The sequence below is a fragment of the Aphis gossypii genome, unplaced genomic scaffold (genome assembly GCF_020184175.1).
Source record: "Aphis gossypii isolate Hap1 unplaced genomic scaffold, ASM2018417v2 Contig00743, whole genome shotgun sequence".
Lineage (NCBI taxonomy): Eukaryota > Metazoa > Arthropoda > Insecta > Hemiptera > Aphididae > Aphis > Aphis gossypii.
This window is the reverse complement of record NW_026083260.1, coordinates 1-57,956: the sequence shown is the minus strand read 5'-3', so window position 1 is coordinate 57,956 and position 57,956 is coordinate 1. Positions and strand designations below refer to the sequence as shown.

Sequence of the window (57,956 nt, the reverse complement as noted above, 5' to 3'; positions counted from 1 at the left end):
TGTTCTACCAGTAAAATTCCTCTATAAAAAAATAGCAATCATGTTTATTTTCAAACAATTAATAAAGGGGAAATATAACATTTCTTCTGAAGATAAAAGTGAAAATATGGTTTATTTAATTAAATGGTTTTTCACTGGATTAGTGTTTACTGTTTTATTTTTATACCAAACAAAATACAAAATATATAACTATTTTTAAATATTTCCGAAAAAAAAAAAAATTATCGTTAAAACTATGATAACTGGACCATGATAAGGACTATCGCCTACAATCGATAGCCCAAAAATTATATATCGATTGTAGACGATAGTTTAAACTATCGATAGTATCGATAGTGCAATCGATAGTTTCCCACCACTATATCTAAATCATCACCCAATCAAGTGCACGTGTGGTGTTATAGTCATATTTTAAATTTAGTTTTAATTGATGCTACAAGTATAACACTACCAGCAGCTTCATTATTTGTTTTATTAAATGATATTGCTGTTTATTTTAAAGAATCATACAAACGTATGGATATCTAGAAATCAATCATTGGGGAATATGACAAAAGACGACTAGCAACGATAGGAAACACACGCTGGTGGTCCAAAGAAAAGACATTAGACCGAATTTTTGGAGACAATGGTGCCTTGTACATTGCTCTAATTATAGCATTAATTACTATTGAGTTGTCAGAATCCTTTAATTCTGATATCAAAGTGAAGGCCAGAAATTTTAAAGAATCCCTTTTACAATACAAAACTATTTTAACAGCATTTATTTTTATAAATAGGTATATTCAAAATACTTGGTCCATTATCTAGATACCTTCAGACCAAGGGTATGAATTTGATAAAGGCCCAGGAGTTAGTAAATTGTGCATTAATACAATTAAAACAAATTCAAAGACATTTTAGAGATGTAAAATTAGAAGCCGATAATTTTATAAATTATATAAATGAACAATTTGATGAAAAATATGATATGGATTTTTTCATTGAGAAAGATTTTCCAAAAATAAGATGTCGCCTTCGCAAAAAATTATTTGATGAAAATAATAAAGATGAACCAATATTATGCCCGGAAAAAAAATATAGTGTTGAAGTTTATGATGTAATTTTAGATCGAACTATATCTAGCATAGAAAAGAAATTTTCAACTAATAAATCTTTGTATGAAGATCTAAATTTTTTATCACCCAACAATTTTGAAGATTTTCAAAAACAATATGTACCAACGAATGCTTTAAAAAAATTGTACGAAGTCTTATGTAAATTTGATTCTGATATAAGTTATGATCAACTACGAGCAGAATATCATAGCTTTATTAAAAATTGGAAAGGATTGAAAAAATCATAACCAGAGTCATATGAAATGCAATTAAATGAAAGTCAAAGTGAAAATGAAATTGAAATTAAAGAAAATAATGAGAAAAAGAACACTTGTAAATTAGAACGTAAATCCTGCAAGAATTGTGTGGTATGCTGCTATAATGTTCTGATTAAATACAATTTATATAGTAATGCATATCATTACTTGACCATGGCTTATCAATATTTATTGACATTGCCGTGTACCCAAGTAAGTATACATACAGTTGGAATGTTTCCAATCATTTTTATGTATTTTATTTTAAAGATTTAATTGAATTTTTATAAAAATTATTAATATAGGTAGCATGCGAGAGATCATTTTGACATTTTCTCTATTAAAAATAATCAAAACTCGTCTGAGAAATTCAATGAGTGAAGAAAAATTGAACGCATTTATGATGATGGCAGTCGAAAAAAATGTTTTATTTAGTATTGACAATGATGATGTTATTAATATGTTAAAAACTAAAAGTGATTTATTAAATAATAAACTTTCTTATTAAAATAAAATAGATTTTAATTTAAATTTTAAACATAACAATTACTAGAGTATATACCTAAAAATTCACAATAGTTAGTTTATTTTGTTTTGTATCAGTTAATTTAAATATTAAAAATTTAAAAGCTAAATTGTGTTTGAAAATATATACATATTATATGTAGGGCCATTAGCATACTCAGGGCCTCTAAAATTATGATTTTCCCGGGCTGTTTTTTTGTCCTAGTCCGCCACTGAACTGCATACATACTCTATTGTCTATTTATAATAGATATCTTAAAGGGGTTTTAATAAACTTATTTTTTCAGAAGTGATTCGAGATTCAAGATACACATTGAATAATAATTCATAGTTAAACATAATTCTATTTTTTATTAGTTCTAAGAAAATGTATTTTCTTTTTTACATTATGTGCGTTATCAATCGCTGAAGAGCAAAGCATACCGCTTAAGACTCAATCCAAACGTGTCCAATGATTTCTTTTTGAATTTCTGTTCGAAAAATTCTTTATTTTTATACCTTTGTCGATAAATATTAATCAACTTTAAATTATACGGTTATAATACTTTATGTATATTGTACAATATGTACATTCACTAATATATATCATAACAAGTAACTCGAACATATACCCATGACAATACATCACAGGCAGCGGTCAATAATATAATATACGGTTAATGAGATTAATAACATTATCATTAGTGAGTCCAATACAATTAATATAAGGGTTAATAGACGCTTGGTAAGTTCATTTGTGACTGCACCTACGTCAGTACTTAAGTACGACAGTTACCTTAATAGGAACCATTTAGTTTTTACTATTTTTGCCATTATCATGATCGTATTAATTATAAATAATTAACCATGAAGGAATTTTAATATTTTATTATTTACTCAAAAAATAAACTATTCAAAAATATTTTCTCAGTTGGTGCATTTCCCAACACACGCATTTACAATTTATAGTGTAATATGACTTTCCTCGACATAATAATTATCCCAAGTAACAATTTCCAATGATGAAGGTTGATTAATATTTAGTTTAGATTTAAAAATAAATATTATGTTTATAATGTTATAATAAAATATATTATTATTAAAAAAATAATATTTTAAATGTAATATTTATTTTTATTTAATTAACATTGAAAATTAAATATTAATATCCAATTTTTAAAATATATTAAATCAATATTTAATATAAAGTATTTATAAATAATATTAATTATTCGTTTAATATATATTTAAAATAAATCTTTAGTAAATAATTAATGTATATTATTATATTAATAATTTAATATAATTATATATTAATATATTATTTATAAATATAAGAGGTATGGTCAAAATTTGACCGTCAAATGATCGAATATTAAAATAAGTTCTCGCACACTTCATTATTAATATGTTGGTGTAAAAATACTAATATAATGGGTGCAAGTTATATAATATGGAATTATTATTGTTGTGTATACTATAACTGACTATGCTGAGTAGTAATACTGTAATAGTAGTAGTATAAATTAATAATGTGAGTATGTGACAAACATATTATTGATACTGCAGCGAAAGAATTTGTCGATATGAAAAGGAATTTTCCGTTTTATTTAATAATACGAGTACTATGGAAAATTGCTTAAAGTGGAATTTTTGGTTAGTCCCATGCTAAATGAAATAAATAATTAAAGTAATAATAAATAAATAATTCACCTAAATGAACGACTTTTGCCATCACTAGTATAGTAGGTAATATACATATATGTATCATATATTATAAATGTATAATATTATTATTTATTAAAACTGACCAGTATATAAACCAACTACAATTTTTTTTACCAATATGTAAAGAAATATATATACGTATAAACGTATATACGTAAATATATATATTATATAAGTTTAGTGTACTTTATAACAATTTATCATTGTTAGTAAATATATTGGTTATTTTTTTTTTTGCCAATATAAAAAACCATCATATATTTTAGTACTAACACATAATTGTGTTTTTAAGTTATTATTTAAATAATAAAATTATAATGTATTCTATTATATTATTATAATATACAATATATTAATTACATGCTAATATGCTATTGAGTTTATTGATGCATTAACTATACTACTGATAACTAAGACATTTTTTTTTATTTATTTATTTATACATGAAGTCAAACTTATGTATCAGTTACCATGCAGTATTAACTCAAGACTTAAAATTTATAAACATCAATAATAATAATTTAAGTAAATATAAAAAAATTAAAGAAATCAGGCTATTATATATTTAAAATAACAATACAAATTTACATTAAATTTTTTATACCTGTAGTATGTAATTAATGCTTTTATGAAAGTGAGACATAAACTTCTAAAAGCCTTAATTTATAGTTTTGAAACAAAAAAAAAGCGGGCAAGTGAGTACCGCTCTGCTGTACATTAGGTGCCGTATGGATCATTATTATATATTATAGGAGTGTTAAATTTGAATCCAATGATAGTTATCATTGTATACGAAAAACGATTCTGAACGAAGATGATTTGTCAGCCTAGGATATAATTTCTAGTGGTTGGTGAAAAAGGTGGTTTATGTTTTAATGGCCTGAATACAACAAAATTTAAGTTCTTTTATAATAATTGTAAGTTAAACTTATGAAAAACCTTGTATTAAATTTTCAACTCTTAGCTACTTATACAAAAATTTTTATGAAATATACCTACAAAATAATTTGCAAATATTCATGGTTTTGACGACTTTTTGTCAATATTTGAACTTCAAATGCTAATAAAAAAAAATTGTGCCTAGGTATTCTTATAATTTTTTAATCACTATAATAATAACTTATGAGGAACTTGGCATTAATTTTTCAAGTATTTTGATAGGGCCAAAAAGATTTTATCGACACATAAAAAAACAATTTTCAGAAAAATTGAAAATTTCAGTTGTCTATAAATAGCTCAAAAAAACTCAAAATATTTTGAAAATTAAATCAAGTAAATAAAACGCTAATCTTAATAACTGGTAAAATTTTCTAGTATCTACGACTTATACTTTTTGAATAATAACAAATATCAAAAATCGTTTGAGCCTAAACCGTTATTTAGCGTGGTTTTGTAAAAATTTAAATTTCAAACACTCATAAAATTTTTTTGTCTGAATCCGGTAGAGTTTTTTTTACAGATATTTGAAGAAAAATGTATTTAGAACCTTTTACCAAAATTTCAAAACTTAGTTATAAAAGAAAAAAATTTTATGATTTTTCAACTTCAAAATTACTTGCAAATTTTCGCGTTTTCGACAGATTTCGTAAAAAGTTGAACTATAAACTCATATAAAAAAAAATTGTGACTAACGATTTTTAATTTTTTTTAGCTACAATAAAAACAACTCATAAGGAACCTTGTATTAAATTTTCAAAACTTTTTGGTCATCCAAAAATTTTTTATCGACTTTTTAAAAAAAATTTCTCAAAAAAATCGAAAATTTCAGTGGTCTATAAATAACTCAAAAAAAGTCATTTTTTTTTGAAAATTTAACTATATACGGATACCACTGACATTAACATTTGGTAAAAATTTCAAGTATTTTCAGTGATTAGTTTTTGAATTACAACCATAAAAAAAAAATCGATTTGGTCAAAAACTGGTTTTGCGTAAAAATTGCCGTTTTTCCGTCATTTTTTTTTTGTTTTTCTCGATTTTTTTGAAAACTGTTGGAAAATGTTAACTTTTTACCTCTATAATGCACCAAGGATATTCACTTTTACATCGGAAACCACCCCCATTGTTTGAAATTGGAGCATTATTTCGACTAGTTATGCTGTACACAGACACAAAAAAAAAAAAAAAAAAAAAAAAAAAAGTGGGCAAGTGAGTACCGCTCTGCTGTACATTAGGTGCCGTATGGATCATTATTATATATTATAGGAGTGTTAAATTTGAATCCAATGATAGTTATCATTGTATACGAAAAACGATTCTGAACGAAGATGATTTGTCAGCCTAGGATATAATTTCTAGTGGTTGGTGAAAAAGGTGGTTTAAAAAAACCAGCTTATATTAAAAAATATTTTGAAAATTAAATCACGTAAAGAAAACGCGAATCTTAATAACTGGTAAAATTTTCAAGTATCTACGACTTATACTTTTTGAATAATAACAAATATTTAAAATCGTCTGAGGATAAATCGTTATCGTTACGCTATTTCGTTAAAATTTAAAATTCAAACGCACTTAAAATTTTTCCTATAATGATGCTTCGAGTTTTCTCTATAGATACTTGAAGGTAAACTTATGGAAAACTTAGTGTTGTATTTTTAATCCTTAGTTATAAACACAAAAAATTTTATGATTTTTCAACTTCAAATATTTCGCAAATATTCATAATTTTGACGAATTTTCGTCAAAATTTGAACTTCAAATGCTAATAAAAAAAAATTGTGACTATGTATTCTTATAATTTTTTAATCACTATAAGAATAACATATGAGGAACTTTGTATTAAATTTTCAAGTATTTTGATAGGTCCAAAAAAATTTTATCGACACTTCAAAAATATTTTTTCAGAAAAATTGAAAATTTCAGTTGTCTATAAATAGCTCAAAAAAAGTCAAAATATTTTGAAATTTAAATCACGTAAAGAAAACGCGAATCTTAATAACTGGTAAAATTTTCAAGTATCTACGACTTATACTTTTTGAATAATAACAAATATCAAAAATCGTTTGAGGCTAAACTGTTATTTAACGCGGTTTTTGTAAAAATTTAAATTTCAAACACTCATAAAAATTTTTTGTCTGAATCCGGTAGAATTTTTTTTACAGATATTTGAAGAAAAATGTATGGAGAACCTTGTACCAAATTTTCAAAACTTAGTTATAAAAGAAAAAAATTTTATGATTTTTCCACTTCAAAATTACTTGCAAATTTTCGCGTTTTCGACAGATTTCGTAAAAATTCGAACTAAAAACGCTTATAAAAAAAAATTGTGACTAACGATTTTTAATTTTTTTTAGCTACATTAAAAACAACTCATAAGGAACCTTGTATTAAATTTTCAAAACTTTTTGGTCATCCAAAAATTTTTTATCGACACTTAAAAAAAAATTTCTCAAAAAAATCGAAAATTTCAGTGGTCTATAAATAACTCAAAAAAAGTCAAAATTTTTTGAAAATTTAACTATATACGGATACCACTGACATTAACATTTGGTGAAAATTTCAAGTATTTTCAGTGATTAGTTTTTGAATTACAACCATAAAAAAAAATCGATTTGGTCGAAAACTGGTTTTGCGTAAAAATTGCCGTTTTTCCGTCATTTTTTTTGGTTTTTCCCGGCGCTTTTGAAAACTATTGGAAATTTTTTACTTTTGACCCCCCAAAGTACAAACTACATTCACTTTCCTATCCGAAACAGGGTCCACTTTTTAAAATCTTTTAAACTTTTATTTTTTTAGTTTATTTAATCACTTTTACTGCTCCAAAACGTGGTGACAGACACAAAAATAAAAAAAAAAAAAAAAAAAAAAAAAACACACATCATTGTAAAATCAATACATTCATCACTTCGTTCAGAATCTAAAAAAAAAACACACACCATTGTAAAATCAATACATTCATCACTTCGTTCAGAATCTAAAAATATAGATTTAATTAAACTTTTATATTTTATATTTAAAGTATTTTTAGAATTTTTTTAATTTACTTTATTTTAATATAAAGTAATTAAATATTAATAAATTAATTCTTATTTTTTCAATAAAAATGTATACTCGCGGGATTTGTGATGAACTTATAGAAGAACCTACCTACGCGAGACCATGTGACCCCACATTTTCCACTTAACATGTATTATGGAATAGTTAAATAGGTCAAAAATCATTTTTTTAATGAAAAATATTATGTTTAATGTAATAAATGTGTGTAATTGATTGTTTATTTTCTTATTATATTAATTTTGGTATTAAAATGACTACCTTCACTTATCAGAAAAAAATTAAACAAAATAAACTCATGAAAGAACCAGGTTTTATATAAATCTATGTATCAAGTAACAGAGAATTATTTATTAAAGGAAGAAAAATTATTAATATTGTGGTATAAAAAAAAAAAATTTTAATTTTAGGTAATGTATCTACCGTAAAACGGGGTAACTTTGTACCATTTTTTAGCATTTTTAAACTTTCGGGCTAAATTTAGGTAGGTTTCACTTAAGAAAAAAAAAAAATAAATATGTACATAAATGTGTGGGTCTAGACAAGCCTTTTGCAGAATCTAATTTTTAATTTTCTAAGTTTTTAAGTATAAAACATTTATGAAAAAAATTGGGCTAATGTTTCCCGGCAATGGGGTAACTTTAAACCGCCTCCAAATTTCCTTATATATTCCCGTTCTCATTTATTTGGGCTAATGTTAGCCTATGCAGAGTTAATCAGCAAGTTCTTGAGATGAGATTAAACCAATTTTTACGGTAAAACAAGCTAAAATAACTAGTAGAACAGCATTTTAAGGAATAACAAAATTTATGGATCATAGTTAGCCCTAGATCAAACTGTTTTTGGCGTCGACAAAACGTTACGACTAATGATATTTTTTTTGATAACAAGGCAAGTGATGACGGCGAAAACTGTTATCATATTCGGTTAACAGTGTTGTCAGCTATCGAAGTACTTCCAAATATTTTGATAATAGTCACATGTCTTATCACAGCATACAAAAATATGTGAAATTCCAACGGTGGGCCAAAGTTACCACCCGGGGCCAAAGTTACCCCGTTTTACGGTACCTATCTCATATTTAAGAGTTAGAATTTGATTCTATGACTTATGATTGAATCAGTTTAGGTTGGAATATTCTTTATAAAATTTAATTTTTAGATTCTGAACGAAGTGATGAATGTATTGATTTTACAATGGTGTGTCAATTTTATTAGCATTTGAAGTTCAAATTTTGACGAAAATTCGTCAAAATTATGAATATTTGCGAAATATTTGAAGTTGAAAAATCATAACATTTTTTGTGTTTATAACTAAGGATTAAAAATACAACACTAAGTTTTCCATAAGTTTACCTTCAAGTATCTATAGAGAAAACTCGAAGCATCATTATAGGAAAAATTTTAAGTGCGTTTGAATTTTAAATTTTAACGAAATAGCGTAACGATAACGATTTATCCTCAAACGGTGAAACATCGATAAATTGGTTGGAGGCAAAAAAAAAATTCACGTTATCGAAAATTCGACTTATAGAGGTTCGAGTTGTCGAGGGACGAGGATTCACTGTATTATTATTAAATTCAATTGTCGACGTTATTAAGTCGTACATTATATATACATACGGACATACGGTATAATAAATAAAGATATACAAAAGGGGCTGAACTAGAATAACTATAAATGATTGAAATTAGTAAATCCATTATAAAAAACCCGGTATGGAACTAGGATAACTTTAAATTCAATATGTATATAAATATGAGACGGAACTCGGATACAGCCATCTAATTATTTAGTCTTATTTTTATAGTTGAATTCAAAATTGTCAAAAAAGACAATGGTGACTTGCTTATCTAATAATAAAAATGTATATTACTATGAGCTATGATTATTATAATTATTTATTTCTTAATAACTATTGTTATTTATTTATTGTATTATTAGGTATTCATTTTTTAAAAAAAAAAACTCAAAAATCCGTGAAAACATTTACCTATTATTATTATTATTGTTCGTGGCCATAGTCTAGAAAATCAAGCAAATGGTAGGTATCTATTGTACACACACCGACAGTATATTTATAAATTATACTTTTTTTTAAATAAAATATGAGCAGTTATATATTAGCAGTGTATATTAATATTTTAATTCTGGTGGATATTTCAATACTTATGAATATCCAGTGCACGACGGTGGAGTCGTGCCGCGAGCTAAGTAAAAAAATAAAATTAAATAAATAATAATAATAACTGCACGACGGTTCGTGTAATATGTATAGTATATCGAAACAGTAGTTAGGTATTGTCCATTGAAACTGTGTAAAATATAGACGAATTTGTTATACGACTTAACTAATTTTCTACTATATCAATTAACTCCCAGTAAACTCCAAAACATCAGAAATATTGTGTATAACGTGATTTTGTAAAAATCATCAAAATCGTACGTTTAGAAATTAAGTTATAATTATTGTAATAATTAAGAAAATATTTACTTTCAAATCTTAAAATTATTTTGTTAATATATTCTCTTGATACCTACTTAAGAAATATAGTAATTTGTTAAATTATTTTTTACTTTTAATTATTTCTAAAAGAAACAAAGTGTGATGAACAAAATATTTAAATGGCGAAGGACTATTAAAATATAAATTATTATTATTTAAAAAATATTATTATCAATATTTATATACTATTCTAAATAATTCCTCGCCAAGTAAACAAATTCTTGAAACAAAATAAGTTTACTTAAATTCAATATACTAATATGATGTCACTTTTTATTTATTTTTTTTTACTTGGCCATTTTTTACGCTTAGTTTACGAAGAGTTTTTGTTGTGATTAATAGATATTTAATATTTACTAATAGAATTTTAATTATTCTAGAAAATATTTTATTTTATTAAATCAATATTATTAGAATCCTTTAAAATGCTATAATATTACATTGACTAAACAATACAGCGGAATTTTAACATGTAATAACCCACGGATTTTTTTGTTTGGTGTGCGATCTACGAAAATCGATCAATATTTAATACGAATATAATATATAAATATTTAAGTAAATATAATTATTGAACTTACCTACAGTCTTCTCTTGTTCTAAAACTTCCATAATAATTCCTGCTCCATATTTTTTTCGTCGTTTCTGTAAGCTATATATTTTTCACCGTTTTTTTCAAGTGTTGTTTGTTGTTAAAGTTTTATAAACTTTTCAAATATTAAATACACAATTTTTCCATATAAATCATCGAGTATTATATTATGACAGTATTACTGTACCTAATTATTTTCAATTTTTGAAATTGAAAAATCAATATAACTAAACTTTTTTGACTGACACAAGTGCGCTGTCTGCATAAACACTGAAGACTGAACGTCTCAACACTGATCTACAATAATTATATTGTGTTGTTGATTCGTGGCGTGAGATAATTCTATATCTGATATCTATTTATACTCACTCGGTAGATTAAGATAAAGTTATAAGCGCATTTTCATATCGAAATTACACGTTTGTTTTTATTTATACTGTATATATTTTCCCGTTTCCTACAGCATATTTCAAACTATACTTTATCTTACGATATAATATACGATATTTAATATTGGTACGTATATACTACCTACTTAAACTACAATCGGCAATAGTTGATCATATTAGCTTTATCATTATACCCTAAAAACTATACCCATGTTATGAAGTATAATATATAAAACATAAAATAAATTTATGATATTAATGATATTATACTCGTAATTTTAAAAAAAATATATATTTCTAACTATACACAAGTTACTGCATTACTGCTTAGGGCGGGACCATTTTCCTCCAAAAACGAGATACTGTTTTCCTCCACTGTCCATTTTCCTCCACATTATTTCTGACAAAAATTATGTCTATTTTCCTCCAAAATTTTTGTCAGTGTTGCGGTCCGTATTATAAAAATAGAGTATGGCTAGGATCACATTTTGCCACCCCTTATTATTAACTAATTTATTATTTTATTTATTGATTATCGAATATCGATGTGCGTACTTTTTTATTATATTCATTCTCTTTATACTTTATTTTATATTTTACATATTGTCTAGTTACGTTATCACCAATTCCTTATTATTAACTAATTTTTTATTATTATTTTATTTATTGATTAATGCAATTTTATTGACGTGAGTACTTTTTTATTATAATATTAATTTTCTTTTAAGTCTACTGCCAAATCCAGCGCGTATTATTACCTATATTATAATTATACTTGAAATATTTGATTTATTCTTTTATTTTCAATTTAACATTCTAATAACGAATGACGATTTTATTTTTTTATTTATTGGAGGAATATTGACAGTGGAAGAGAACGGTATCTCGTTTTTGGAGAAAAATAACATGTATTAGGTATACCAATATTAACAATAATTAGTATTATACGAATATGTAGTTTCATTAGAAAGCTTTATCATCAAATTGAATCGACCCATATATTGCCATAATATTGACTATATTATTATGAAGGTGCAGTTCTTATATAAAGGGTTTTTACGATAATTCCGTTTTAAGCGACTTATGAACATTTTTAAATATTATTATTTTATTTACGTAAACTCGATAAAAAATTAATTATCGCAAAAAATATACACACGAATACTGCAGATAGGTATTATACTTTTAGTTCTTATCATTAAGTTTCATAATAGATCGATTAACTCGTCTAATATTAAAGCCAAACGTATACTGCTGAACTTACCTATATTTGTTGTATAGACTTCAGTATAATTTTAGATAATGTACTTCATAATAATAACATAAGGCTGGGGCTATACACGGCGATATTCGCTGCGAAATTCGTCGAGCGGATTTCGCGGTGAATTCCGCTTTCATCGAAAACCTATGTGATTAAACCGAGCTAGCTATACGAATTCGCCACGAATTAATCTGCCGCGATATTCGCGGTCGGCCGACGATTTTTTTCAAAACCGCCCAATCCATAAAACCGCAAAACCGTCTATTTATATTAACTTTTAATGATAGCGGCTATACGGGTATTTTGGTTTAACGAATTTCGCGGCGATTATTACTATAGTACGGTATATTAATACAATATTATTGTAAATAGTATTATTGTAAAATCGTAAATATTGTAAACATAATAATAATATATTATTTCACCAGGTGCGAGAAAAGTATAAAAATGTGGATACGTGCTATTACGGTTTACCAACGATATTTATTTATATATATTAGTACATAACATATAAAATGTCAACTGAATTATTATAGTATATCACGTGTCTTTTTGCCACAGTCATAGCTAAAAATAAAAATTTTAATCATTGTAATGTAGTGATATAGGTGGTGATATTAATATTATTATTAGTTTTCATCGGGGTACGAGAAGGGCATCTATTTTGTAAAACTAAATTATTATTGTTTTGTCTTTCTTTCCGTTAACATGGCCAAAAATATAAATAATATGGCTATCGATTGTGAGAGATTAATAGCCGAAATACAAAATAGACCTTGCATCTGGGACCTATCCAGTGAAGAATATAGACAAAGAGACAAAAAAACACAAGAATGGATTGCAGTTGCCGAAAGTATAAATGAAAACTGGACTGGATTTAATCAAAAAGAAAAAGATGACTATAGTGAGTAGAAAAATTAATTATTTAAATAATTATATTTAGGGTTTGGATGTTTATGAAATTGCAAATATATTCAATTTAATGCTGACTTGGATACACGTTTGATTCATGTTCTCAAGGCCGGATTAAGGGGGGTCTAACCGGGGCGGTAGCCCCAAGGCCCTCTCAAGTACCCAAATAAAGGGGCCCAAACAATTATAAGCCGATACTCATTTTTCAGTGATTTAAATAAATAGTTTTTCTATATTTTAAAATCTATTTTTTTTTATCAACAAAAATAACTAGGTATATAATAAATACAAAATTACTATGGTAGAAAAGACGCATTTCACCACGAACTAATATTTATATACACATATGATATCTTAGTTCGTGCATTTTTCTTATATACTATTTTCTTTGATATCAATAATAATATTAATAGTTAATAATGTTATTTATATCTGGTAATACCATAACACTTATAATTTATATGGCTGTGGCCTGAAGGTAATACTCCCAGAATTAGTGGAATACGTTAAAATCATTAGACTTGTACTATAAAAAAAAAAAAATAAGAGAGTTGGCTTCAAGTAAAGCAAGAAAAAAAATTATTTGATAAAATAGTTTTTGTTTTATATATTAACTTTTGTTTGATATTTGTTGTAAACTGTTAATAAATTTAAAAGCTATAATTTAAATTTGAATTTAAATTAATGAAATATGAAGTATTTACTTATTTTATTATACTAAAATTAATGGATTTATATACATAAATTATGTTATATGCCTATTAATTTTATAATTTTATAATGCAATTCAATTTTTATTTTGCATATTTTATGGTTATGTTAATTTCCTGTGCATATTTCGATTGCACATAGGCGTGACTAGACTTCATCCGCAGTGGCAGCCTAGCTAATGACCGGCGCCACTTAGGAATCGAAAAATGCCCCATACGGCCATACCCATCATAAATTTCTGTGGTGGGGAGGGGGTAACTCTACCAATTTAATATTTATATAGTTTTAAAAAAATCTGTATTATCTATTATCAATTAATAATATACCATATTTTAAGTACTTTTAAATTTAACTCCAGACATATTATCCATTTGTATACAGGCCTATATTATACTTGATATATTATATTATATAAAAAATATATAAATATATATCCTTTTAATATTTTATTTATAAAACATTAATACGAGTATACTATACTATACATTACCTATATATAACCTTTAAAATACAATAAATTAGAATAATTAGATAATAAACAAAATATATGATGTTTAAGTATATAGAATAACAATTTTTAAATAAGAAGTATATACTTGATGAGTTTAATAACAATAAGAACATTGAACAACACATATTTATATTTTATAAAATTAATAATAATATACCTAACACGCATACCTATATCAAAGAATAAGTCTTCTTTTTGAAGGAACATTTTTAAAATCATCAATCACACTTTCAACATTGATATTACTTACATACTCTTGTTCAATAAATAAAAATAATAAAGCATTAAGCCTTTCTTGCGTCATTGTGCTTCTTAATTTGGTTTTTACAATTGACATTTTTGAAAAACTTCTTTCGCATCCACAACTGGTCACTGGTATAACCACAAAATATGTTAGGCAACTATAAAATGTCTTAAAAGTATCTGATCTTCCTTCTATTGCTAACCAATCAAGCCACTTATATATGTAATCAGATGATGTTCCTTTAGGTGTGTCCTCAATACTTTTTAAAAGCTTGATTTCTACAAAAAGATCTTGTGTTTGAATATTTAGTAAATTGTTTAGTATGTATACATAAGGTGAATTACAATTCAACTCTAAATTAATTAATTGTCCAATCACAGTTATCAAATCTGATGTTTCTTGTTTAAATCTATCATTGATTCCAGATAATAACACATCTAATAATGGAAAAACAACAGTTACTTTCATTTCATCACTCTTTGTAAGAAAAATATGCTGTGATGTAGAACATTGTAAATCATCTCTTTTTTTTGAAACTTTTCTATTTTTTACAGTTGGTATTTCAATATTATTTTCTTTACACATTTGTTCTGTATTAATAAATATAGACTGAATTTCTTGAGGTGAATTTCTTAATGAGGTTAGTGAAGATCTTAAAGCATGTACAAGTGAAACAGCAGAAAAAAGTTCCAAGTTAGAAGCTTGTAAAGATGAACTTACTTTTAGTATTAATTGTAAAATTGGTTGCATTAAATTTAAACAATAAATAAACTCAAAGGTATTAAGTTGTTGTAGAAGTCCACGGCATTTAGCTCTTGCTTCAGGTATGAAACATTTGGAATTTATTTCTTTTAACGTACTTATTAGAGCTTTGTAATTGTTCTTAACTGCATTTATTGCCTCAGCACGACAAGCCCACCTAGTTTGAGACATTGATTTCAATGTTTGTACTTTAGCACCTTCTAATTTAGCAAATCTTTCAAATACTGCGTGTCGTATTGGACTCCCTTCAATAAAAGAATAAATAAATTGTACAGTCCCAAGAAAATCAAAGACACATTTATTTACTTCACTATACTTTGCATTAGCACATACAGCATCCATCAAAGTTAAATTTAAGCAATGTGCATAACAGTGCACATGTAAAATATTTTTATTTTTATTCTTGCATTTGGCTTGAACGCCGTTAATATTACCTGCCATAGTTGCTGCTCCATCAAAACAAACTGCAACTATATTCTTCCAATTTAACTTAAATTGACAAGTAATTACATCGTTAAGTGCATTAAAAATTGATTCTGCATCTACAGACAACATACGTATTAAAGTAATAAATGTTTCTATTGGGCGGTTGGTTTTGATATCAAAATAGCGAAAAACTACAGAAAGTTGCTCGTGGTGACCTATGTCACTGGTCTCATCTGCCATAACTGCAATATGAGTGTTTTGTAATTTTAATTTTAATTCTTGATTGATTACATTATGTATAGAATTTATAATGTCATTTTGAATTATATTGCTTGTATACATAGCATTCTTAGGACCACTATCAATATGAGTTTTTAAAACAGTATCATATTTGTATAGGATTTGAATCAATTCTAAGAACATACCTTTTTGATAACTGGTGTGCGATTCATCATGGCCACGAAAAGGCTTACCACATTTAGCAAGACAAATCACAATATCAATTAAACGTTTCATCACTTCCCTGTTATTTAATCGTTCTGCTTCCCTTTTACTTAGCTGCAAAGTTATATTACTGTCAATTACTTCGTCGATAGATTTATTATTACAAAAATTATTCATAGCAGTTTGACTGTTTATGTGATATTTTGACATTTGATGAGATTTTAATCTTTCAGAAGCCCTGTACCAACTATTAAATCCGGTTTTAGTAAAAACTTTTTCTGTCTGACCAATATTTAATTCATTTCCATTAAAACAACGACACGAAAAGCAAAATATTGCATCAACCAATGGACTATATTCTAACCAACTGTACAATTCATACCACGATTTTTGAAACGAACGCTGTTTCTTTCCTTGTAATGTTTTCGGATAAAGCTTTAAAATTGGACGATATGGACCTTGATTAATTCTTTGATAAAATTCAAGACGATTGGTTGGTAACTTAACTGTTGGATCATTGATAGTAGTATTAAGCTCTGAAACAAATTTAAAATGTCTATAGAAATGTGTACACTATAGAATACTGTTTAAAATATTTATTTTAATGAGGTAAAATAATAAAACGTAGTATATATTATCTGCAGTGTTGGGTAAGTACTTTTAAAAAGTAGTAACGTTACTTTACTCGTTACTCAAATAAAATTGCAATGAAATTACTTTATTTTTCTGATAGAAAAGTAACATGTTATTTTCTCATTACAAAAATACATATATTTTCATCAAAAATACTTACCAGAAAAATAATATTATAGTCTAATGTAAATTATAAATTTAGTAAGACTAATAAGTATTTTAAAAATGAAGTTTTTGTACAATACTATTACTTTATAAATTCTATTATTAAAAATAAATAACAATCAATAATAAAGTAAAATAAATATTGTACTTATTACTAACTGCATTTATATGGAAATATAGGATATATAGAATTCAAATGTTCCCAAAAACTATTTAATTTATATTTGAAATAGATACCTAATAAATTGTTATATAATTATTTATATATATTTACCTGTGACATCATTAGCGACTTCTTTTGTTTGATTTTGGATGTAATTTTGCTAAAAACATAAAGTAAAAAAAAAAATTACCAAATAATAAATAATAGGTATGGGTAAGTAATGATTAACTTACATCTGGTTCAGCTTCTGATATATTACTAATTAAATTTTCGCTGTTTTTTTCATTCTGAAGGTACAATTAATAATACTGTGATTTTTTGATTTAAAAAGATAAAATATCAAATACCTATCGGCTATCTAATAAAATAAACACTAATATTTACCGTGCATGAAGCAGGATCGTCGGGATGATCTTCATGTTCATTATTTAATTTAAAAAAGTTTTTTATATTTTGACAAGATTTAGCAATTTTATTCAGTTTAACTTTTTTACGATCTTGTTCTCTAGCAGCTCCTCCTTTTTTCCTTTTAAAAATATCCATCCTCTCGGGACTTAAGTCTTAAATACAGCAAAAATGTCAATAGCGAAAAAACGAGAACAATTACGATTGAATGTCTACTATCTAGTGATTACAATTCAACGATCATGTTTATTCGGTTCGTGTGTTCGAGAATTGTGACTACAGTGATTAGTGAGTTCATGAAATATCTAATAATAGATGCGATTATGCGAACCGTACCGTCGTCTGATCAGGTTATTCCGAAAACGGGTAGGGTCGTCACCACTACTCAGTGCCATATCTACAGTAATTATTCTCCTTTAATAGTAATAAAAATAACTCATATTTCCCATAAATTGTATTTGTATTATTAAATTAAATTATTAGATGGCAGATACCCATATTTTATTATCGCGATTTTCGATACGAATCATAAATGAATGAAGACATCAATTCGACAATGCATAAATTATTAATATAATAAAATAAACAATGCATGACTTTTTTTTCTAAATAAAAGTTGTAAGCCACTAGATTTAAAACTCAGTTGACTTGTCTTTCGAAAATTGCAGGGGCAGCCCAGGCACCCTAGGCTGCCACCGTAGACACGCCTATGCGATTGCATATTTGGTAATTTTTTAGTGCATAAATACATATTAAGTATAACAATAATTTTAATTGCATGAATATCCTAATCCTAACTTATATTATATTAATTATTTAATTCAAATCTGTAATTGCATATGCATAGATTCATAATTTATAATAACAAATATAATATTTTAGTGTATATTAAAACATGTCTTTACATCTGCTATGGTTAATATAAAACAAATGTGTAGGAAGTAATATGTAGGTAATATAATAACAATATAATATATATAACCTGCAAAAAATAAAACGGTTAAAATAAATACATACTTTTGCTTTTTCGACATCTTTATTAAAATACAGTTCATTTAAAATTTAAAAAGAAAACTGTAAGTTAAACTCTTAGTTTTTAAAATTGAAAATAAGTACATAGATAAAAGTACAATAAGTATAAAGAATATAGGTATTATTTTAGGTATTAATGTACTACATTGTACTGCCAATCTAATTTTCCTTCTGGGCTATCAAAGTATGTAGCGAAGTAATCTCGGACAGCTCTTGCACCAACTGTTGATCCTCTAGCAAGGTTAGTTTCAGAATTTATAGATTCAAATGGACAGTGAAGTGTATCTTCATATTCTACACCATCTCGACGACGAACAAAATTATGAATAACACATGCTGATTTTACTATCAATGTAGCAAACTCAGGTTCAACTAAAATAGGCGTATGAAAAACTCTCCACTTGTTCGCTAGAATTCCAAACGCGCATTCCACATAACGTCTAAAAGTGCGATCTGTGTTACACTTTACGGTCATTATTATTCATTTAAACGGTTTATTTGTAACTTTATTTTTATTATCTTGTCCGTAAGAATTAATGACCAAGATGTAATATAATAAATCGTAAGAAAATGTTTGTACTATATTGTTTTCTTTTGTTCTATAGTTTAAATGACTTACAATAACTAATAATCTATATACATATAGGAGACGGCCCCTATTCACTCATCAACGCCCAGACCAAACCGCTGGGTCTAGAGACTTGAAATTTTGTACAGAGGTTCCTTGAGCAGTGTAAGGGCGCACTAAGAAAGGATTTTTCGAAATCCACATTTTAAAGGGTTGCTCAAACGGGGATTTTGAGATTTACGATGGAAATTTTGTTTTTAATTTTTGTTTATAAATGGTTGCTATAACAACTTGATTTATGTGTTAACACATTTATCACTTTATTATTACAGCTAATTATGTTATAAAAACATGATAACATGAAGTCGTAAAATACTCTACGCATTTACGCATACACGAGGACAAGGTGTTTTACTTATTATTTTCGAATATTAATTATTAATGCGTCTTCATATGCGCACCCCAGTTTATGTACGGTTATTTTTAATTCTTATCTAAAATTGTTTAAATTCTTACAAATTAATAAAAACTAATTAATATGGTTGTCGAATGTGAGCTGGTGGCAGCAGGACAATTATTGTTGGTATTTATTGAGGTGTACCTCAATGATGAACTGTATAAAAAATTTGGATCAGAAAGTAACCAAGATTGCAAGTTAAAGCTCTGCACAAAAATGTAATAAACGCTATAGTTATCACTGGGAGCGCTAGAAGAGATATAGTTTTAATCCCGAGAATTAAAAAATGCCAACTAATTATCCCTTTGAATTAAAAGGAATACAATTCCCCCTCAAAGTTTGCTTTGTTATAACTATTAATAAGTCTCAAGGACAATCATTGAGCATGACAGGGATTGACTTGAGAGAAGAATGTTTTTCACATGGACAGTTCTATATCACATGTTCTAGAGTAAGCTCTGCCAGTAGTTTGGTTATTTTAGCCCCAAAAGGCAGTACCAAAAATACTGTTTATAAAGAGTTATTAAGATGAATAAAATATTTCAATAGAAATATATTTTTTTTTTTGGTTTTTATAACACCATCATTTTAAATATTTTTTGCCGACAAATTACAATATTACAATACATGGGCAACCAAGGATCAACATAACATCTAAAAGCAGACTGTAATAAATATAATAACTGATAAAATAAAAGTTATAGTAGGTAACACAAAAAAATGTACAAGGGCAAAGCCGGGTTATTCAAGATTTTTGAGAATCAAAACCTAGGTTAGGATTATGTATTAATTGATTATATTAATCTACCGTATTATGTCAAACTTAGTATAACTTTGATACTTTATTAGAGTTAAATCATACACTTACGTACAAATACCACTAGGTCCGCGATCTACCGCAGGTAGATTGCCTACCTGATAATATACTGCTGCGAATCAGAATTTTTATTCCGGGCAACAGAAAACTTAAGATAAATCTTGAACATCATCCATCGAATATTAAATAACGTATTGAACAAAGTCTGAGTCATAAGGAATTGGCATTTTTAACGGGCAACGAAGTGCAAAACATGAAGTAAGCAATACGAAGTCTGCCGGGTCAGCTATTATTATTATTAATATAATATAAAAAAATTCTCGGTTTTCACCTGAGGTGACTTTTGCGCGGGCAACGCCGGGTGGGACAGCTAAAATTTACGATGGAATTTTTGTTTATAAATAGTTGCTGTAACAACCTGATTTAAATGGTGATACATTTACATTTAGTCATTTTTGTCCCAAGTGGAAGAACAACCAATGTAGTATTATATAAGGAGGTGCTTCAATAATAATATAAAAATAGGTATAATAATATTCACGGCCTATAAATATATTATATGTTATCAATGAATTTACAAGTGCTATGTTTATAGCAAAACATACGCATACACACACAAAATTAAATTGTGAATTCGACGTAATATTAGCACTATCAATACGATTAAATTAAAAACTCACACGGTATACGAAAATGCAAAAAAAGAAAGTAACACACGGGCAACGCCGTGTCGGGTCATCTTATATAATTAAATGTTTAAAATACTTGGTACTGCTATTTTGTTTTTTTCTTCACCTACAAAATCAAGCCTTTAGTATTGACTTAGGTTCTGTACAACTAATATCACTAGATAATGGTTTTTAAAATAATTTACACGACCATTTCTAATCGATTAATACAACTGTTTTTATTGTTTAAATTATTGTTTTTTATTCAAATGTATGGGATTCCATTTATTTTATTGTTGTCTTCCAACTCTATATTATTTTGATATTAATAAAAAACAATTATTCTAATGCCGCTGCTCCAGAAATAATTTCAATCAATTCTCTGGTGATCACAGCCTGTCTGGTTCGGTTGAATGTCAAAGTCAGCTTGCCAATCATTTCAGCTAAATAAAATGCATTGACAATGAGTATTTTTTAAATTTGAAAAAATATTATATTAAATAATACATCAGTAATAGAATTTAAGTTACCTGCGTTCTTGCTGGCATTGTCCATAGCTGTCATTCTTGATGATTGTTCACTGCAAGCAGACTCTTTCATTGTGTAGTATAATAAAGCAGCAACTGTAAATTCTTGGTATGATTCCATAACACCTTGATCAATACTGTCATACAACTGTAACTTTGGTGCAGCTAACATTGTTTTAGCGCTCAACAATGGTACTTCTTCGGTTTGATAAGACACAACAGTTCTTTAAACAAATGATTTACAATTAAAAATATAATTTGTTATTGACATCAGTAATAAAGGTAATTAAATAATTTTTAAGATAATATACTTGAATCGGTTGTAAACAATTTTTCCACTGTTGAAATCCAACTGGATCAATTCATTGGCCACTTTGGATGCGTCCAAAAATGTGGGTGGTTTGCGGCCAACTTCATTAGCCACCACAGCAATATTTTGAGCATACAGTCTGTTTACATTAATCATGTATTAAATAATTTTCTAAATTTAAAATAACGATTAAAAAAGGCAATTTTTTTATCAGATAATACATGACATTATCTAGACAGTTAAACCTTTAGTTTAACTTATAATTTATACAATTCGTGTATTCTGTGCATCATTATTTTTAATATCACTTTTTGATTAGTAAAATTATTTCAAGTCATATTCTATAAAATTTAAATTTAAAATACTTTTTAGTTTTAAAGTTTATTTTACAATCAAAATTCATCAATCAAGTTGTAATTAAATAAATAAAAAAAATATAATTCAAATAAAGTTCTACGTTAATAACAATTTTTAGCAATAAATTTATTATACCTACATAAAATGTTGCACTAGTACAGATCCGTGAGTAAAAAATGCATTTATTTGAGTAATTGATGGTTCAATAATTACATGTTTCATAAACTGAATTCAACAAAATATATTAATTAAAAGGTTAGGTAAATATATTAAATATAGCAAGCCAATTTTTTTTTATAAAATAATATGAATAAAAACAAAATTGAGGTATTAAACTATTATTTTAATGAATTTTCGTTTATCTTAACCCTAGAACACACGCTACAAGTCAAAAAGACCGGGCTTTTATAATTTTGTTCATTGCTTCAAAAATATGAAATATTAATCTAACACAACCTAGGTACCTTCTAATTAGGTGATAAACTAAAATTAGATACAACTCTCAATTGTATAAAATTTGATGCCTGTACTATAGAAGGGTTCAAAGTTCATTATTTATTGAAAAAACTGTGAGTGGTATACTACAATATAACCTTATATATATTTGATATATTTATATTTTATATGAAAGTTGAATTTGTTTAAATTAAGTATCAATAGAAACATTTGAAAATTTTTATTTATTTAAAAGCAATATAATAATGATTATTTCAATTTATCGAGTTGAAAAAGACCAAGTGCGTAGAATCTCGTGGATATTTTTAACGCGTGTAATCTAGGATTAAAAATACAAAATATTTAAGTATAAAATAATACTAATGATTTAAATACGCTTAACTGGATTTAATTTTAATAATAACCAACCTATCGTTTGAATTTATTTTACTGAAAAAAATTACAAATCAAATAATGTTTATACACATCAATACTAATACCTACTAACAGTTAAATTACTAAAATAATTTTAAACATTTAATGTTAATTCATTTTTTTTTTTTTTAGTAATAATAAAAATGTTACTATAGAGGGGTAAATTTTAATTAAATAGTATTTAATAGATGAAAATTAAAAATGTATAAAGAACTAAATTTTCGTCAGCTCTATCAACATAATTTATTTTTATACCAAATGCTAAAAATCATATGACTTATGATTTATAAATGTAATTCTACATTAAGTCAAGTGAGAAATAATTGTATGACTAAAATCAATAATGTGTACAAATAGTAATACACAAATAAAGCAGATTAATATTAAATTTTAATTATTTGATTCTATCGTAATACCTCTGCAAAAGTGCACGAGACTTGTCACCCACACAGAATACTTTTGATAGAGGAGACTCAACAGCTTCTGCACCCAATTCGTTACGAATGGTTTTTGCAATGTTTGTGTGGACTGCGCCACAAAGACCACGATCAGATGTTATAGCAACAATTAATTTATTGTTGTTACCATCATCCACTGCTTCGGTGGCACCAGACTTTTCATAAAATGCCTAAGAAAAGATAATACTTACACATTAAATAGATATATGACTTTTTGACTCTTAGCATATATAGGAATTTGGTACTTTTCGGTTATCCCTGCTACCGGCCAATGCCGCTAATGACTACCACTGGTCTAATTCTGTTTCTAGACTACATATACATCCACTGTCTTCAGTCAATCGCAACTATCTAACCAAATAACTATTATTTAAATAATTACTAACAGTTATTGACAAAATTATGGGCATTGTTTTTTAACCCAGTGACCATGGATTGATTAATTTGTACCTGTGACCTACCTTAAATGATGTTGCATAGCAAATCGAGGGAAATTTTAGTTTGCGAGTGGCAACGCTGGCATCTAATTCTCAAACGGTTATTTGGTTAAATTCATGTGGTGTCAAAAAGCACAATAATCCACTTAAAAGTGTTTTAAATTGAATGGCTGAACATTTTCCTCCTCGAAGTTAGTTATTAGTTGTTTATTAAGTTAGTTATAAATTTAAAATCCATTTTTAAAAATTATGTCATATAAAGAAAGGTAGTAGCAATTATGTGATAATAAGTTACACTATAATATACATTATATTAGATACATAAATGACAAATTCATGTTGATCGTGACTTTGAGGAGGTAGTCGGGATAATGAAATTGTGACTTGTCGTAGTCGGGATAAACGAAAAGTACCAGTAATTTGATACATTGTAAAGACTATATTTTTATTTATATTATTATCATTACGATTTACTTTCCAAATTTCCCATAATAATATGTTTTATTTTTGTATAAAATGTTAAATCAAAATTAAAATTGTTTAAATATTTTCAGTAGTACGTCATGGTGTGCCTGGGCACCCCCCACATATAATTGGGGCCCTACAATTTAAGTCCTATAGTATATATGTATGGGTCCGTATTTTAACTAATTTTACTAGAATAAAAATGTTATTTTTTCTAAAATATGTGATAAAAAAAAAATTATGTTTAGGGATAAAAAAATATTACAACGTAAAATATTTTAAATTTGCATGGAAAAACTTGTTATGATTACAATAGCCAGCTGCTAGATGTTATTGACTACTAAAGTAAAAATAATAAATAAATAATGCAATTATCTAAAAATAGATTTTAGTTGCAGCTATTTAATGAAATATTATATATAACTTGGAACTAGTAATACCACTGATTTCCGTGATACTATTAGAAACCATTATACGGGACAGGGGTTATGCAGTTATTTTTACATTTTGTAAAATCGAAAGTAAGCATAACAAACTGATATCTACTATTAATTGTTATAATATTGAAATATTATGATTTGACTGTTAACTAAAATAAATATTATTTACGAGTTATTCTACAACAATATTACAGTACTCCAGTGTTCACTGATTAGGTACTCAACCAACGTTGTTGTATTATTTTATTTTTTTTTAATTAAAATCATGCCACCTAAAAGCGGTTGCCAAAAACGTAAAGTAAAAATTAAAAACGATTTGGAACTGAAGAAAATTCGAGGTTCTTTAGACAAATTCATTCTACCCAAAACAAATATTAAGTATATCAATTTTATAGTTATAGTATTATAGTAAATAGTAATGATAGTAATGTCCTATAGATACCATTAAATTTAAATCCTAGATATAAAAAAAAACTAAAATATGTTTATTGTTATTTCTTTTTGCCATTAATTGTTATAAATTATTTATTATTTATTTTTATTGAATTGAAAAGTGAGTTACCTACGTACTTAATAAAATAAATGAATAAATAATTATCCAAATAATTTAAATAATCCACTAAATATAAAATGTATTTAAAACATAAAAAAAACCTGAATACAGGGCCGGATTTAGATTCGACCAAGATTCAATTAATAAGAGGCCCTCAAAATAATTACCTTTTTTTTAATATTTCTAGAAATTTGCAAAAAAAATATTATAATTTTTTTTTTTAAAGTTTGACTAGTGGCGCTATAAGTGTGTGATTACACGAATCACCGAATTGGGATTGGTAATTTTCTATCATTGTCCATTACTACTTAATTATAAATAAAATTACTCAACTACAGTGTTGAGTGTTGCGTCGTAAATCATTATAGTTATTTCATATTTGAATATCAAAACTAGTAATATTTATTTGTGCATTATAATTTATTAAAATATGTATATGTCTTGTTAAGAGAGGGCCCAAATTAAGAAAAGGGCCCGAAAAAATTGTAGGCACCCCCCGAAATTCAGGTCTGCGCACGCCTATGCGTACGGCATACTTAAAACGACTTTATCTCTCAATATAATATACGATATTTAATATTGGTAAGAATAATACTTACATATTAGATCATATCAGTTGTATAGCTACATTCTAAAAATTATAAGTACCTATATTGGCGATTTCGCGTTATGAGCGACGAGGAACCGTCCGCGGTCGGCGAAAGTTATCAGCCGCTCCGATTACTCTCGCGTCGCGAAATCGACAATATCATGAAATATTATAAGTAATATATAAAATAAATGTGCACCGTATATTGTATATTATAATTTATATTATATAAATATAAAGTAATCTCGTAAATTAAAAAAAAAAACTATTATAATTATACACAAGTTACGACGTTATTGTTTAGCAATTTAACATTTGAATTTGTTTTTCTCGGGTAATATAGGATAGGGATATTATCTATAATAGCCATATAGTTACCAACTAAGGCTAACAGTCAATGACATATGTCATGTATTATACTTATAAGTAGTTTAGTTAGGTCTTAAGTTTTATTATTTAAGTGAATTTACCTATATTGGCTATGTTATGAAACTAATGATAAAAACCTTATTTGTTTCGTTGTGCAATTTACTGAAATGAGTTTTGTTCATTTGTTGACAGAGCTCATTTATCGTTCATTCGTCCATAAGAAATTATAACAACATATTACAATTATTGAACTGAAAAAATGTAATACTTTTCTTAGTAAATTAAAATATTTTGAAATAATTAGCCGTTTAAAACAACTAAAGCTAGTGAAGGAAAAAGATTCAAAATTAATGAAAAAATATGTTGTAATTAACTTATGAGTTTTAGGAACCAGATTTTTTTTTTTATTCCAAAAATATTTTATCATTTTTTTAAAGTTTGCATAATATGTTCAAATAAAAGGTCAATAATACCTATTATGAATTATATGTTTTTATTCGCCGTTCACATTGTCCATATAATATGTAGGTTTAGTATGGTCAGTATAGATATAGAATATATTATGTCAATATTATGCTTAAAGATGAGTTAAAATTGTATTTCTAATAAATGGGGAATTTAAATTATATTATTATACTATATTCGTACTATGTTCTTCAATTTAACAATAAAATAATATACAATTGTCAACAGGGCCGGACTGGCAGGGTTTCGGCCCACTATTCTCTGTATGCAACCGGCCCATTTTCCTATATTTAACGGCCCAACTTGAACTAACAAAATATTTGATTTTTCTCAATAATTTTTCTACCTTTACCAACATTTTATAAGAATTAGGATTTAGGAACTCTTTCGATGTTGATTACAAAGAAAATGTAAAATATATCAATACATAGGTATAAATCAGTAATACCAAGTAACAGTATGACAAAATACAAATTAAATTTTATAGTTATATATTTATGTAATTATGTGAACGATAGTTATTTAGATAAAGTATGAGATGAGTTTTTTTAATAATATCCAAAATATCTTCAAACTTTAAATCATTTAATATTTCTTTTTCTACCGACATTAATAAAAAAGCATCTAAGCGGTCATTAGATAATGAAGCGCGTAGACGATTTTTGATAATTTTTAATTTACTAAATACTCGTTCACAATTAACCTGAGTTACCGATAAGGTTAGTACATATTCCATGGCGGCGTATAAATTAGAATAAGTGGGCATATGTAAATTAAGCGAATGAAGTAAATTAAAAACACAAATCAAACAATTCTCTTGGGCATGTATACCTTTTTCATCACGGATAAAAGAGTGTTCGCATTCAGATTATGAAAAAAAAAAATGCTCATATAATTTATCTTAACACGAATAAAAACATATAAATATAGTTTATAGTTGAATTTGGTTAAAATATGATATAATAAACAATTAATTTTTTTTTTTAGTTACCTGTAACAGATAGATGAGTTTCCCAATCTAAAGAAAAATCTTCATAATCCATATCAGTTACAATTAAATTATCATCATCATTATTTGTGTTTTCATTTGTGAAATGGATGATGGCTTTTCGTTTAAAAAGTTATGATTCGGGATTTAGAGTTTCTCAATATAAATATAATAATTAGACAAAATAATAAAATAAAATAATTTTTTTTAGAGCATATTTTAAGCGCATATTTCTTCATTTTTAAGTGCATAAGTGCACGCATATTTTTAGATTTTTAAGTACTAGAAGTACTCAACCCTAATTATAACGTTTATGGGTGTACATATTTTGTTTGCGTTAGAACTTCCATATTATTATGGGTGTCTTTATTTACGTTTATAAATTTAAAAATTATGTAACCGATCACCACTTATGTTTAGTGTGAGGACTTATCAAACTCCAAAGCAGCGGGCTTAATACGTTGGCTTATTACAATATAGAGGCGAGGTACGAGAAATCTAGAGTGGCCACTACGGTGGGCACGAGAAGACGGCGCCAGTTCTTATTTTTTTTTTTCTATTCACGTCGGTTGTATTGTGAGGGTTAGTAGAGTGAGACATAATATGCCTCGCCTTTAACACATTATAAAGACGTAGATTGGAAGGGTATGGGGGGAAGGAATGTCTCTCGTTTATTATCTGTATAGTATTTAAGTTATACAATAAACGATACCGCACGGGGGCCAAGGATTATTGTGAAAACATGTTTTCACTGTATACTGCAGTGATCCTCGTGTAACATGAAAAAAAAATAACACGAAGAAAAAATTTAAAAAGATCATATTGTGGGTGTGAAACGTGACGGATACTAAACTTATATAGTCTTGGTCCGCATGCCGGTTTATAATCCAATTATTAATTATTAAGTACCTACATTCGATGAGTATATTTTAATTTATCATAATGTAGTAAACCCAATGCACCTGCATGGTGTTATACTATATTAGATTACATTATAGTATTTAATTGGGATAGATTATTAAACTATGGGAAATATGTATTAATACACCTGCATTATAAGCAATAGGCCAGAGATCAGAAAAACATAGTTTTTCTGTCGATTAAGTAATAATTATATAATTATAGGATATTATTATGATGATATCATTATATAATGGTTATATAATTATTTAATGATGATTATGTAAATCATCATATCACTCTAAAATAGACTACTAGTCCCCTGTACGTCATTGAGAACTCATATAAATACGAGTAGAGTATTTAGAAGTAATTAGAAGGTAGTTAACTCCAATGTAAGACTATTGCTCGTCGTGGACTTTGTCACAGCCACATCGCCGCGAGTTTACGGTCATTCCCAGTACTTGTAACTTTTACATAGCAGCAAGCTATTTTACTTTTGTTTTATATTATTATTTAATGATTTATGTTGTTTAACTTAATAAACATTTACTTTATTTCAATTAAAACAACAAGTGTTTTAATTTTCAACACCTACCTTTCTCACCACAACTCAAGCTCAACCACAGAACGTGCTACGTCGTTTAAATAATTAATTTGTACAAAGTCGCAGTGTCCTGCACAGCGATCACTACACGAATTTGGTGTCAGGTGTGGGGTCATTTCAATCAAGTGGAACAAAATTATACAAAAATTTTAAGTAACTTGAGACCCACCGACGAACCACGTTCTACGGGACAGCACGAGTTATCAAGTAGGATCAGCAGTCAGAACAGGACAGTTCAAGGACGCGGTTTTTTCAAGCCAGCAAGGCAGCTCAAGGAACCAAGTTCACGGAGCAGCGCAACCTCGCCAGCAGAGCGTATACAGGAGCGCAAATTTTCACCTTCCGAAGCAGAGATGAGCAAAGTGTAAGTTATTTTTATTATCTTATACTGTCAAATCTGTAGGAAAAGATTGAGGGTTATACTCAGTAAATGTATTTGAGGAGTAAGGGTTCAAGTGAAACGGACCCAGCCTTAATAGCACCGGTATCAGTAGATTCTGGTTTAACCGATACGTTGAGTACCGAAAGTACCGACGAGTCGACGAGAGATTTAATAGACCTTAACCGAACATTTAGAGGGGAGACAACGAATATGGCAAGTCAATTAGATTTTATTACAGCCTTGAGATTTATTCCGGAATTTACAGACGGAAATGAAACTGATCTAGCATCATTCATTGCCAGATGCGATTTCGTATTTTCAAAAATTCCCGATGCAATTAAATCTGATATTTTAGACGCTGTACTTACTCAGTTAAAAGGTAAAGCTTTTGACGCGGTTAGATACAGGGAAATTACATCTTGGGAGGAACTTAAGGCACATCTTAGGACTATATTTGGGACATCACACTCTGTGCAGTACTTACAAGCACAATTAAGTTCAATGAGACAGGGTCAAAAGGAAATGGTAAAAGATTTCGCACAACGTATAGAAAAAACCTATCATGAATTAACACACGCATTAACTGTAGGAAAGACTAACAATGAAGCAAAAATAATCGCGCAAACGGTACAGTCGCATGCGCTCAGCGTTTTTATTTCCGGCGTGTCACAGGCCATTCAAATAATTCTACTAGCGCGTAATATTACTAGTTTTGAAGAGGCCATATTAATAGGTATTGAACAAGAAAAAACTTTCGGTATAGGAGGGGAAGCCTCCAGAGTACACGAAAGTAATAATAAAAATCATTTCAAAAGAGAATCTAATAAAACAGGAGAAAAAATTGATAAAAGTAAGATTAAATGTTTCCGTTGCGATAAAATGGGTCATTACGCGAATGAATGTAGAACACCCGAACAAAATATTACAAAAAAGACCGATGTTAAGAAAGAATATACAGGTCAGGTAAAATATTGTAAATTTTGTAAAAAAAATAATCATGAGACAAACGAGTGTAGGAAGCTTAAAAAACTAACCGAGGGAGAGTCATCCGGTAGTTCAAGCGAAAGCTCGGGGTCAGATAACCGAACAGTAGGTGATATCAAAAATAATGTACGCGTAATTACACCAATTCATGCGGAGCATATTTTATGTAGGTCAATCGATTTCGTAGGAGATGAACATAAATTTTTAATCGATAGCGGCGCGGACATGAATATAATAAAATTATCGGCACTTAAAAACTACGTAATTGTTAACGAAACGGAAAAACGTAATATTAAAGGAATAAGCGCGGAGACAATACGAACAATAGGAACCGTCGCGATAGAAATATTTATTAAAGATAAAACTTTTCAAGTAAAATTCGACATAGTCTGTGATGATTTTCTAATACCTGAGACAGGCATATTAGGCATAGCTTTTCTTAAAGCCAACAAAGCAATCATTGACATGGACAAGGACGTTCTAATTATCAAGCCTGGGCATAAACGAGTTAAAAAGTTAAAGTTAAGTTAAAAGTTAAGTTAATTTTAACTTTTTAACTTAACTTTTTTGAATTTAATTTTCATTAACTTAATTTTTAACTTAATTGATGTTTATTGATATTAACTTAATAAATAACGAGTTATTTTTAATAAAATCTAAGTAACGTTATTTTATAAATAATTAAATTATAAATAAACCTAACCTAATGCTAATATATAAAAAATAACTTTTTTTTAACTTTTAACTTATTAAAAAGTTAAAAAAATATATGAATCAACTTTTAACTTAACTGAGTTAACCAAAAATTTTATTAACTTTTAACTTTTAACTTTTTCTTATTGATGCATATTAATTTAACTTAACTAAGTTAAAAAAAATCATTAACTTGCCCAGCCTTGCTAATTATACCTGAGTCGTTCGCGCAGAACAAAGTCGAACCGATAATCATACCTGCGCGTAGTAATTGTGTATTACGAATAGAAGCGGATGAATTAATTAGCTCCGACTTAATAGCGATTAAAAAACACGAAATAAACGAAGACGTGATAATAGCAAATAGTTTAAGCCCCGTTAAAAATAATAAAGTTATAAGTAATATAATTAATATATCGGAACAACCGTTTATTATCGACGAATTGACCACGAGCCATTTTAAATGGGAACCGTATACAGATAAGCTATTTGTAATTAATCAGCCGAGTAATAAGCTAACAGAGAGCAAAGGGCAACCCGGTAGGCTACGATTATTAAATGAAACGATTAAAACCGAACATTTAAACGCGGAAGAAAAAAAGAATATTATTAGTATATGTAATGAGTACTCCGACATATTCTATTTGGAGGGGGACAGTTTGACGGCAACAGACGTCGTCACGCATAGAATTAATACGCCGCGTATTACAAAACCGATAAATATACGACCGTATTGTATTCCGTGGGCATATCAAGCCGAAATCGAAGAACAAAATATAACGAAAATGAAACAAGACAATATTATCCGAAATTCCGTGTCACCATTTAATTTTCCGTTAGTAAGAGTGAAAAAGAAAATAGGCGATGACGGTAAACAGAAATTACGGGTATGTGTAGATTTTCGGAAATTTTATATACGATATACTTTATTGTATTACAGTATGATATGGTTACTTTTGGGAATACAATTGGCAATGGCACAATTACATTTCCAAGACAATCAAATACGACAAAAATCTGGAATATATTATGAGAATTTAGGACCTATTAAAATCGTAACTAATACATGGGATTTAGCCATTTTTATGGATACATCCTGTTACGGGGAACAATGGACCGTTTTCGAGGAACGTCTAGAGAAAGTTAAAACCATGTGTACTGAACTTACCAAGTGGGAGGACTTACCAAACTGTGAACCAATGCTAACGCACGCGACACTAATTAAACAAAAAGTGTATGAACGTAGGGAGCTTTTGTTAGGATCTGTCGAAAAGCGAGCTCGTCGAGGCATTTGGCAACAAGTTACACAGGCGGCGCAGGTACTCTATGGGTTATGTAATTTGGACTGTATGAAAAAGTTTGATTTTTCTATTCTTAAATTAAAAGATTCTCAAGTTGATCAAATAAATATTATAAAGGAAAATATACGGGTAATAAATATTAAACACGAAATGAACGAACAACGAATTGCGTATCTAAATGGAACGCTTGAACAATTTATGAATATATCTAATACTTTATTGCCTAAAATAGAGCTTGATAAGATTAATAAACAATTTTTAATCATTAATCAAATTATGATAATACAATTAATGAGGGTAAACACTTTAGTCGAAATTATACAGAGTGCAAGGTTAGGTCAGATACACCCTAGCTTAATAAATACCAAGGCTTTGTTGGAACAATTTATATTAAAGACATTAAACTTGTTCTACCTAGTGGGACCAATATGCCACTTGAGGTAGAAACTAATAATGTCTATGATTTAGTAAAATTATCGGATTTGACGGTATACTATAATAAAAATAACCTTGTATTTATTTTAAATATTCCTTTAGTGTACCAGCACGATTTAAGTTTATATAAATTAATACCGTTACCGGTATGCGTTGCTGATAATAAAAAGAAATGTATGTATATTAGACCTAAGCATGATTTTTTAGCTGTTACTAAATCTAAGGAACTCTACTCGACATATGACAATTTTAACCCTGCAATTTGTAAAACTGCTCACGAATTTCTGATATGTCCCGAAACCCATCCATTGCACCCCAGGAGTATGAGACCTGTGTGTGAAATACTCCTGATGCAGGAACCTAGGGAGGTCCCAGAAAGTTGTGAGATACGTTACGTAGAAATGGCTACTACAGTTTTTCACAAATTGAGACATAAAAATGAGTGGTTATATGTTACCAATAACGACTCAGTATTTGTCACTTGCGAAGAAGAGAAGGAATCGAAAAATCACATATTAGAAGGAGCAGGCATTATCGCCCTAAACGAAACTTGTCGTGGATATGCCAACAGAGATGTCCTTATACCCGGACGCATTTCCGGAAGAACACAATATACAGATTTCATTCCAACATCAATACTCAAGGAGCCCAGCAGCGACAGTGGAAACGACCAGTTTGTCAAAACAATGAAATTTCAGCATATCAAGACAAACCAAATGAGCGATTTAAATGAGATTACAATCACGCAAGAACAAGCGGCGGAACAGCGACAACATAAGTTGTTATACCAGCAAATGGAATCAAAAATGTATGTGGTAGTTGTTATAGGAGTAACAACAATTATCGTTATTCTAGTAATCAGTTGTACAATATCATTGTTGTTACGACTGATAACAAACAAAACGAAGCGAAAATCATGTGAGGAACCGCTCCAACTAGAAGAAAAGTGGACACAAGTCAATACCAATGACCTGCTGGAAGCCACAGCACCTAGTGAGAGATCTTTAGAGATGGTTCACGAGGAAGTGACTGAGACATCTTTTTCATTATACCCGAAATTAAAAACGTAGGATTTTTTTTTTTTTTTTGTTTGTTTTTTGTTTTTGTTTTTTTTGGAAAGTCGAGGGACTTTCATCTTAGAAGGGAGGAATGTAGTAAACCCAATGCACCTGCATGGTGTTATACTATATTAGATTACATTATAGTATTTAATTGGGATAGATTATTAAACTATGGGAAATATGTATTAATACACCTGCATTATAAGCAATAGGCCAGAGATCAGAAAAACATAGTTTTTCTGTCGATTAAGTAATAATTATATAATTATAGGATATTATTATGATGATATCATTATATAATGGTTATATAATTATTTAATGATGATTATGTAAATCATCATATCACTCTAAAATAGACTACTAGTCCCCTGTACGTCATTGAGAACTCATATAAATACGAGTAGAGTATTTAGAAGTAATTAGAAGGTAGTTAACTCCAATGTAAGACTATTGCTCGTCGTGGACTTTGTCACAGCCACATCGCCGCGAGTTTACGGTCATTCCCAGTACTTGTAACTTTTACATAGCAGCAAGCTATTTTACTTTTGTTTTATATTATTATTTAATGATTTATGTTGTTTAACTTAATAAACATTTACTTTATTTCAATTAAAACAACAAGTGTTTTAATTTTCAACACCTACCTTTCTCACCACAACTCAAGCTCAACCACAGAACGTGCTACGTCGTTTAAATAATTAATTTGTACAAAGTCGCAGTGTCCTGCACAGCGATCACTACAATAATATATAATATATACTTATGCGGGTTTTTTCTTTTTCGATTATATCCATTCGATCGATCGACCTTTATTGAAAATCAGACGTGGAATCCAAATACATATATATTTTTTTGTCTGCACACCCTCTTTTTGTACCCACGACCTATGTGTATATAAAACATGTATATGTATATATATACTGTGACTGTGTGTGTGCGTGTGTGTGTGAACCATTGTGTTTACCGACCAGCGTTGGCAGCTGCTGTCCATATTCATGCAGGAGAAAAAATAACTGCGTCTGCGTACTGCGCGTAGGGGGTATAGAATGTTACAGGGGTCGGAAACCTGTGGCTCCTCGGCGTGAAATCTGTGATTCATTGGAAAATACATAAAAATGACGAAACTATGTTATATTATTTTTTTATCTTAAACAATAATAACTGAACTAGTGTGAATCGTTGAATAAAATACTGTGTTGAACAAAATCATTGTCGGACGTGATTAATTGTTCTTCGTAGTCCGTTTAAATTAAATGCCCAAAATTAGTTAAAAATATAAACTATTACATTCCTGTAAGATATCATATTATATATAGTATGCGACATTCCTATTATACAACTGAATAGCAGACAACACTACACTGCGCCGATAATACGCATTACGTCATATATAGAAATTTAATATTAACAACAAAATGTTTTATCAATGTATTAAAATTCTCAATTTTGGTGTTTTTGTGAGTCTTCGAATTTCGTTACCGTTTTTCATAAATCATAATACTGTACGCCGTGCGTGAGAAATGTTAATATACCGCGGCCGTCGTATTCAAGCAGCCGTTACGTGAAAACCGCGCTATCACTTCTCTTATCAATCGCCAGTCGACGACGGACGACGCGCGACAACCGCGTCTGGAACGGTCGACCAGCCGGTACGGCTGTACCGCGAACCCATGGCCCATGGGTAAATGATATTGTATGAGTCAAATCCATAGTTAAATGTCTGATAGAAGGTCCAACAACTTTTGGTCCATGTATTTTTTTTTTCATAATTTGACTCCAATGAGAAACTTATAAAATTTATTGAAGAGATCTATCTCTAAAAGGTACTCTCCAAACTCCTTAGACAGAATAGCAAGAACTTTAATAATTTAAAATTTACCTTTGGTTGGTTGAAAAATTTTTTATATCTTAATAATAATCAAAAATAATACTTAAGCAATGTTAAAAATTCACTTCATGTATATTAATATAAAACGGTTAAAATACAATATTTATGTAAATACTTAACAACTGCACAAAAACAGCTAAATCAGATTTTTTTTTTGGCTTATTAAATCTAAATTCACAAGACAATCATTTCTCATTCGATTGCTTGTATAGTTTTTCAATCGTCTATGACCGGAAAAATTTATTTTATACACTGCATTGGAATCTGCAATAGTTTTTATAATTGTTAGTTTATAAGTTTCATTGAATACAAGCTTGTACTTTCAGATAGATCAAATGATTTCATTAGGATTTTTACTTTAAAATTATTATGGTTTTAAAAAATTTTAACAGTTGGTAATTTTTTTACTTTTAACCATAAATTATCTATATTAAGGTTAGTGAACAACTATAGATTTCAATTATTTAGAGCTTAAAAACGGTTCACTTTAAGGGTGTAAATGAGATATTAATGCAATAAAACATAATTATCTGTAAATACATTTTATAGTTCATTAATTTATTAAATTATCTAATACAGATATGATTACAATATGTAGTCTTAATTTTCAAATCATTTATTTATGTGATTTGATTAGTTTCAAAAGAGCTCAGTATTTGACACTAATTCTTATTTAATATTATGTCTAATATATGAATAGTCAATAGATCCTAATTTAACTTAAATTAAATGTTTTTTACAAATATAAAATATAATATAGGTAGTAATAATATATCTATCAAATATAAGTTTTATAATAAATATTACACACTTAAATAATACATAAGTTAATTAAAAATATTAATAAAAAATGTATGTAAAATAATGAATTCAAATAAATGTAAAAAAACATAAACACATATCTACATATAATTAAAGTGTGGTTCAAGTCAGTGTAAAAATTTTTAAAATTAAGAAATAGTGTTCTATCACACCCAAGAAATATATTTATATTTCAAAAATATCTCAATTAGGTATATTTTAGAAAGTATACTTGGACCATTCATTTAACCGACTTCGACCACCACAAAAAAAAATATAATACACAAGTTAAATTAATACTTAAAAAACTAAAACAATAAGTTATATAAAATGATTCATTAATGCATTAAATGTTAACACTTACCTAAAAACAATAAGGTATTTCTAGTCAGACATACAATAATGAGGACTATTAATAATAAAAATACAGATAATAAATATTTATTTTACAATTATGAAACTCTTTAAGTTGTATTGTTATTATTTTGTACTTTGTTTATTATTAAGAATGTGTCATTTTATTAGTAGACATAAGTCTCAAAAATAAAAAACATATGTATTATGTAAAGCTTATAAGTATATTTTAATAAAAGAATAGACATTTTCTCTACAAACAAGGCACTCACTCGTTTCTTCTGCACATTTGACACAGGTATAATAGACATGTCTACAAGGTAAAAATACTGTTGACATTTCTTCTTTAAGACAAACTTTGCAAAGCTTTGGGTTCAATTCATCGCCTGAAGACATTTTTGAAGTGCTCGGTTTTAGTTTGAGATTTTCATCACTTTCTTTATTCATACATAAATGTATTCTCATTAATCTTGTGCATGCCATTCTACACATAGAACAATAATCACACGATAAAGCACATTCAATGCAGGCAATAGCATGACCGCAAGGGACAATAGCAATTTCGATTTCTTCCCTATAGCAAATTTTGCATAACATGTTATCTGGCAATAAATTAGGTGCTAGTTTTTGAAAAAGATGCTCCTCAATTTTATCAGATAATATTTTGGTAATTTTTATCTCCTTAAAATGCCTATAAAAAAAAAAAATAATAATAAAAATATATTTGTGTTAAACATTGTGATGAATAAGTCGTGGCATCTGGTATAATTAATAATACATACTAGGTGCGATCAAAAAGTAAGTTGCATTAGGCCTTGTATCTGTATAGGTAAGTAGGTATTTTTTAATAAATTTTTGTGACAATACTGTTAAAGTAGTGCCAATAGCACTACTAATAGTGACATTTAACACAGTTGAAAAGATAATCACTTAATAGTTGACCATCATGACTACTACTGCAGTTATGTTGTTAAATTCACGCAGTGATCCGATTTTTATGGTTAAAAAATTGTAAACCAGTACAAATTCATAGAGAATTATGTGAAAAGTACATCATAAAAGTTTGCTTGAATGGAAGCACACAACTTCACAACGAAAAATGCAACTTACTTTTTGATTTAAATTTAAGTATATAAAACAATCACCCAACATTTAATGTTCTAAACCATGGGTGTCCAACTTTTTGTGAAGACTGGGCTACATCATATAGGTAAAAGTTGTTGTGGGCCACATATTTTTTTTAATAATAGTACATTCAAATTTAATGATTAAATTGTAATCTATAATACAACAATACATTTTTTTTTATAATTTTACAACAGCGAATAATAAGCAGAAATATTTTTACAAACATTAATATTTAATAATTTAATTATAAGTACTCAGAAAAATATATTTATTTATATACTATATACAATTAATTCATGGTTTTTATATAAAAGTGAGGGCCATTTCAAAATCTACCGTGGGTTGGACACCCCTGTTCTAAACCTAAATTCAATTTACACAGTTAGATAAGACAATACTACCAATAGCAATTTTAAACCTTTATACTATTTATATTCAACAATCCATGCAGTTCCAACTAATCTACAGATTTAAAACGCCTCGCACTTTATCCCGTCAACCCGCAAAACACAGTGTAATATAACTTTATATTATTAACGGAGTAAAATATAATTATACTTTTTAATATCATAAAATAAATTATAAATCCTATTTGTTAGAATTATTAAACAAATAACGAAAAAATAATTAATATAAATTAAAAGATAAATTTCTTATTAAATGGTTGTATTTATTCAACGAAACATACTTTTTTGTTGATTGTATACTCATTTTTGATTTGAGAGTGAGTTTATTTTTCTTCGCAACAATCAACTTGAATAATTCCTAGAAATAAAATACAAGTCAAATTTCAAGTATGGTTTCAAATGTAGTAGAATTATTAAATTACCAGTTGATTGGATTTTATTTCATCGCTTTTCAAGGCATTCACCCTGTCGCAAAAGCTTTTGCCTTTCATTAAAAACAAATAATTACAAGTTTTCGATATTTCGGCATGTACTTCCCATGGTTCAAAGTCTTCATAACATTGAAAGGTAGTAACACCACAATAGAAACAAGTCAAACTATCAGTATAACCATTGCCTAAAAACATAATAAAATATTAAAATGAACGATGAAATATTATCAATATTATTATCATTTTACCCGAATAAAAAAATCCAGCTTTGCATACTGCATTAATATCTAGTTGCAATAATATCACACATCTATTAAATGAATTGAGGCGGGCATTAAAGGAAACCATTGTTTCATAAAATAAAGGATTTATGAATAGCACAATACCCTCATCATGTAACTTATCTTCAATCATTTTTACTTCTAAACTGGTTAAGCCATAGGGACTAGGATTCTTAAAATGTCCTAAAATATGATTAAATTTTACAATTATTTCAAGCAATCTGCAAAAGTGAGAAATTATAATTTTTTTATCAGACCCAAGTGTATTTAACTCAAGACAATCCTTGTTTTAAAATTTTGATAACTTAAGTATAAATATTTATCATTTTAAGAATTTTTAATTAATTTTTTTTCATATTTTTGATAAATTTCAAAGTCGAATTGAAAATGAAAAAAGGCTAGAATAATACATACTTAAACTTGAATTTTAATCAAACTGCATCTATAGTTTGTAAAATTATTTCTAAGCAATGACCAAGTAAAACCTGGCTACTTATTAAATATATATTATTTATGATGTAACTGACCTTCAAAATCAATAGTTGGTACAGGTTTAGGAACTTTTGATCGAGTCTTTTTAGGTTTGGTCCAGGGTCCAGGTTTAACTGTATTTTTTTTATTTAAGCCTTTTTGAGCAAGATCACAATTATTAGTTGCGATTCCAAGCAATCCATTTTCATCTTTATCCTAAATTTAATCATACATTATCATAAATTTGTTAATTTTGAGTTTCATACAAAAACTACCTCAAAAATTTTAAGAACAGTATTTTTTCCATTTGCATTATTCATTTGTGGTACTTTTCCAATAACTCCGCCAAAACCAGTCTGACACCACTGTGCGTTTCAGATTTTTTAAGACATTAAATGCGTGTCTTTTTTCAGGTTCTTGGTTCTTATCGTCATCATTTTAAATTTGTCCATTAAGCATTCGCCTAGCTACGCTTAATTGGAATTGGCTATAAAATAATTTAAAAATATAGAATTAATTTTTAATTTAAATGAAATAATTATAGCTTACAGATGAGCTTGTTCAAGTTCTTCAACTGGTTCAGCCTTAGCTTTAATTCCCAACAAAAATATTTGATCCACACGTTTAAAATCATTATATCTATCTAATAACTCAGCCCATGCGCGATAAAATAAAGCACACATTGTACCAATACCTTGATTATAAACAATTTGATACAACTCAATAGCATTTGATTGGTTTTCAATCTAAAATTTTTAAAACAATAATTATTTCAATTTTTTAATATAATACAGTCTTATTTAGAATGCTCTATAATAATATGTTATATAATTAATTGATTACTAACAAAATTAATTAAAATTGTGATAAATCTTGGATCTTGTTTGTATTTTGCATCATTTTTGAATTTCTGTACAGTTTCTTCAATAAGAGGCATCAAATTACTCTCTGGTCCATGTTTTAAATATATTTGTTCCAACCACTTCATATACTCAAAATGTGGAGCTAAAGGATCATCACCTTCATATGTACGAATAGCATGTTCATATTTTCTAAGAATAAAAATATATTGTAATGAAAACTATATTTTATATATTTTAAAAATATATGATAGAACCTCGATAGTTTGGATAAATTTAGACTAAGTGTTTTCCAAATTACAAGAATTTTTGAAGGTACTCAAACTAATATGAAATGAATCAATCATAATTTATTAACAATTTTGATAAAAAATTGTAGCAAAAGAAAAATTTCCAAAGATAACAAAATTAATATAGATAAATTTGTTTTATTGGTTAATTGAGTTTCTACTATACTAGTACTGATCATTGTAATATAGATATGTTGTATTTCTTTTTAAAAAATACTAAATAAATAATTGGGTATGTGAAATAATGATATTTAAATAAATATGGAATGCTATCAATATTTGGTAAAATTTTTTTCGTTTATTAAACTTACTCTTTCTTCTTATTTAACTTTTGTTGAATTTCCAAATTAGATTGTGCTTGTAAAGCAGTTTCTAATTGAATTGGTTTTCTACCTTGTCTTAGTGGTCTTATATTTTCTTTAGTCAAATCCAGTGCATCAGATGTATCTACGGTATTCATCGTTTTCTATAAACAACATTAAATTAAATAAAATGAGACAGTCATACAGTTCTTAACAAACACTGTTAAATGTGTTAAATATATTATAATGACAAATAAGAACGAGAATAAGAATTAATAAATAACAATAATCATGACAAATTAAAATTGGCTAACAATTCTTCCCCCATCACCTCACCCCTAATAGTTTTGAATTTTCTGCAATGAAGAAAGTATTAAAGTACTGTTCATTGTTTAACTAGAAATTAAATCTAACATCGAATCTAACTAAATAAAACCCGAGATAAAATCATATTCATTCTCAAACAATTTTAGTTTCAAATAAATCAAAAATTAATATACCTCATAGGTTAACTAAACATTAATATGAATTAAATATAAAAAATTTCAATAAATGTGAAGGTATTTATATTTGTTATTATCATTCATTGATAAATAGATAAATATATAAAAAATACAAAAGTTAATCTATTAAAACCAATTACCCGATCTATAACCTATTGTAGGTACCTAATACAAAAAAAAAAAAAAATGTTAAGTACAAAATAATCAACAGAAACATTAGTTTTTCTAAACATATATTATGTTGTAGAATATATATTTCTTTTATACTGATTTTTAAAAATAAAGAGGATGAATAATTTAAAAAACGAATTGTACATTGAAATGTAAAAAGCATTTTAGATAAAACATCCAAATAGAGTGAGCTGGAGTCAATGTCCAATCCTTTTTAATAACCATTTTATAATTAAATTAATTCACATCAATTAAAATGTTGTGAATATGTCTATTATAAAAATGGTATAGAACAACAATTTACATCAACGGTTCCCAAACTTTTTTTTGCAGTGCCCTTTTTAAGATCTAATTCAACCGTGGTGCCCTCATGAAAAACAGAACAAAAATAAAATTCTATAAATTTTAAATTATTTATTATGAGCCGTAGACTGGAGTGCTCTTATAGCATAGTTTGGCACACCGCTGATTTAAATCTTCGTAGGTAAATAATATTTTATAACTCAAAATATTAAACTTTTCAACCCAAATACGACTGGCAACTATTTAACAAAGCATGAGCAATCAAAATAAGGGTCAATAAACGCAAGTTTTAACTGGATTTCATTTGCAACATAATTATTGTTTTCTATCACAATTTTAATATAGATATGGCCTGGCTGAATGTCATACAACAATTTCAGATAAGATATATGGTCCGAATGCACAGACACTGCTCTGAGTACAGTTACATTGGTTACGTCAATCCAGAGTTAACAACTTTGAATAAGATTCTAAAAATTAATAGCGCTTTCGATTATTACGTTACTACAAGTTATTTTGTCGATAACCTAGAGACGTTACTCTAATCGTGCCGTGATAGTATCAATTTATCAATTTTTAAAAATCAGAGTCCGTTTAGTGCTTTAAGTAACAGACGATTTAACTTGTTCAAAAACAATTTATCGCGTGTGTGAGTGTAGATCTTACCTCAGTAACGGGAAGAATTTCCGTGTCGGTGATCATCGTCAAAATGTCGTCGGCGGACAATGCGCACGAGCAGCCTCAAGTCAACGACGACAGTAAAATACACGATTTTTGACTGGATAGTTGGATAATATATATTATAATATTACTATTCAAACAAAACGGATAACGGCGAACTACCAACAAACGCCGATGAGAAACGCCAGTTTCACAGTTTAACCGTGATAACAGATAACGACAGTGTGATCAGATCACTGCTATTTTTTGTGTTAGTAGCAGACACTGTTACTGCTACATGGCAAGTCGCAGTGAAAAGTAGCAGTGACTGCTACTTTTTAACATCACTATAATAAAATTGTTTATAATATTTTACTTCGTCGTCCTGGACTACATTATAGGAATATCATCAAAGTACATGTGATTGTTTATACTGTGTTTAATTCCGTTCGTGCGATAGGTTTAAAAATCACCGTTATTCGTAATATTAATTTTCGTTTATTTTTCATCGGTGGTGATCATCATTTATACAAACTCCACTGCGTTGTATTTGTCGCAGCATCCAACTAGCCGTCTCCGCAAAGGTAAGCGAAAACCGTATTTTCTTATACTTAAACTAAGAATAATTTTAAACTAATGATGATAGTGCTTGTAAATCGTATCGGATATATTATCGGTATAATGGTATAAATAAGTTCTTCCTACTCATCCCGTGTACAGTGTACAACTAGCTAACCCTGCAGAAGTGTGTGTGTGTGTGTGTGTGTTTATTTTACCGTTCACGATGCATCTTCGTCGTCACGCATAACTTTCTGTTCCTGATCTGACCATAATTTCTGTATTCAATTTCTCTTTTTTTTTTTATTATAGATTCTAGACCGTCGTGTTCATCGTCTTGTTTTAAGTAATTTATTACAACCCGCCCAAAACTTTTCATAAAATGTCTCTGAGAACCATCCAGAAAAAAATACAGTCATATGGCAACATCAACAAAATCACTTCGTCCTTAAAACTTGTGTCGGCTGCCAAACTAGCAAAGACTGAGCGTCTGCTAAAGGACGTTCGTCCGTTTGGCCATGGCACGCTATCATTTTACAAACATTATACACACATTAACATGCTCGATCACATTGAAAATCATCTCATATTTGCCATTACTTCTGATCGCGGTCTATGTGGTGGCATACATACGTCTATCGTGAAAAAAGTCAAACAAGAACTAGACAGGCCTGATCAAAAATTAGCTAAAGTCGTGTGTGTTGGCCAAAAATCAGAGGAACTGTTAGCTAAGTCGCATAAGTCTAACATTTTATTTACAGTTTTCAAAATAGGAAAAGATAATCCCACGTTTCTAGAGGCTTCAAAAATATTCAATGAATGTAATTACGCCGACTTTATTGCTTGCCAAATATTTTACAACCGAATGGTTACTAGAGGCAAGTCACACGTTGACTGGATCTCCATTTATAATACAGATTTCCTTCTCACGGTAGCTCATATTGCTAGTATGGAAGAAGTAGAAGAAGAAAATATGAGAAGTTACATTGAATTTTCTACTGTTTCACTTTTGTTTTTTGCAATGGTAGAAAACTCCTTATGTGAACATTCTGCTCGTATGATAGCTATGGATTCTGCATCGAAAAATGTTAAGTCGTTAAATGAAAAGTTATCCTTGGAGTATAATCGAAAAAGACAATTTAAAATCACGTCAGATCTTATCGATATTGTTTCTGGAAGTCAAGTTATAACTGAAAAATAAACTATTCTGTTTAAAACCACTCTTGTTTATTTTATTTTTAACCCTTTTCAGTTAAAATAGGTTTTGGGCACAATATACATGTTGCAAAAATAATTAATAAATCTATACACTGTAGCTTGTATCAAACAATATACGAATATATCGTATGTATAATAATATATTGTACCAACATAGATAAGTTAGTAATGTTAGTAATATTTAGTACGTATAATTAGTAATTACATGTTCCAAATCTTGCATTGTCTAATAAATTCAAGTATGTTGTACGTACATTTATTCTAGAAGTATTTATCTACGTTTTATTTAGTAATGTAAGATCTGATTTACTAATATATTTTTTACACTATTCGTAAAGCCAATATCTACCCACTTAGGTATAAACAGTTATGTATCAAAAAAAATATGACTAATTATAACTAATTTTTTGTCGATCACGTTCACACTATAAAGATAAAATTGCCCAACATTTTTTTTTTTTTTTGACATTCGTTCAAATACCGCTTGTTGAGCGAACATTTGAATGTTGTACGCGCACACATGATTAACACGTACATACTAAGGGAAACATTATCAACGAACTTGTTCGTCCTAGTGTGGACCCGGCTTAAGATGCAATTTATATGAGTAACATTTTTAAAATAAATTACTGATGGCGATATTCGAGTGTGACAGTAAATCTATTTTTTTTTATATTATTATATAAACCTAAGATAAAAATGTAATGATAAACATTGGTTTATAGTTTACCTATGATATTCTCAATGATAATATTGATAAACTAGATTTAGAATTTGTGGATTAAACAAAATTGTATGATCATTTTTTTTTACAATTTAACCAATACAAATTACAAAGTAGATTCATATTTGTCCGTATTCTTAAAAGCCAAGAGTAACATAGGTATAATATACAGTTGCAACAAACATTTATGCAAGGCTGGGCAAGTTAATGATTTTTTTTTAACTTAGTTAAGTTAAGTTAATATGCATCAATAAGAAAAAGTTAAAAGTTAATAAAATTTTTGGTTAACTCAGTTAAGTTAAAAGTTTATACATATATTTTTTTAATTTTTTAATAAGTTAAATGTTAGCATTGTATATTATAATATTGTGCTTTCAATTATGAAAATAATAATTTTGAACTCAACGTTATAACTTGAAAACCATTAAATTGTTGATCTTTAATATTCAATTATCTCCGTTAAACATATGATAATTAATAAACCAATAGTTTGATTAAAATTCCATTTCAAATATTAATTTTATAATCGAAGAAATCTCCCTTACATAAATTTATTTCAATTATCTAGTAATTAGATGAATAAAAAAATAAACACACTAAAAAAAGGTATTCGTGTGCACCAGAATTTGACCACATTTCTCAACACATATAACTTCATAATGTCCCGAGTCCTCTAATATGAACTAGAAATAAAATAAACTACGATTTTAATAAAAATAGATACCTGTATTATGTAGAACAGTTCCATAAAAAAAAGATATACAAATTATTTCTCGTAAAATCATGTAAAACTTATGGTCGCGCGACGGGTTTCTTTTTAATTTCTATTAACGCAGACCCATAAAACATTAAAAAAAAAACCAACAAAAATAACTATACACATAATATTATGCAACTAACTAGTACATATTAAAACTGATAATAACCCACCAATTTCGATTATTTCCACCTGGTAGGGACAATGCATTTAATAGAATATACCTAAGTGCCTGTAGTACTCTTATTTAATATAATGCAAAATGAACATTCGTAGGCTACGAAGGGCAGATATTTTATCATCATTCGGCCAGAAGCGTGTAAAAATATGTTCTTACCTAATGATAAAAAAAAATACACTACAATATTTCACGTACTTGTATAATATCGTTAATATCGTATACTATTGTGATCAGCATTGTATACTTATATACAATATACCTACTATATAAGTAAATACAATGTATAGTATAATAAACATTGATATAGGTAATCTCCAATAAAATTATATTAATACAGAAGTAACAACTAATGATCGAAGTTAAATATTTAAATTATTCAAAAATAGATTCATGATCCACACAAAATACGGATACAATGATATTAATGTACCAGTAAAAAATTATTTGACAAAGCTTTGTTACTTTACATAATAAAAAAAATCTTAATTTTAAAAGCTTAACATGGTTATAATACCAGACAAATAGGTACTGATATCAAAGTAGGTACTAATCATTACAACCATAAATTAATATATTCAAAATACAACACAATCCACATAGGTATTTTTATAATATATTATATCGATCCAAAAATGTACAATGTAGCTGTTTGTTATATCATTAGATATTAAACATATAAAAGTAAACCTTTCAAAATTGAAAAATATACTTTTGATACTACGAGAATAAAAAAAAAGTCATACCTTATAACAGTTAAAACAAATTTATTAAATTATTGCATTACCTATAAATCATTACTTAGTACATTAATTTTATGATGATAATAATTGTATATTTAACTATTTCAACTACGCAATTTCATATATAGCATTACATTATAATATATAAATAAGGAAAAAAATATATTTTATTTTTATAGTTATGTGAGAAAAAAAAGTACCTTTTGTAATTATTTAATTTTATTAACAATTTAATAAATGTTTTGTATTTCAAATTGTAAGCTGATGGTGTCCCAAACAAAAATATTCAATGATGCTTCCATTATCTTCTTGAACTTTGAAGAATAAATAAAAAATAATACCTTAAATATAACCTATAAATATGGTGTACAGTGTTTATTTTAATATTAATACATCTAAATATTTTTATTTAGGCATGTATATACAGCCATATAGGCATATAGCTTTATAGGTATATAGGTATATGGTGTCGACATTGGACACTTGGATCAATTACATGTTGAACTCAGATATTATAACTCACAAAGTATAAGTCCATAAGTCTTAATCTTATTTATAGTATTCACAAACTGAATCAACTAAGAACCTTAATGCCCATCAAAAATAACATTACAAGTGTCTGAAATAACTTTACCTTAAATTAAGTATGTATTAAACAAATTGAATGTTTTAAAACATATATATTAATAATAATTATTATTATATAAGTTCAGTATTGGAAATAGATAACTAAAATATTATATAGATAAAGATAATAGATAAAAAATAAAAATGAGAAAAGTAACCACTTAGCTATACAAAAAGTGACAAATGTTCCTACTGTTCCTTGTCTATCTACATTGAGTAAGCTATTAAAAGGTATGCGTGTTAAACTTGAATTAAATGATCAACAATTTTGAGTGAAGATGGTAAGTCAGTCTATAAGAAGAATATTTTATGATATATTTATATTTCCATTATATATATTATATGCTATATATTATTTATTTAGTAAGGTTGAATTAATTTTTGCCAAAAACATTTACTTATATAAGTATTAGAAACTAGATGGACAGAGAACAAATAAATTATTTTTATGAAATACTATTATATTATATAGGTACCCAATACTTAGAACAATCTGTAATTTGAAACATTACAGTTGTATTATTATGTGTCAAATTGAGCTTTTGGTAGTATTAAAATGTTAACTAGATTTTTATATCAAAATATACCAGTTTACATTATCTATTATTTATATAATAATCTTATTTTGTTCCTACTGCCAAAATATGTTTTTTGTCAATGCAAAAATAATAATAACAAATTACAAATAAATAACCAATATTTTATTTAAATAATACTTCTATTGTACAAACACACCATGACGGTAGTGCTACAGGTCCTATTTATTTTTCCTCTTAGTCAAATATTCCATGTAAAATCAACTTCCTTACACATATCTTTTGATAGTTTTAAAGTCCTTTTTACATACTCCTCTATCACCTTATTTATAAGATCTTCTATAAATAATGTACCAATTTTGTCACAATTATTTTGTATTAACTGTTAATGTGAACTCAGTGAAAAGAGAATCCTTTTATCCTGTTTTTTTCATTGTAATATAAATGTTCTTATCTGTTATCACATCTTTTATTCATTGTATCTTGCCAATACGAGTACTTAGTATTTAAGATTTTTCTATTATGATAATAAATTAATAAAAAATAGTATAATGAAAAGAATACTCAAGCGAATATAAAAATCATACCACACAAAAAATAGTATAAATTAAAATGTTCTTAAAAAAAACTACAGTAAGTAAACCAAATATATATAAAAAAAATCATTAGAATAAATGTAAAACATAAAAACATTAATTTTTTTTTAAAGCATTTTTTAAACTAGTGAAATTATGTCTCAATACCACTTTTTGTTGCATTGACAAATATTTGTTCAATTTCCTTATAATTTCATCCAAGCTAGGAAGCTTTTTGCATGATTCTATGTTCAACAACATGCTCAGCATAGTGCCCCAAAGTTCTTTGTCTATGTATCTATACAATTAAAACACCAATTAAATTAAATGTAAATGGTTGATTTTTTTATTATTAAATGATATAATACCCTATATGGTGAGATATTATTTACATTAAAACAATTATTATTAATATAATAGCATAATAATACAAATAACAAATCACTAAGAAATAAGTTAATAGACAATATATAATTATTAAAAGATAATTCTTACCTTGGAAATGGTTTTAATGGCACCCATAATTTACGTATTTTTTGAGTTTTCATGTAGTCTGACATGAGAACCATGTAAATAATACCAGCCAATCCAAAATAATCAGTCTATAATAAAAAAAAACATACTTTATTTAATAGAAAAAAAAATAAAACAAAATGATTACCTGGTAAGTCCATGGCAATTTTTCTCTCATTTCATGACAAATAAAATCAGCAGTTTTCACTGTATGTGTAAAAATAGTATCAGGAGGGAATAAAGTCATATCAATACTACGACCAAAATCAATTAACTGCACACAAGGCTGATCACATTCATTAGGTCTATAAAACAGTTTTTTTTTTATTGATAAATTAAAACAATTCTATAAAATATATTGATGAAACTTACAATGTTTTAATAATAACATTATCTGGTTTTAAATCTCCATGAATGATTTGACATTGATGAAGGTATTTGAGTGCTGATGTCACTTGTAAAATGAGCAATGCACCAACAGTGATAGGAATAGAGCGGTTCTGTAAATCATACAAAAGTTTTTGATATTATATAGAATCATTAAGAGTTACAAACAAGTGTAATGATTGAGATTATAAAAGCTATAGGTCAGTGTTTCCCAAAGGGTGTGCCGGGACAACTTGAACTTTTTTTTATATTACTACCTAATAACGATATTATTCGATAAGTAGATAATATTTATCCAATGTGTGGCGTGACTTATAAAAACTAATAATAATGTGCCGCGATGGGGAAAAGTTTTGGAACCATTGCTATAGATCAACAAAATAACTCATTTAGATTATGATGTCTATCATTCTTTTAAGGACTCACCATCGCTACTTTATATGCTAAAACTACACTTAATAGTGTTCCATGAGTAGCAAATTCAATAGAAATAATTGATCCATTTTTGAAAACAAACATCTGGTCCATGTTAATGAAATAAGATAATACCTTAAACAAAAAAAAAAATATATCAGTTTCATTAAAAAAAAAAAAACCATATAATTATGTACAAAATTTGTGTATAAAATAATATCACTTATTTACTTTCTCAGAATCTTTAAGGTGATGCTTAATTTCTTTACTTATATACCATTCCCAAGCACATGCCGGTTTTTGAATTTTAAGTGCTCTTTCTACAGCATTTTCACCATCTGGTCTAACTTTCACAACACGCGCATATGATCCTTTACCAATTTCATTGATGAGTGTCATTTTATTGGGACCTAGATAAAATAAAATATTAACTTTAATATTAGTTTCTTATTATTTTTTCATATATTTACAAATAATACACAATCTTTACTTATATTTTGTATTTAATATTATAAAAGTAAGAAAAAAACAACATCATAACTTGTAAAATGGAAAAATCCAAATTAAAATTAGTGATACTTCTTAGTTTTTTTCTTAACAAAATTATACAAGTTGTACATACCCAATTTGAATTCGGATCGCATAATTGGTAAATCTGATTCTTGCTCTATATAACCAGATTTGTGATGTTCATTAGGAAATTTAATTACTCTTTGTAATAATTTAGTTATTAATTCATCGTCAAAAGGATTAATTGAATCACCTAGATAAAATAATGAATTAGCTTTAATTTATTGAAATTCTTATTTACTAATAATAAAAATAAACATTTACTTTTAAAAACTAAAATTTTAAGATCAAATATATGGTATGAAATAAACTTTTAATTTATTGAGAATATTATATATTATTATTATTTTAACTCAACATTAAGATAAATAATATTTATTCTTAACAATATATTTTTTAAAAACTACTAACAGTACATATTACATATAAAGTTTAATTAATATAAATGGAGATAAAATTTCAAATTGGTAGACAAATTATTTTATCAAAATCAATTGAAGATTGTTGTTCTACTTTTGTAACTGATGAAGAAATAATTCCAGATGAAGTACTGCTATTACGTTCTTTAGACGCTTCTAGTATCATACTTAAATTTTTTCCCAATTGAAATTCTTCAGTTTCTTTGTTTTTATTTGATTCAATTTTACTATTAAGTATAGGGACAAAAGTAAACAATTTAAATTTGTAAATAATGTATTATATGATTTTTAACATATTATTACTAAATTAATTTTACATACGTTTGTGGTTGTTGTTGATCTTCTATGACAGAATTGGTTTTGGTTCTACCTGGGGCCAATGGTGTTGAACTAGACAAAAGAAATGCAAATGCTTTTGTTGAGCAAGTGATGTCGTCATCATTTACTTCAATCTGTAAAATTAGTATAATATTTGAAAACACTAAAATAGAATATTTATTCATTAAATAAATACTAAGGTTGCAGTGATAACAAATAATTGTATTAGTTACATACTATGAATACATAATTTTATATATCATTAATTTATAACACTAAATTTATTTTTAAAGAATACTATAACTTTAAATGTCTAAACCAGCATTTCTCAAATGGTGGATAGCAAATTAATTTTTAGTATTTCTTAAGAATTTTTTTAATTATATAGATTCAAAAATATTTATGATATTTTATTCTGTATGAACATAAACTGTATAAACTATAAGTTTCTGTTATCAACCAGCAAGAAACAAGCACACTTATCATAAGCTTCAATATTAAAAATACATTTGTAAAATTATATTCATTACAAACCTAAAAACTGTATAGTATAAAAAAAGTTTAGTAAGAACAATGAACAAACTTTGATACTACTTTATGTATGAGTAGTCATGTGGGTCACAATAGTTTTCAGTGGACAATTTGGGTCTAATCCCAAAAATATTGAGAACCACTGATCTAAACAGTTAGTGATTATTTAAGAGAGTTCAGCAAAATTAACTTATATTTAGTATACATAAAATATTAGTTGTACTTTTTGGGGAACATGGTAAGAGTCTGCATGTGGCATCCCCTGTATTGTGATATTGAGTCTACACCAGGATATATATCACGAACTAATCTTACTAACACCGGTAATAAAATACCTAAGCATTCAAACTTAAAACGGCACTTTTCAGGACCAACCCCCTCAGCATTTAAAGTTTTACCGGACAGGACAAGAAGAAGTTGTACTTTTATCATATAATATTATAATTATTAATTGGATCTAATGTCAAGAATGCATACACAATATTTTTAATTCATCCAAATTTATCAATCACTAACAAGTGATTGGAATTTTCAAATAAATCACATATTATGGTAATTTATACATAAATTTTTGAATAAATAGCCAAATTATTCATAGTAAACGAAACAATGCAAAAAGGCTTAAAACATTTGGTATTGAATTTCTTTTAGCATCAACTACTTTACAACCATACTAATGATAACAAGTCTTGAGCTCTGGTAATAACTTTACAATTTTTTTTTTAATGATACATAGAAAAAAAGTTAATTAAACACATAGTTCAAACCTAAATTACAAAAGATACATATAACAAACTTACATTTGGAATCGAAGAAATGCTGTCGGATTGGATCCACTGCATTTGCATCGTCACTTTTGACCTGGCGTTTGGCTAGGCGATGGAGGTACTGTTATGGCTATCGGCTGTTCATTTTGAGCACGTTTGATAGCTGGATTTCTTGCAATGTCTATCCGTGCCACTTTTATTTATTGTTTCTTTCACAGATGGTCTATCCTAACAATGTCAAATTGTCCGAGGAAGACAAAACAAACCTCTGTTACCTGGCTTTTCCCGACTCCAATTCTGGTTGCATGGGAGACACTCAGTTTCACGTCAAGATAAAATGTTCTCAACCTTTGAATCTCAGTCAACGCCATATAAATTATAACACAAAATGTCCAGTTTTCTTACAAGCTGATCATCGTTGTTTGTATGGGTTTGTTTTCTTTCGACAAATCAAAGATCTGTCTCTTCCACGGGGTTATTTTCAAAAAGTATGTTTAACCGTTTGTTTTTTATAATACACTAACTTCTTATGAGAATAAAATACAGTTTGACATTGTCAGAAACCTTACTGATTTAGAGATGAATTTACATTATTTACAGGTAAAAAAGTCTATTTGGGTTACCAATAAATATCAGTACATCTCTGAATAACTTCAATAACTTAGTAAAATATATTTTAATTTTGTTCTTGAATTAACACTGTACATTTTAGTATGAATAATATTATATTATATTATCTACACAATGGTATGTTTTGTGTGTAGGTCACAACTTATGCATTGTTTGTTATGTTATATCTGTTAATCATATTATGTAAAACAGTAACACAACATACCATATTAATTTTACATTACAAAGAATTTATAACATAAATGCTCTCTTAAATGCTCAAAATTAAGGTTAATTTGCCTATGAAAATACAAATATGCCAACCCAATAATTTTTCTTTTTTTAAAAAATCTTAGCAAGTTGTCAGTTTTTTGAATTATTCAAAATGTTCGATTATTAACCTTTGTTTTTTGAAACAATTTAAGGTACATAGTATGAGTTTAGTTTCATAATTTTATTGTTTATACGTACATAGTCAGACATTGAGTTGCATAAATAATGTAATAATTAAATGATTCGCTAAATTTGAATAAGCCTTTAAATTATGTCAAGGAACTATTGATGATAGACACTAAACATTAAATGGTTAAAATCAATAGTGACTATTAAATCATTAAAATTATAGAGATTGATCGAGCAATCTTAATGTCATTAATCATAGTATAATCATTGTTGTTTTAAATACAGTTTAAATGTTACAAAAATACTTTTTCTTAACAAAACTTCTTTTAGTTATAGCTTAATTATTTATATATTAATTGTGTTTAGGTACACAATATACTAACTCTAAATGAAGAATCCATGAAAGAACTAAACAGTTTCATTTTTCGTCAAAATCGGGTTAGGTTAAAGCAAAAATTTAAGAGTTTATTTGTACAAGAACGAAATAAATCTAATTACCAGTATAGGAAATATTTAGAGCTTAGAGCTGGTTTATTTTTTTTTCCGTTGAAAAATAATGTAACTCTGGAGCTATCTAATGTATCTTAATTAATTTTAATATTAATTTTACTTTGGATACAATATTTAATAAATAGTTTTTTTGGTTTTCTGAAAAGTTTTGAAAAATGGAGCTGTCTGTTTTTTTTATGGTTCTCTTTAATTGTAATAATAAAATGATATTAATTTAACTCCTAGGTATTTTTATGTCCATGTAGAAAAATAATAAAGAGATTGTTAACATGGCCACATGAAAATAGCATTAAAATTAATAAGTAACAACCAACACAGCATGCTTTTTATTGTTTTGATCATCACATTCATTATTTATTAAGTATTATTAAGGGAATATCATAATAAGAAGCTTAAAATATTTTTTTGGATATTACTCAGGGTATATTTTTAATATATTATGTAAAAAGAAAACCATGAAATTATTTTTATTTAAAAATGTTGTTATTGCTAAATTGTCTCAATTTATGATAAACTTCATGATTTCATTGAAATTTTTTTAAAAATTTAAATAAACTAAATCTTAGGAGAAAAAATTTATCAAATTAAGTATGTTCTTACACATTTTACTGTCCACATAAATGTAATATCCAAAATTATACTTAAATATTTACAGTTTAATGTATATAATAATATGTACATATACTATAAAATAATGTTCATATTTGCATATTTATCTGGTTTCTTATTCCAACATGTTATACAATAAATAATAAATAACATTCCCAATTTTAAGTCTTCTTAAATTCTGGTATTCTACTTAATACTTTTGATGTAATCTTATGTAATATGTTTAAGAGCAGTGTGTGTAATCATACTATTGTGTTTTATTTTTCATAATTTAATTTCCTTTATATATTATATTTGATGTCACTGTACTTACTATTTATGACTATTCAGTAAGTATTCTGGGTTGTGCACTTAAGTAAAAATTGGGGATAGACATAGATAGTCTTTTGTTATCAGCTTTTGTAAGAAATGTTAGTATGGGCATCTTAATTATTATTTTTTTATTTTAAAGAAAGTTTTTCATATTTGTAACGTAACAAGCATCAATGAATTAATAATTTATTTAATTTGTTTATAAAAAAACAAATTGATTGAGTTTTTATTTTTATAATATTAAAATTAATATTTCAAAGTTTTTAGATATGATTATCTATCAATACTTAAAATTATTACTTATTAGTTGTTATTATATAATAAAATTAATTTTAATATATGTATTAAAAATTAATTAATTTACTTAATATATTTAAAAATTACAAGTATTCCAACAATATCATACTACTATTCAATTAAACAATGAAAATTACAATAATTAAAACACTTTTGGTGAAAATAACAAACTATGTTTATAACCTCCCAACATTTGCGTGCACACTAACTGTTACCATCAACTTCTTTTTATCACAAAATTGAATTCAATTTTTTAATATATAAAATAAAATGAGTACTTATTTAGTATTAATTTTAGAAAATAAAATTGTATTTATGTAGTAGGTAATCTACTTCAAGATGGTAAACTACTACAAAGTTTAAAATTTATTTTTTTATTAATTACTTAGGATCATAATAGTTGTAATAAATTAAAATTATAAAATTTAAGTACAATAAACATTAAATAATATAATTCAAAGTACATTAATATATCTTTGTTATTATTTACTGACCTCTACCACCATGGTCTAGAAAAATATGTATTGGTTACTATTGATAAATATTCATGAAATCTGATTGCAAACTAAATTTAAAATTTAAATGTAGATTACTTATTACTCTTGTATAAAATGGTAGATCACCGGCTACATAAATGCAAGAAAAAAATAATTTTAGTTTGAAATGTAATTAATATTATTTTATTTTATTGTTTAGAGTGTAATTATACTATCTCAGTTGCCATTCATTAGTTTATTTACTGAAGTTTGTGGTACAATAGCACCTGAATATTTTAAACACGGGATTACTGGAATAGAAGTAGCATGGCACGATATCAAACAGTGGCCAGATTTATATGCGGGAGAAACAGTGAGCTTGCCATTACTGGGGATTGTTCTTCAAGTTTGTGAATCAATAAAATTAACTGTTAATATCAGATACTTTTTTAATATTAAAACTATTTTGTTTATAGGCTCAACTGATGTGTGATAATAATAAAATCAGCAACTCATCAAACTCAATGGTACCTGATTATCAGTTACCAGTAGTTGTATCATCATTGTACGAATTGAATACATTTGGATGTTTTTCATCGATTGTATCTCAAATGCACCTTTTATGGGAATTGGTGTTAACGACTGAACCCATCGTTGTGATGGCTTCATCACCTACCTACAGTTCACAGGTTGTCCAAGCTTTAGTTAGGTAAAATTTATTTATTTAACTAAAATGGCTTAAAGATTTAAAATGGTAGTTTATTACGACTTTTTTTATTATATTTTTAATTATTAGTTTAATAGTACCATTGGCTTATTATGGAGATTATCGTCCTTATTTTACAATACATGATAATGAGTTCAAGGAGTATATGAGCAAAACACTGAATCCGCCACCTATAATACTTGGTGTAACAAATCCTTACTTCACAAAAACATTACAACATTGGCCACATATTGTAAGAGTTACTGATACATTAAAAAAAGGTAAATCTACAATGTTTATAAATAAATTCATTTTTGAAATGTTATTTTGATTATTTATTTTAATGTTGCTCTAAAATTTACTTTATTTTTTGAACTACAGTGAAAACTCTATAACGAATCTGAAGGGACCAAGAGATTTCTTTCATTATAGAGTTTTTGTAATAGTTTTAAATAGTTTTTTTAAAAAAAAAAACAAAATTTTAATTAATTATGTATAAAGGTACCTATTTAGTATTATTTATCATACATGTTATTATTTTTACAGTTCATAAGTTAATTAGATATTTATTATTTTATTAAATTATACTAAATTATTATACTTATTATATTTTATACAATTATTTAAAATAGTCAGTCATCTTTGTTTGAATTTGATTACACTGCCAATATTTTTTTTTAACGGTATTTTTACGATGATAAAAGTAGATATTAAAAGAATGTAACCGTACTTGGAAATTTTGTCATTTACACCAATCAATTTATTAATTTATAATACAGTAACACTTAAATGGTATTATGAAACATTAAATATTGTTTTGTTATTGAGGGTGACTAATACATTTTAGAAATTAAATTGAATAATGGGTTATAAAGCAAACCAACCATTATTATGTAAAGATTTTTGTTATGTAG

The 57,956-nt window shown here is 27.2% G+C and overlaps 7 protein-coding genes across 7 annotated transcripts; 2 read left to right on the top strand and 5 right to left on the bottom strand.

The window, feature by feature from the left end:
* Window positions 1-14,447: 14,447 nt before the first annotated feature.
* On the bottom strand, window positions 14,448-18,409 carry LOC126555198 (zinc finger MYM-type protein 1-like). Its single transcript, XM_050210158.1, has 4 exons — window positions 17,683-18,409; window positions 17,532-17,585; window positions 17,410-17,458; window positions 14,448-16,873 (listed from the first exon to the last, which is right to left on the bottom strand). Exons 1-4 carry the CDS (start codon window positions 17,839-17,841, stop codon window positions 14,637-14,639), a joined length of 2,499 nt encoding a protein of 832 aa, XP_050066115.1. The 5' UTR covers window positions 17,842-18,409; the 3' UTR covers window positions 14,448-14,636.
* Window positions 18,410-21,458: 3,049 nt separating this feature from the next.
* LOC126555193 (ATP synthase subunit gamma, mitochondrial-like) lies at window positions 21,459-28,128 on the bottom strand. Its single transcript, XM_050210152.1, has 6 exons — window positions 28,077-28,128; window positions 27,302-27,369; window positions 23,726-23,937; window positions 22,084-22,221; window positions 21,776-21,996; window positions 21,459-21,688 (listed from the first exon to the last, which is right to left on the bottom strand). Exons 1-6 carry the CDS (start codon window positions 28,126-28,128, stop codon window positions 21,585-21,587), a joined length of 795 nt encoding a protein of 264 aa, XP_050066109.1. The 3' UTR covers window positions 21,459-21,584.
* Window positions 28,129-37,225: 9,097 nt separating this feature from the next.
* On the bottom strand, window positions 37,226-40,617 carry LOC126555194 (death-associated inhibitor of apoptosis 1-like). Its single transcript, XM_050210153.1, has 6 exons — window positions 40,473-40,617; window positions 40,254-40,413; window positions 39,694-39,909; window positions 39,437-39,630; window positions 39,296-39,372; window positions 37,226-38,170 (listed from the first exon to the last, which is right to left on the bottom strand). The coding sequence occupies exons 1-6, from the start codon at window positions 40,515-40,517 to the stop codon at window positions 37,696-37,698; spliced, it is 1,167 nt and encodes a 388-aa protein (XP_050066110.1). The 5' UTR covers window positions 40,518-40,617; the 3' UTR covers window positions 37,226-37,695.
* LOC126555196 (mitotic checkpoint serine/threonine-protein kinase BUB1 beta-like) lies at window positions 40,501-43,490 on the bottom strand. The gene is made up of 5 exons (XM_050210155.1): window positions 43,293-43,490; window positions 41,659-41,813; window positions 41,045-41,249; window positions 40,747-40,943; window positions 40,501-40,684 (listed from the first exon to the last, which is right to left on the bottom strand). The coding sequence occupies exons 1-5, from the start codon at window positions 43,326-43,328 to the stop codon at window positions 40,636-40,638; spliced, it is 642 nt and encodes a 213-aa protein (XP_050066112.1). The 5' UTR covers window positions 43,329-43,490; the 3' UTR covers window positions 40,501-40,635.
* A 172-nt stretch (window positions 43,491-43,662) lies between these two features.
* LOC114120676 (ATP synthase subunit gamma, mitochondrial-like) lies at window positions 43,663-45,064 on the top strand. The gene is made up of 2 exons (XM_027982649.2): window positions 43,663-43,870; window positions 44,157-45,064. Exon 2 carries the CDS (start codon window positions 44,227-44,229, stop codon window positions 45,043-45,045), a length of 819 nt encoding a protein of 272 aa, XP_027838450.1. The 5' UTR covers window positions 43,663-43,870; window positions 44,157-44,226; the 3' UTR covers window positions 45,046-45,064.
* A 3,706-nt stretch (window positions 45,065-48,770) lies between these two features.
* On the bottom strand, window positions 48,771-52,023 carry LOC126555197 (mitotic checkpoint serine/threonine-protein kinase BUB1-like). The gene is made up of 9 exons (XM_050210157.1): window positions 51,827-52,023; window positions 51,573-51,732; window positions 51,139-51,280; window positions 50,748-50,926; window positions 50,529-50,651; window positions 50,088-50,215; window positions 49,864-50,020; window positions 49,698-49,804; window positions 48,771-49,500 (listed from the first exon to the last, which is right to left on the bottom strand). The coding sequence occupies exons 1-9, from the start codon at window positions 52,006-52,008 to the stop codon at window positions 49,320-49,322; spliced, it is 1,359 nt and encodes a 452-aa protein (XP_050066114.1). The 5' UTR covers window positions 52,009-52,023; the 3' UTR covers window positions 48,771-49,319.
* Window positions 52,024-53,215: 1,192 nt separating this feature from the next.
* Window positions 53,216-57,388, top strand: LOC114132190 (protein DENND6A). Its single transcript, XM_050210156.1, has 5 exons — window positions 53,216-53,239; window positions 53,340-53,609; window positions 56,557-56,742; window positions 56,813-57,045; window positions 57,133-57,388. The coding sequence occupies exons 1-5, from the start codon at window positions 53,234-53,236 to the stop codon at window positions 57,371-57,373; spliced, it is 936 nt and encodes a 311-aa protein (XP_050066113.1). The 5' UTR covers window positions 53,216-53,233; the 3' UTR covers window positions 57,374-57,388.
* Window positions 57,389-57,956: the final 568 nt, after the last annotated feature.

Bases quoted from the DNA above. Each gene is read 5' to 3' on its own strand.
- LOC114120676 (XM_027982649.2), top strand. From the start codon at position 44,227: ATGTCTCTGAGAACCATCCAGAAAAAAATACAGTCATATGGCAACATC.
- LOC126555194 (XM_050210153.1), bottom strand. From the start codon at position 40,517: ATGAATAATGCAAATGGAAAAAATACTGTTCTTAAAATTTTTGAG. The intron at 40,414-40,472 runs GTAGTTTTTGTA...GATTAAATTTAG, and splicing joins CTGTTCTTAAAATTTTTGAG to GATAAAGATGAAAATGGATT. The intron at 38,171-39,295 runs GTATGTTTCGTT...TTTTTTTTATAG, and splicing joins AGTATACAATCAACAAAAAA to GCATTTTAAGGAGATAAAAA.
- LOC126555197 (XM_050210157.1), bottom strand. From the start codon at position 52,008: ATGAATAAATATTCTATTTTAGTGTTTTCAAATATTATACTAATTTTA. The intron at 51,281-51,572 runs GATAAAATAATT...TTATTTTATCTA, and splicing joins AACAATCTTCAATTGATTTT to GGTGATTCAATTAATCCTTT. The intron at 50,216-50,528 runs GTGAGTCCTTAA...TATGATTTACAG, and splicing joins TAGCATATAAAGTAGCGATG to AACCGCTCTATTCCTATCAC.
- LOC126555196 (XM_050210155.1), bottom strand. From the start codon at position 43,328: ATGATCACCGACACGGAAATTCTTCCCGTTACTGAG. The intron at 41,814-43,292 runs GTAAGATCTACA...TGTTGTTTATAG, and splicing joins AAATTCTTCCCGTTACTGAG to AAAACGATGAATACCGTAGA. The intron at 40,944-41,044 runs GTTAGTAATCAA...TAAAAATTTTAG, and splicing joins TCACAATTTTAATTAATTTT to ATTGAAAACCAATCAAATGC.
- LOC126555198 (XM_050210158.1), bottom strand. From the start codon at position 17,841: ATGGATATTTTTAAAAGGAAAAAAGGAGGAGCTGCTAGAGAACAAGAT. The intron at 17,586-17,682 runs GTAAATATTAGT...TTGTACCTTCAG, and splicing joins ACGATCCTGCTTCATGCACG to AATGAAAAAAACAGCGAAAA. The intron at 16,874-17,409 runs GTAAATATATAT...AATTTGTTTCAG, and splicing joins AGTCGCTAATGATGTCACAG to AGCTTAATACTACTATCAAT.
- LOC114132190 (XM_050210156.1), top strand. The intron at 53,610-56,556 runs GTATGTTTAACC...TTTATTGTTTAG, and splicing joins CACGGGGTTATTTTCAAAAA to AGTGTAATTATACTATCTCA. The intron at 57,046-57,132 runs GTAAAATTTATT...TTTAATTATTAG, and splicing joins GTTGTCCAAGCTTTAGTTAG to TTTAATAGTACCATTGGCTT.
- LOC126555193 (XM_050210152.1), bottom strand. From the start codon at position 28,128: ATGGATTATGAAGATTTTTCTTTAGATTGGGAAACTCATCTATCTGTT. The intron at 23,938-27,301 runs GTATATTATTTT...ATCTTTTCTTAG, and splicing joins GTCCGGCCCTGTTGACAATT to GCATTTTATGAAAAGTCTGG. The intron at 21,997-22,083 runs GTATATTATCTT...ATTTGTTTAAAG, and splicing joins ATTGTTTACAACCGATTCAA to AACTGTTGTGTCTTATCAAA.